Source organism: Lissotriton helveticus, chromosome 1_1 (genome assembly GCF_964261635.1).
Source record: "Lissotriton helveticus chromosome 1_1, aLisHel1.1, whole genome shotgun sequence".
Taxonomy (NCBI): domain Eukaryota; kingdom Metazoa; phylum Chordata; class Amphibia; order Caudata; family Salamandridae; genus Lissotriton; species Lissotriton helveticus.
Window position 1 is genome coordinate 2,034,166,524 of NC_136057.1, and position 72,089 is coordinate 2,034,238,612.

The following is a 72,089-nucleotide window of genomic DNA, read 5'->3' on the forward strand; positions in this document are numbered from 1 at the left end:
CTGAAGCCGACCTTGTTAAACCAGTTCCTGCCCTTTAGCTGATCAAGATTAAGGATCAGAGCACAGGACATCGTAAAGTTTTATTGCACACAAATATGCCTTATCCTACTCTGTTTCTGCTCCTTTCTTTATGGTCTATTTATAATTGGGTTGTGGCCTTTTTTATTATAGGTTCGTTCGACCTGTCTAAAGAAGAATGTTGGGTTTGACCGATGATTGATCATGGGCTGGGCAACTGAAAAGTGGGTTTTACTGTCATGCGATGCCTTTGGTGTGAATACATGTGATTGGACAGTTTGTAAATATTAGGTATTTGTCTGGAATGTGATTTTTGGCATAAAAAGGGACGACTTGCGGTGTAAAATTGAGCAGTCTCCTGAGAACTCATACCGTGATGATTTCTAGGACTTCTGTTACTGGCTGCAGCCAATAAATTTGATCTTTGACGCCGCCAAGAAGTTTCCGTGTCTCTGTATTCTAAGACAGGTGGAACCCGAAGACTTTGGGCGTGCCCTTGGCGCCGCTGGGTATTAAATAACCCGGTTCTTCAGGGTGAGAGATTGAGGGGGTGAGTGAGTGAGGGTGGGTGAGGGGGTGAGGGTGAGTGAGGGGGTGAGAGGGTTGTGAGGGGGGAGGGGGAGTGAGGGTGTGTGAGGGTGGGTGAGTGTGAGAGGGTGTGTGAGGGTATGTAAGCGTGAGAGGGTGTGTGAGGGGGAGGAGGTGTGAGGGTCCAAAGTAAATGGTGGCAGGGCAGACATCATAAGACAGAGAGAAGAGACTGAGGGGAGATGGAGGGGTGAGGGGGGAGTGAGGAGAGAGGGGAGTGAAGAGAGAAGGGAGTAAGGAGAGAGGGGGAAGAGAGGGAGGGTAGAGCAGGATTGGAGAGTGAGGAGAGGGGAGAGTGAGGAGAGGGGCGAGTGAGGAGAGGGGAGAGTGAGGAGAGGGGAGTGTAAGGAGAGGGGAGAGTAAGGAGAGGGGAGATGGAGGTGAGGGGAGATGGAGGTGAGGGGAGATGGAGGAGAGGGGAGATGGAGGAGAGGGGAGATGGAGGAGAGGGGAGATGGAGGGGAGAGAGGGAAGAGCGAGGAGAGAGGGAAGAGTAAGAATAGAGGGGTTGGAGAGAGGGAGGAGAGAGGGGGAGGGGAGAGTGAGGAGAGAGGGGGAGGGGAGAGTGAGGAGAGAGGGGAGAGTAAGGAGAGAGTGAAGAGGGGAGAGGAGAGAGGGAGTAAAGACAACAAGACAACCAGATGGGTGGGAGTAAAGACACCATGAAAAATGCGAGGGGTAGAGGGGTACAGGGGTAAAAACACAAACAACAGGAGGGTGCGGGAAGAAATTGAATGGGGACAACGGTAGGTGGGGGTAGGGAAAGGCAACACAAACTACCAAGGGGAGAGGGCCGGAGCAAAGTAAACACGGAAAACGGGAAGGAGCAAAGAAAACGGGGACAGATAGCGCAACTGGAAAGTTACAATGCAAGCTGAGGCATGAATCAATTTAGCTGTGACCTGGAAGCTTGTTAAAGGTCCAGCCAGGTGGCTCTTGTGTCACACTTGGCATGGGACCCTTGCCAGCTGTTGAGGGGTGCATTCCTGCTCAGGCCGAGACCTAAAAATCCCCTCGAGGGTGAGAACAGAAATGGAGACCCCGACCCGCTTAAAGCCCTAGGTGCAGGTAGTAAAAAGTGCAAGCAGCAGCTCTAAAATAAAAGAGCGGAAGTGAAAGCACAGCGAGGCCAAAAAAGGGAGGGGCAGGGCTGCTTAATGGATCAGGGAGGAGATGAGGGGGGGCTATTCTTTCACTGAGCACAACTGTGCCTTGGCTGAGGTTTAAATGATGCTACTCAGGAGTAAACACAAACAAGAAATGCCAGTAACAGATGGAAAAAATGCCAGTATCTTGAAAAACAGCTGTATTGTTCAGGTTCGAAACTCAGAGCCGATTAATCTATTAAAAGCAAGTGAAAAAGGATCAGGTGGGCTCAAGTGTTCAGGGCCACACTTTTAGCAGAGGCGGCAGATTTACTTAATATTTTAAGATGAACCCAGGTCACTAAATGAAGGCCCAGGAACAGAGAGCGGAGCGTTTCCTGCTGCTACGGCTGCCTGCGAGGAGGAGCCAGTGTGGGGGAAGTTAATTAAGGCAATTACAGCTGGAGGAGACAGCCTCGGGGAGGAAACTAAAGCACGGGAGCGTGGACAGAGCTGGAGGAGTTAACCCTTTCAGTTCTTGCTGTGGTGTATGTTAATGAAAAGAGAGAAAAGGGTTATTTCAACCCTGAGTTTGAACAAATATATATTCCTAATGTAAGCTGATAAAGAATTAAATTAAACATATTAATTAGTAAACAAAATAAAGGAGGAACGGAAGTTAGTTTATCCTTAGAGCGGAATACAGGGATTTACTCAGGGCCTCGCTGGGCACATTATCGCTCTGAAAAAACATAGACACTTACATTGAATAAAAAGGTGTCAGATGGTACATTTATCAGTTTTAAGGGTGCTACAGGATGGCATTCCTTCAGTCCATCATGTTAAGTCCAAGGCAAAAAATAAATGTGAAAAACGGAAGAAAAAAAGGATAGAAGGAAAGGACAGTGTCAGGGAAGCAACAGACGACTTTGGGGTGGGCGAGCAGGAATGTGAGTGGGAAGAAGGAACCAGGGGTGAGAGCAAGAAAGTACATATACTTTTACGAGTGATTGAAGCAGAAAAAAAAAGATTTTCCAGGTGTGGAGATGTTAAGGGATACAAGCCACCCAATCAAAATGCTGGTAAGGCCACGCTGCAGGGGAGGGACAAACAGCAGCCGGGAAAGGATCCCTTTGAAGTGGCCCTAAAAGTTAAAGCAATTAGGGGGGAGGAGAATTGAGGCCAGCGCGCACTGCGCACGCTGGGGAAGCCTGTGGGAGGGAGGCTGATGGCTTGGATGTGGGGAAATGTGCGTGCTTGTTTTCACATGAACTGCTTGAAATCCGCCCGATGGTTTGAGAACTTTTTTGCCTACTAAAATTCTCCCCTATCCATTCCTTGCGGAATGGAATAGGCGAGACCTAAAAACCTGTAACTTTGATGGAAGGTGTGAGAGATTACTAACTTACTTTCACTCATTCAGTTATAGTGACCACTAGCTGCCTAACCTAGGCCAAGAAACTTATGCAGTGAGCAGATATACAATTTTACTTACTCACATTGTGTTGTCATTATAATACATAGGGGTGACACATTCACTGACAAAGGAATAGTGAAATGCAATAAAAGTAGCAACCCTGGTGCTTGCCAAAGTGACAATTGCTGGAGTCGCAAGGAAGCAGTGTAGAGAGGAATGGTGCAAAACTCTCTGCATGGTGATATGTGAGTGAAGAAATTGGATTATTATTGGAAGGTGTGACTAATGCACCTCAAGGGATAGTCACAACCCTTGTCAGGGTGGACCCTAAAAGTCTCTAACTTGAGCTCAATACCCTGGTACCTATGACACAGCGCAAACAGGCTTTACTTAGATCAATGTGCAAAGCATTTATGCAGTACAAAACAGCAGTAAAGACAAAATGTCAAACAATAAAAATCACAAAGGGACCAATTTCGATGTCAGGTGGAAACCCATCCGGCAGCTTGTTGGAGGCTTTCCACCCGACATCGATGTTTTCCCTTCGACCACCGTATTACAATGTCAGCGGATGGAGGGAAACCCGTGGGAGATTCCACTGCACTTCCGATGGACTAAAGGAGCCCGTCAGAGTGACGAAAGGCATCATAATCCCATAATGATGGCAGAGCCAACCTCGCTCTACCATTGGGGTTATGATGGTAGTTTCACAGAGTCTTTTCAAGTCCGACTTTCTGACATGGAAAGGCTGTCAGAAAGTGACTTCAGGGGCCCCTAGCAGGGTCCCCTCCCCCCGGCCCTGAGCTATGGGGCCTCGGGCCCCTGTGGTACCCCCTTAACATCCCTGCACATTGTGACAGGCACCTCATGGGGGCCTGCCACACTGTGCATGGATGTTTACAGACATCCATATTTCAATGAAAGCTTGTGCTGCGTGCCTGTTCTGCCTGCTGCACATGCTGGCATTCAAAAATTGATGTTTCTGACTGCCCATAGGGCGGTCACATCCAAATTCTGCGGTTGAGACTGCTGACTCATGGTTGGGTGGTTCCAGTCTGCAATGCTCTGCCTGTAATAAGGGCCAAAGTGACTTAAAAAAGTGGAGTAAAATTAAACAAACAAAATGACACTGGAATGACAAAAATCCAAGAAGAGGAGCCAGATATGTGAGATTTTGAATTTTAGGTAGAAATAGCTCCCAAAAGCACAAAGTGTCAATATTAGTCAATGGTCGTGGTAGACCAGGACCTAGGTGTAATTTGGGGCTAGCCTCGATGGATCACGGGTAGGATACACCAACCAGGTTTTTCTCGGTTATAATGTTACATTCTGACTTAGGGCTTGATTTATATCCCTGCAATATGTATACTCCATCGCAACAATGAAGGAGTATATAAACCACAAAGATAAAGGTCGGTCTAACTGATTTAGATGCGGGTGGACCATAGGTTACATCATGGCAGAGCTTACTCTGCAGTGATTAAACCCCTCTGACAGCCCTGTGAGGTAAGGGTTATTGGAATCAGACCACTATTTCCACACACCTGATATAGCTGAGCAGAATGTAAGGTCAGTTGTCACTGCACGTTACCGCCAGGAAAATCCTGATGGTAAGGGGCACTGAAAGCTGCAAAGTACTCCCCTAACCATGGAAGATGATTCCCATAGTGAGGAGAGGATTTTGTTTTTTATTTTCAAAATGAAAATCCTGCTACGTGATTCTCTTTTTGAAAATAAAAAAGACAAGAACCGCCATCATGGAGGTTCCTGACAATGGTTTTACTGCTTTGGCAATAATTTCTCAATTTGGCGGGCTGCACCTTCTTCAGGGAGAACAGAGTAATTTACTCCGTCTCACAGATGGAAAAATGGGACACCTGCCAAAATCAGAAATCTTGCCCTTAGTCTTTTAAGCCACAATCCAACACAGGAGTGCATTTCTAAAGCCCCTGAGGACTTCGGGGGAGGCACTTAGAGCTTCACAGGGTATCAGGCTGACTCCAACAACAGGGTCCAGTATTTCTCCTGTTGCCACTGGTCATGTGGGTGTATCAAGGAAAAGGCCTCCTGCAACTTCTCATTTCCCTGTAGTCACAAGGAGGCCAACTGACCCTTAGAATCTACTCCTTTACAGTGGGTACTAGATGGAGCTGGTCTGGTCCTTCAGGACTCCTTTCAGGTCACAGACAGCAGATCCAGTCCTCTTCTGATGTTCTGCAGGTCTAGAAAGTAATCTGAAGTGGGTGCTTCGAGATGCCAAATTTAGGCCCAGCATCAGTAGCCGCTGGCTGGGTGTGAGGGTGGTGAGCAGGGGTGGAGGGGATGGCAGGGGGACAAAAAAATACCACTCACCTCTTCTGCCGGCCATGTCTCTTCTCCGGTTTTCCGAGGAGTCCTGGAACTAGGAAGTACCAAGGCTCCCAACAGTCAATCACAACGCTTTAATGTAGCATTGTGATTGCTCTGAGTGCTGTGGACACCAGAACCTAGGATCTGAACAACTTACTTCACAGAAAGGCCGAGAGGAGACCTGTTTCTCCGACAGCAGGACTTTTCCCACCAGCACAAAGTAAAAGAGGGATACTCTGTCCCGGAGGCAACAGACTTGGAACTGAGTCAACGACTCTCATCCTTGGCCAAAACTCGATACTCCAGAAGAAAGGGAAACTTGTGGAAACAAGAAGCACCCTAGGTCTCCCCTGTACTAATGGCACTAGTCCCCTTCAATCTGCAGGTTAAAATGCTCACCGGATCTAAAGAATAGCTAACCATAAGGTCCTCCGAGGCATCACACAAATTCAGGTGGTCCAGTGCATCATGGGAGTTGTAGTCTTGTCTGCCCTGAAGTCTCAGGCTCCTACGTTACTCTCTTGGACAGACCCAGTGAAGTTCCCAAAGCTGTTTGCTGAGCTTACCGCTGCCAAGGCTTGTTGGTCACCAGTTCTGTTACCGACCCCGCACTCGATGCTGCAGCAACAGAGAACATTGCACAACCATCATCAATGTCAACATCTATGTACTTGTTGTGTTTTTGCATTTAGTTTATTGCAGCACCTTGTAAGCGGTAAAAACAGCACCACCCGCGGCTCCCATTCAGCACCAAGGAGAGCCAGAACAACTCTGCATCCGGACTCCACAGGCTAGATAAAATGTACCTGACTGTTGTGGCCTGGTCCTGGGTCCCACATGACCTTACCTCTATAAGGGCTCCAAGTAACTCAACCTTCATATGACCAATTGTCAACAGTAGATTTTGTTATTGAACGCAATGTTATTTTGTCTCTGTATTTTACTGCACCGATTTAGTATTGCTTCATAAATATATAACTCCTGTTATATGTATGATGTTCTATTCATTTTGGTGTCAAAATTAAGATTAAAATACACTCTATTTTTATAAACTGCTGTCGGATATCTTTTGAGTTGTGTCAATTACTTATTGTCCCTGTTAGTACATGTTCCTCTAGTAAAGTCTGACTGCTCTTTAACACTCTCAAGCTGTGGACTGAGCTAGGTATTTATTAGTGTGAATCCAAGAACCATCTTTGGTGTATTGTGATCATATTACATGGGAAGGCACCCAGTCATACCACATAATATTCTACTCTCATATAATGTGTGTGAATCAAAAACTATGTTGTAACTGATAGTATCAAGCCCAACAGCGAGTAATAATAGAAGCCAAACGAAGGCCAAGTCATGCACTACTCCAGCCCAGCAACAAAAAAGCAGACCATAGCAAAAAAACTAGACCCCATCCAAAGAAGGAATGGGGACCAGACAGACAATTTCTGAATAGGGAAACACTTGGCAGGAAAGGGGAACCATCACCAGCGAATGTTGGGCTAAAAACCAATGATGGGGCAAAGCAAGCATACCAAAACCGGGCAGACATTGAGCACATTCAGTGCAGGCACAACCTAGCTCAAAAAACAAATAGCCACATGGGAAGTCTCACACCAACCCATTTTCCAAACAATGAGCAGGACGTTATGTAGGGTAGAATATTATGCAGTGCTTAATTTGTAAAAAACATAGGGGCATGTTAGCAAGAACCTCGTTAAAATTATCGCCGTTTCAGCGACAGGAAAGTGCAGCTAAAACGGCGATAATGGGCTTGCTAATATGCGTTATAGAATTCCAATAGAAGCCCAGGTTAGATGTGCAGGACATCTAGCCTGGGCTTCTATTGGAATTCCATCATGCATATTAGCAAGCCCATTATCGCAGTTTTAGCGGCAGTTGCCTGCCGCTAAAACGGTGATAATTTTAACGAGGTTCTTGCTAATATGCCCCCTCGTACTGGGGTTCTCGACAGGAGTACACTAGACCTTGCACCATCCTTTGCCCCGGGCAGCACTGCCAAAGACAGCACCAACACACTACTAATCATAACACTCTTAAAAGTGTGACCATTCATACTATAAAAGGCCCCAAAGCTATAAGAATGGCTTTGGAGGGAAATACTAATAATTGGAAATTGAAATGGAAATAATAAACAGAAGTTGTTCGGCTTGTACTCAAATTGGCAGACATCACTACCATGTGGCAGAGAGTCATAAGCCCCGGTACTGGAAATTAAGGGCTGGTGCTGAGCACCAGAAAGCACCGGCACAAATTAAGCACTGATATCAATCAATCTACTTTCTTTCAGTTCATAGATCCACAAAAAAACATTATGTAAAACATACATTGTCCATAAAAAACAGACTTAAAATGCAGTGCAATGTCAGACAGGTTTAATAAAATATCTGTTAAAACATGCAATAAATCAATACATTAGTACGAGATGAAAAGGAATAAAAGTTCAATAATCACACAATTACTAAAATATGTATCAGCACGTGAGTCCCTTAAGGACTCGTGTGGTTTTTTAGCCACATCTGCCATCATGTCCCAGATAGTCACAAAATGTTCACACAGCTAGGTCAAGCACAAGAGAAGGGCATGTGCATTTAAAAATGAGCTCCTGCTTGTTTCCTGGTTAGGTACACTGCATAAAGAAAATGGCTAATTCCAAAGACTACAACCTGAGTTGTATCAAATCTCATGATACAATAGGCCACCCAACCCAGTATTGTCTTACCCCCCATAGAATACATAATGGTTTGATTCATTTCCGTCTGGGCCTATCTTGCTTAGGACAGAAGAACAGGACATGTTTAACATCCTCACTAGCGTATTTACAGAATTCACAAGCCACTGAAGTGGCTAGGCGGGACTTCCATCAATTAATTAATTTTTTGACTAGGAGGGTACCAAACCTAAATGTTATATATAGTGTGAGTGCAAGGGTTGGTTGGATCTGATCAAGAAACTCTTCTTTGTAGGCTAGGAATTCTTTAATCATACCCTCCAATTTAGAATTGTGATGATGTTTGTTAACTTTTTAATCCCAAACCACAGCTTTTATCCTACCCACATAGGCCTAGATTGCTGAAGTGGCATTTTACAAACTTAAACCAAGGCAGTAGATGCACTTTTCTGTGGCTCAAGATTTTCTCCACCGAAAAGCCTATAATGGTGGAGCTCTGAGAGAGTCCACAACCTCACCCAGTGCAGGAGGGGTTTTAACATTACTCAATCTCCCACCCTTTTAACTGCCTTATCAAAATATAATGGCAGTGCTGGTGGGCTTTGGGGAAGGCTGAAAAGAGATTTCAGAAGTTATTTTCTTTAGCAGCCAGGCCCTTAGCAGTGGAGGTTCCCCAGACGTCTGCACCATAACGAGCTGCAGCTTGCGCTTTTGCCCTACAGACCTCTAAAGCTGGAGTAGCAGATTTGGGGTGGGTACCCTAAACCTCTTAATAATTGCTGCGGCAAAGTGCAACAGCATCATTTTGCTTTTCTCTGTTTGTTATTTCCATATCCTCCTCTTGTCAATTCTAATACCCAGGTAGACGAATTTACCCATCACGTGGAGGATTCCCCTTTCATTGAAGAATTTCCTCTGCATGATTTGTGCAGGTTAAATGTCATGATCTTAGTGTTGGTGGTATTCACCTCTAACCTACGAATATCACGGAACTCAGAGAATTTGTCAAGGAGATTTGTGAGCCCACATGGATTCTGTAGAGCAGGAGAGTATCATCTGCGAAAAGAAATGCTGGGATAGAATGACCAGCCAATTTAGGAGAATCATGAAAAAACTCACCTAGGAATGCAACCACGTCATTGATGCACAATGAGAAGAGGTTTGGTGTGAGTACACACCCTTGCCTCACTCCTTGAAGGGCCAATACATTGTCAGTTAAGTCGCCACCCAGCCCCCATCTTACTTCCACAGTAGTGTTGTGAAGTCTAATAAGTGTGTCTAGCAGAGTGTGATCTATACGCATAGTGCCCAAGGTGAACCAAAGGTGCGGCCCTGGAACCAATTCAAAAACTGCCTTGGGGTCCACAAAGGCCAGGTATAAATGATCCCTGGAGAACCGAGAAATGTTGCCACAATAAGGTTGAAGCGTAAGAGAGCTGTGCTAACCCCAAGAGCCAAACCCTGCCCGTAAAGGTGTCAAAATGGCGGCCTCATCAATCCAATCTTGCAATCTAGCCAAAATCTGATGGCAAAAAATCTTTTGCAAATTGTTAATGAGGCTGATGGGCCGATAATTATTTGGGGTGCCTCTATCTCTCTTTTTATAAATCGGGACGATCTCAGCGTTTTTCCACTATTCTGATACTTTTTCTCCGGCCAATATATAATTGAAGTGGAATATTAAATAAAGCCTCTTCTTCACAAATATCAAGTCACACCAGTATCCACCAGGTAAGACCAAAACTCACCATGAGCAAAATAAATCTTAAAGGATGGGTGGGCAAACCAGGAAGCAACAACACAAGCTCAATACAGCCCTATACCAACAAAGAGCACAGGCAGTAGCCGACTCTTCAGAAAATGGGGAAAGCAAACATTTTCGTAGGCCAGGGCAGAGAGCTAAACTTATCTACCCCGCATTCACTATGAGGCAAAGCACTGCATACATATCAGGCAAGGGAAAACCCAGCAGGGTATAACTGGCATTCCCAGGCCAAACCCTGATCTCATGAACAAATGGGAGAGTAGAAGGGCAGACATCCTACCTAAACAAGGAGTGAGCCAGGAACACAAATCTACTAGCCCCAACCCCAACAATGAGCAGAGGGTAGACCTATGTCTAGCTGGCTGTCATGACAAAAGTGGGGAACAAATTGGATGGATCGTTTGCAATGATGCCTGCCATTTCACACAGAGCAGTATTCCCCAGCCCTAAGCCTGGGATGGTACATATGAGGAAGGAGTCTAGGCCCAATACCCACCAGGGGGAACAGGCCCACCAGGTACCGGAACAACATCAAATAATCTATTAAGTTGATCAGTCCCAGCACCAGCCCAAAGCTCAGCAGGGAAACAGGAAAGGGCTGGTTGAGACTTTGAACAAGGACTATATAGTAGGTAATAAACCCAACAAAAATGCACAGGCACTAAATGATCCTGAGACACAGAACATATCCTACAAGCCCAAGGCTTGGTAGAAGGTACTGATGGGAGCCCAAGACCAGACTGCATCCCAGAAACAGGTGTGGTGTCACTCACCTGACCACAACCAAAGAGGGCTCAAGAACTACACACAGAGTACATACATCCCAGCCCAAGGCCCAGGGTGCACCCAAGCCGGCCTGCCCTTTCCAACTTGATTGGCAAATCCACATAAATCAACAGAGCTCCAAAGTATTATCAAGGAAAGAATCTTCAAACCCTAAAACATGTCCCAGAAGGAAGACATTGAATGGCAGACCAGTCATCATAACCATACCGTACAACTCTCAATAAACCTAGCAGCGAAGTTGGGACACAGACCTGTCTAAACAAAAGTTCCAGAGACAGGGAGATAAGATACCACCACATACTTCTAAGTCCAGCACAGTGCAAAATCTAATACCACTCTGCACAGCATGGGAAAAATATGAGTGGGGCATTCACTGTCCTACACCAAATAGGCCAGCATAGTTGCCCACTCGGCAAGTGTACCCCAACCCCAAGCTCAGCAGAGAGGACACAGGGAAATGGCCCACACCTAAATCTAAATATAAAAGACCCCCCCATCAAGCCACAGCCCATTGGGTTCAGAAGGAAATGATCCCCTGACCACAGAAAGACTGTGGGAAAGTCCATGCAGAGAGAAATTAATGAAAAAGGACTGCGTCGGGCCAAATGCTACAATATGGCTTATCGTAAAGAAGATTCTGCGAGCCTGCAATGCTTACAGCATAAATCCCTAGCATGTAGCAAAGCCCCTTCATTGAGCCTTTAGATCTCGCTTCCTGGCTCCATGACAGAGGACCCTGCTCGAACTCTCTGGGAGGCCTCCTCGCTCCACCACAGTGTATCCTTATCAGACCCTTGGGGAGGCTCCGGAGTTCCGGCTTCACCTGCTGCTCACCGCCCGGGACCACGGGGCGGAAGGGAGCATTTCCAACCAATGAAGGATAAGGGAGGCTGTGATACGCAGAGCCTCGGAAGATGCAGCAGTACCCCCCTAGAGTTCTCCCCTGCCTCTCATATCGACCGGTGGTCTCCTCGACACTCCAGACCCTGCTAGACAAGTGCTGCCAGGCAAGAGTCCATCTAGCAGCTCTAGAAGTTTTTCCCGTTGCTGGCACAGTGAGGAAAGGGGGCTGTAAACACCAAAATACTGGCCCTTTGCCACCTGGACCAGTGGTTGCCTGAGAGCCACCCTGCTCGCCCAAGCTGGGGGCAAAAACATTTATCCTATTGTGCTTAATGCAAAGAATATCTCCTGAATGCTCCTCTGGTGCTGTCAGCTGCTAAAGCATGGCACCAGACGAGGAGTTGAGGAGAGTACGGCGCTGGATGGAAAGAAGATGGCATTTGGAGAGTGCCAAAAAACAAAAAGAACAATGAAAACAGGAGGTGAGCCTGCAATTACTTCCTACTTTCAACCCCCGTGGCTCGATACCACTCATGTGCCACCCCTCTCCCCCAAGAGCACACCTCGCCAGATGCAGGTCTGTTGAGGAGTTGTCCATTCCTTCCTATCTGCAGACTGTGACTTCAGGAATGCCACCTCATGTTTCCCTCAATCATGTGACTCGCCAGATACAGGAACGGTGAGGAGGACCCCATCCCGGCAATGGCGAGAAGATCATGCTTTGTGAATTTGTATTTCATATTTGTCCAACCCTAACCGCTTCAACTTTTATTAAAATGTAACCTTAAGCAAATCTACAACTTGTACATATGTAAATCTAACCACCAGTATCTGTAGTAGACTTATGTACTTACCACTATTCTTATTTGAATTTAGAGTTTATCTGTTTGTATCTTTCCTCGGGTGAATCTGCAACTTGCATATATGTAACTCTAACCACTAGTATCTGTAGTATACTTTTGTACTTACTACCATTCTTATGTAAATTTAGAGTTTTTCTGTTTGTATCTTTTATGTAACTCGTGTACTTTGAATTCCTTATGTAATGTAACTGGTCCTTTTGTAAAGCACTCTGACACCTTTGGGTAAAGTTTGCCCTATATAAAACACTTTCTTTTTTTAAAAAACCTTCGTGGGAGACAGAAGTCCACACTCTCAGAAGGAGGACCACAGAGACAACAAGTAGACCAACGTGAGCGTTTGCCCAGCTCAAAAGGTAGCCAGAGAAGGGTAAGCCAGACAAGGGACACAAAAATGCACTCAGAGCCTCGAAATCCCAGAAGGAATGTTTGGTGCACACACTGTTGTCCAAACTCAGGCACAAGCTCAACTGGGGTCCAAAAAGCAAAGAAAAGGAAAAAGCAGGTACTGTCTCCCTCGTGAGATAGATAAATCAGGAGAATTTAGGGTAGAGGTTATTCTTTATCTGCAGATCTGGAGGGGAGGGAGTTTATTCTTTTTTTTTAAAGAAGGCCGCAGGGTGCCTGTCTTGAGCATCTAGACACACCTTGTTACATGAGAAAAAGCTGGTAAGCTGAAGTGTTACACACCTGTGATCATCTTTACGCAGCGACTTTGGAGGGCATTTTTCTTTGGACCAAGTGAGCAGTCTTTCTCAAAAGAGAGGACTTACCTGATGTAAGAGGTAAGTGCTGTGACAAGGAAGAGCTAGACTCTGAGTAACTAATCTTACTGGCAAGTAGTTGAACAAATGCACTCTGCTTTGTTGGCAAATGGGACATTTTGTGGATGATTGGTGTTCAGAAGGGTGGTAAGGCCCGAGGAGAATCAATTACATATGTGGCAAATTTTAATATGTGATGGACTCTTTTCTAAAAATCCACTGGTGTTATATATGCAAATCTCTCTCCCAAAATCTACATATTTTCCTATGGGTCACTCTGCCTTTGAGTGAATTTTAAAAAAAAGAAATGCACTTTTTTTGCAGTATTTTTTGTTGGAGTCCCTCATACAGAAGATAGATTTTATTATGAACATGGATTCTGCTAGATCTCCCTCGTGGCAAGTTACCACCCCAGACTGCAACGTATTATTCATCATGTCGCGGGAAGAGAGATATGACTAAGGTCGGTGTCATAGAAGGACACAAGCACACACTTCCAGTGAGGGGGTGGAAAGGAATCAGGAGGAGTCACGGAGTGGACGGAGGAAGAAGCCAGGAAGAGAGTCACAAGCGTAGGACACTACTTTTCCATGAGTAGGCCTATATGAGTCACCGAGGCCACTATTCTCAATAAATACTTGGTGCCAAAAAAAGTGCATGCTGCCATGCCACTGCGTGGTTCTCTAATGTCCAACACCTGCCTACCAACGCTCCACAGTACTGTCATTTTTAATGATTTTCCACAAAAAAAAAACATTATTTCAATTACTCAGAGCCATGCATTAGCATTTCCCCCGAACATGGCTGCAGCACTCACACTAGCAATCAATTCACTGATTCTGGCACCGTGTTTGTAGGGTTAGAGATCCTGTTCGCAGGTTTTCCTGCTCTGGGAAGGCATGCTGTTTCCTCATTGCTTGGGAATAAATGACGGGCAGCTTTGGAAGCTTTAATATCACGCTTCTTCCAGTAGTTACAGCTGTCTTTTACTTAAGAGGTGAGGGAAGGGGTAAAGGTCACCAAAGGAAAGCGCCTGGCTGTGTTTTAAATAATCAGAACACTTCTGAAGGGGGCCCGGGAAATCTACACCTTGCACATGTTTTATGGGAGTCTGGTGGTTGTTTTAAAATGGAGGCTGGGACCCAGATGTCCCCTCCGCCTCCCCGTAACCCGGCGCTGGAGTGGCACAGTAAAATGCATTGTTTCCTGAAACGCCGAGGCACCGAAAACACTGCGCGTTCCCATGCTCGGAGCCGGGGGAGGCGCAGCCGGGCCGGGCTGCTGCTGCAGTCAGGAGAGCCGGGGCAGCTGGCTTGTTAGAGGACACACAACTGGTCTTCTAACTAAGCAGCACAACTGCACCGAGGTATTTGAGAGTCGAAGAAATCAATTTCATAAGGGATTAAAAACACATCAGAGTAAACATTGCTCTTCGCTCGAGGCTAGGGGATTTGTCGACGCACATTTATCAAAAGTGAAGGCTGTACACAATGAGGACATTATTTTCCAAGCTCTATTTCCTTGCTGTACTCATGCAACTGACAGACATAATTTACAGTGGCACATGCACCGGTAATTTTATGTAATTGAAATGTGCAGAAAAACGTCAGTTCCAAATTATCATGCATATATATATATATATTTGCATCGAATTAATTTATTGAGAGGTAATTTGATTTACATAGTGGAATTTATACTCCTTATATTCTCAATTTTTATCTGAGACTTACAACTTTTATCTGAGCTTTGTTTCATTTTGCTATAATGTATATATTTGAATATTCATTTACAATTCTTTAATGACTTCTTTGTTTTGTTGCTGGTCGCCAGGCCACCTCTTGGCCAGTTCACAGGGCCCCTAAAGTTACCGAATGTACATTTCTTAGGTGATAGATTCCATCAGTGTCAGCTTAGAGTTAGTATTCTGCTCAAAGGAAATGGTGACTGATCCAACCTTTAAGAGGACGAGATACCTAAGCTGTCTGATCCACGAAGTTAATAAATATGTATTCCATATAAATCTTTGAAGGCTAAAATCAATATGGTTACCCAACATTCTCCTTTAGGAGAGGAAATTGTGTCGTAAGGACCGATTTTGAATTCATTTTAAGGTTAACCTTAAACATTATCTATTACAGATTACTGTTGGAGCAGTCTGTGTGATGTAAATATGAAAAGATTCACTGCAGAGCTATACCTGCCAGATAATATTGATCGGAATGAGGCATTTCTATTGCTCTTGCTCTGTTCTAGGATAGACAGGCACAGAAACAGTCAGGAACAGAGAGAGACACTTACTAGCACCTTAAATGGTGGGGTAGGAGGGGTGGAATTGAAATGTACATATGGATGTACATGGTGACAAGATATTGGCAGTTTGAGATATGAAAATTAACATTGTAAATGGACGATTGTTACAAGATAACCGGAGAGGGAGACAGCGATGTACGCAACAGGATACCTATGGATTGGCACGCACGCAGAAACTGAAGCACATGATGGAGTGATCACACTCACCATTCATGGCAGGTTGCCAGGCAAGACCGCCCTATATTCCTTCAAGGGGAAAGACACTACTGACGTAAACAATGTGAGTACTAAAGACTGAAGAGACATAAACCAGAAATACAATATCTTTTGCATAGAAAAAGGAGGGATACACCGTGCACCCTACACAATTACTATGCATGTACAAATTCAGATGGTTGCATGATCCCATCTCCCTATGATGTGCTCCAATTTTACAAACTCAACCAGCAAAGCAGATAAATGCACTTGTACTGTAACTAAAAGACAAGGTGTAATGCACCCATTCATACAAGTCTGTGAAATGACGAGCATCCTAACTCCACTGAATTCCACCACGCAAAAAGCCACAAGCATCAGACAACAGTCTACACTTTATGAAGGAAAGGAAAACATACACAAGCATTGACTGAAACTTAAGACACAATAAACATACTCACACTGGAGAATGGAATGCCACAAGATACAACTACCTGCGGAGTTTGCACCCACAACGAGAAGGTAAGAGCAGTGGCGGCTTCTAACTTTTCAAAGTAGTGGGGCATAAAATTTAGGGGCGAGTTTGACTTAGCAACTGAGTATTGGGAGAGAGCCTGACCAATATTAATATGAATCAGTGGGTTTCTCTCCCTGCTAAACATTTGAAAGAACGATCAGCAAATGGCCAACTTTAAAGCTAACTCTGTTACAGAATTGACAGAAAAACCAATAAGGTTTTAAAGCAATTGTGAGGGTTTTGTCCTAATATATTAAAAAAGTTGAAAGAGTGCACTATCAAATAGGTACAGCAATCCCGCATTCTTTCTCCCCGCAGGGAATGGTTGTTACAACGACCGCGTTGTGATTCCGCATACCATTACTGCGCAAGTCGGAACAGCGACTTGCGGAGGGGGGGCGCTGGATGTTGGAATAGTATAATTTACTATTCCAACTCCAGTCTGTGTGGACACTAGGGAAGGTGTTGGATTTTAAATCCCACACCTACCCCACCTCCGCAAGTCGTTGTTCCGACATGCGGAGTAATGGTATGCGGAATCACAACGTGGTCGTTGTAAAGACCGCGCTGTGACTCCCTGCGGGGAGAAAGTTTAAGGGTAAACGTTGTTTACCTGCACTATCATCTCGTAGCGTTAAATATTTTTAACAGTTACTGTCGTTTTCAAAATGCTCCAGTGTAAGTTCAGGACCAAACTCACTAAGCCTCCTCTTTCAAAAAAGAATAAACAGAAAACTGCACAAATCTTAAAAAGCACACAACAAAAGATAATTCACATAGCCTATCTGTTTTTTCTATCACATACACTGTACACATGATCTAAACATACTTAAAATACATGGGCAAGGTTCGGGAGAACGATTGTTTTTTAAAATTTCCTTTAGCACAAACTTGCATTCCTTTCAGAGCGCTTTACATGAGCACCAAATTTACATTACACAAGGTCAGGCACAGATTATTTTTTAACATTGGGAGATTAGTGATTTTATTTGCCCAGAATCACAGGATGTTGAGCGCTAATGCCAGGACTAGAAACAGTTGTTTTCCAGTTCCAAAGTCAGCAGCTGTGTGCTCTGGCCAGTAAGGCACAGATGTACTATGCAGCTCCCGTGTAAGTTGAAGACCAAACTCACAAAGACGTCCCCCTTATCAACAAAAGGACTTGTTTCCTTGATGATAAAGACTACACAGAAGCACCAATTTTTGCTCAACCCCTGGTGGTGGCGAGAACCTTCCAAAGTTCCAAAATCTGAGCACTCAAAGGAGGGAAATGCTGTCGCCAGCTCAATGAGTAGTGGTGTGCATTATTAGTGCCACACGGGGAATTGTGCTCCATGTGACAAACCAAACTACCTCCACCGCAGGATGGTGCCTCTTATTTGGGCGTCTGGACGCAACATCATTTTACTTAATACGGCTCCCTTGAGCCTTTGAGCTGACGAGCTCAGGTAACGCCCTACGCGCCCGGAGAGGTACCAGACCTGAGAACACTTTGGCAGCCTGCACAGTAACCCCTGAAAATCCTCCTACACTCTGCTGATGAAGGACAATAATCCTGAAACACCGGTGTCCAGAGTTGGCCTGCAATTTTGCATCACACATCAAATCTTTTGCAAAGTGAACCCGCTTTGAGAAAACTGCATTTACCATGATGCTCTTGGGGTACACCCGCTGGAATGGTGGAGTAGCGTGCGACCTATGGACCTTTTACTTAATACGGCTCCCTTGAGCCTTTGAGCTGACGAGCTCAGGTAACGCCCTACGCGCCCGGAGAGGTACCAGACCTGAGAACACTTTGGCAGCCTGCACAGTAACCCCTGAAAATCCTCCTACACTCTGCTGATGAAGGACAATAATCCTGAAACACCGGTGTCCAGAGTTGGCCTGCAATTTTGCATCACACATCGAATCTTTTGCAAAGTGAACCCGCTTTGAGAAAACTGCATTTACCATGATGCTCTTGGGGTACACCCGCTGGAATGGTGGAGTAGCGTGCGATCTATGGACCTTTTACTTAATACGGCTCCCTTGAGCCTTTGAGCTGACGAGCTCAGGTAACGCCCTACGCGCCCGGAGAGGTACCAGACCTGAGAACACTTTGGCAGCCTGCACAGTAACCCCTGAAAATCCTCCTACACTCTGCTGATGAAGGACAATAATCCTGAAACACCGGTGTCCAGAGTTGGCCTGCAATTTTGCATCACACATCTAATCTTTTGCAAAGTGAACCCGCTTTGAGAAAACTGCATTTACCATGATGCTCTTGGGGTACACCCGCTGGAATGGTGGAGTAGCGTGCGACCTATGAACCTTTTACTTAATACGGCTCCCTTGAGCCTTTGAGCTGACGAGCTCAGGTAACGCCCTACGCGCCCGGAGAGGTACCAGACCTGAGAACACTTTGGCAGCCTGCACAGTAACCCCTGAAAATCCTCCTACATTCTGCTGATGAAGGACAATAATCCTGAAACACCGGTGTCCAGAGTTGGCCTGCAATTTTGCATCACACATCGAATCTTTTGCAAAGTAAACCCGCTTTGAGAAAACTGCATTTACCATGATGCTCTTGGGGTACACCCGCTGGAATGGTGGAGTAGCGTGCGACCTATGGACCTTTTACTTAATACGGCTCCCTTGAGCCTTTGAGCTGACGAGCTCAGGTAACGCCCTACGCGCCCGGAGAGGTACCAGACCTGAGAACACTTTGGCAGCCTGCACAGTAACCCCTGAAAATCCTCCTACACTCTGCTGATGAAGGACAATAATCCTGAAACACCGGTGTCCAGAGTTAGCCTGCAATTTTGCATCACACATCGAATCTTTTGCAAAGTGAACCCGCTTTGAGAAAACTGCATTTACCATGATGCTCTTGGGGTACACCCGCTGGAATGGTGGAGTAGCGTGCGACCTATGGACCTTTTACTTAATACGGCTCCCTTAAGCCTTTGAGATGACGAGCTCAGGTAACGCTCTACGTGCCCGGAGAGGTACCAGACCTGAGAACACTTTGGCAGCCTGCACAGTAACCCCTTAAAATCCTCCTACACTCTGCTGATGAAGGACAATAATCCTGAAACACCGGTGTCCAGAGTTGGCCTGCAATTTTGCATCACACATCGAATCTTTTGCAAAGTGAACCCGCTTTGAGAAAACTGCATTTACCATGATGCTCTTGGGGTACACCCGCTGGAATGGTGGAGTAGCGTGCGACCTATGGACCTTTTACTTAATACGGCTCCCTTGAGCCTTTGAGCTGACGCGCTCAGGTAACGCCCTACGCGCCCGGAGAGGTACCAGACCTGAGAACACTTTGGCAGCCTGCACAGTAACCCCTGAAAATCCTCCTACACTCTGCTGATGAAGGACAATAATCCTGAAACACCGGTGTCCAGAGTTGGCCTGCAATTTTGCATCACACATCGAATCTTTTGCAAAGTGAACCCGCTTTGAGAAAACTGCATTTACCATGATGCTCTTGGGGTACACCCGCTGGAATGGTGGAGTAGCGTGCGACCTATGGACCTTTTACTTAATACGGCTCCCTTGAGCCTTTGAGCTGACGAGCTCAGGTAACGCCCTACGCGCCCGGAGAGGTACCAGACCTGAGAACACTTTGGCAGCCTGCACAGTAACCCCTGAAAATCCTCCTACACTCTGCTGATGAAGGACAATAATCCTGAAACACCGGTGTCCAGAGTTGGCCTGCAATTTTGCATCACACATCGAATCTTTTGCAAAGTGAACCCGCTTTGAGAAAACTGCATTTACCATGATGCTCTTGGGGTACACCCGCTGGAATGGTGGAGTAGCGTGCGACCTATGGACCTTTTACTTAATACGGCTCCCTTGAGCCTTTGAGCTGACGAGCTCAGGTAAAGCCCTACGCGCCCGGAGAGGTACCAGACCTGAGAACACTTTGGCAGCCTGCACGGTAACCCCTGAAAATCCTCCTACACTCTGCTGATGAAGGACAATAATCCTGAAACACCGGTGTCCAGAGTTGGCCTGCAATTTTGCATCACACATCGAATCTTTTGCAAAGTGAACCCGCTTTGAGAAAACTGCATTTACCATGATGCTCTTGGGGTACACCCGCTGGAATGGTGGAGTAGCGTGCGACCTATGGACCTTTTACTTAATACGGCTCCCTTGAGCCTTTGAGCTGACGAGCTCAGGTAACGCCCTACGCGCCCGGAGAGGTAGCAGACCTGAGAACACTTTGGCAGCCTGCACAGTAACCCCTGAAAATCCTCCTACACTCTGCTGATGAAGGACAATAATCCTGAAACACCGGTGTCCAGAGTTGGCCTGCAATTTTGCATCACACATCGAATCTTTTGCAAAGTGAACCCGCTTTGAGGAAACTGCATTTACCATGATGCTCTTGGGGTACACCCGCTGGAATGGTGGAGTAGCGTGCGACCTATGGACCTTTTACTTAATACGGCTCCCTTGAGCCTTTGAGCTGACGAGCTCAGGTAACGCCCCACGCGCCTGGAGAGGTACCAGACCTGAGAACACTTTGGGAGCCTGCACAGTAACCCCTGAAAATCCTCCTACACTCTGCTGATGAAGGACAATAATCCTGAAACACCGGTGTCCAGAGTTGGCCTGCAATTTTGCATCACACATCAAATCTTTTGCAAAGTGAACCCGCTTTGAGAAAACTGCATTTACCATGATGCTCTTGGGGTACACCCGCTGGAATGGTGGAGTAGCGTGCGACCTATGGACCTTTTACTTAATACGGCTCCCTTAAGCCTTTGAGCTGACGAGCTCAGGTAACGCCCTACGCGCCCGGAGAGGTACCAGACCTGAGAACACTTTGGCAGCCTGCACAGTAACCCCTGAAAATCCTCCTACACTCTGCTGATGAAGGACAATAATCCTGAAACACCGGTGTCCAGAGTTGGCCTGCAATTTTGCATCACACATCGAATCTTTTGCAAAGTGAACCCGCTTTGAGAAAACTGCATTTACCATGATGCTCTTGGGGTACACCCGCTGGAATGGTGGAGTAGCGTGCGACCTATGGACCTTTTACTTAATACGGCTCCCTTGAGCCTTTGAGCTGACGAGCTCAGGTAACGCCCTACGCGCCCGGAGAGGTACCAGACCTGAGAACACTTTGGCAGCCTGCACAGTAACCCCTGAAAATCCTCCTACACTCTGCTGATGAAGGACAATAATCCTGAAACACCGGTGTCCAGAGTTGGCCTGCAATTTTGCATCACACATCGAATCTTTTGCAAAGTGAACCCGCTTTGAGAAAACTGCATTGACCATGATGCTCTTGGGGTACACCCGCTGGAATGGTGGAGTAGCGTGCGACCTATGGACCTTTTACTTGATACGGCTCCCTTGAGCCTTTGAGCTGACGAGCTCAGGTAACGCCCTACGCGCCCGGAGAGGTACCAGACCTGAGAACACTTTGGCAGCCTGCACAGTAACCCCTGAAAATCCTCCTACACTCTGCTGATGAAGGACAATAATCCTGAAACACCGGTGTCCAGAGTTGGCCTGCAATTTTGCATCACACATCGAATCTTTTGCAAAGTGAACCCGCTTTGAGAAAACTGCATTTACCATGATGCTCTTGGGGTACACCCGCTGGAATGGTGGAGTAGCGTGCGACCTATGGACCTTTAACATCAGGTGCATACTATGGCGCTGTTAAACGCAGTGTGACACAATGTATGAATGGGGCAATCATCTTTAACAGATTTTAGCTAATACATCATCATGGCATCATCTTTTCATAGACCATCTGCCTCCATCTTAGACCTTACCCTGCACATTTCCATTCGCTAGCCCCTCGACCCCCATCACCTTGAGCCCCATTGGAGCCCTCTTTATACATATATTCCTATGTGATAAGTCATATATCAGTGCAGTGGTCACAGGAGGCCACTACTTTACCCAAGTCTGCATCAAGATATTCTTTTCAGATAGTTATTAATCACTGAGCAGCAGCAGTGTGAGTCCTGGCGTTGCAGCCCCAGCTGCACCAACACAGAAACGTCAATTCTGTTATCATTGATTTGAATTGATTGGAAATGTATTCACCAGGATCATGGGGAGTGCTGGTGGACGTAGAGTCCGAAGAACAGCCAGGCTGCGGTGGACGGCCACTCAGGCCTGTAGTAACTACTAGCACATGCGCTGTGGGCCCTGCTAGATGGTGTGAGAAAAAAAGTGCTGCCTTTCCCTCCCCTCATATACAATGCTTCCAGCGGTGCTGTGCAGGAGAGGAGAAGCATTGTAATCATGTCACCCTCAAAATAAACATGACCTATCACTGTATGGCTTCAAAATAAAAAACAAAGCCACATAGTTATTGCTCATGTCCTGTAGTACCCCCGTCCCATGGTGCCTTATAAGTGCAGACCCTAAGGGACAAGCTAACCTGACCACCAGATCCAGTCTAGACTTACTTTTTATATATTTATAGTTACATGACAGCAACACAAGGATTGGTTGGGGTAGGTAAAACTGGTGCTCTGCTGTCTTCACCCTGGCTCAAAGCAGAGCATGGGTTCTAGAGTCTTGAAGTACATGTCAGGTTGGACACAGTCAGAGACCTGTCCAACCTGACATGTGCATACTAGTCTTCAGAACTGATGTCATAGACTCAAGATGCTATTGCTAATCAACACTGGATTGGAATCACCCTGCCCATTTGCACTACACCACGTAGAGTACTAATAGAGCAGCCAGGGCATGGGGTAACCAATATAGTCATGAAGCATTGGACTGTAAATATAAACACTTGAGATGGTTCACAGTGGAGGGGTTAGTGCCTCAATACCCCAATAGAGGAGTCACTATAGCCCCTTACCCTAGATAGACAATCCGGAATGTGCCACAGAGACAGAATACAGCACAAGGTATACATGGCACTGCGACTATTTGGGAGCAGGTACAGAAGAAAGAAATGCAACGGTGAGGTCCTTTAATTACACAAGAAAAGTTCAAATAATAAGACTGGCAGCTATGAAATAATCGCCGTACTGCCAAAACATTTGCAGTCGAAGTAGCAGCCGTATGGAAGCAACCTATACCCTGTGAAGTCACTGTACCTGGAAGGTGGTTAGGTCTGCTTACAGGGATTTTCAGGACTCAAGTATGGAGTTGACACCACCATCAGTTCTTTGTGGTTTGTGGATAACAAAGACAAAAATTGCCTCAGGACGCAGAGTAGGTGGAAAGAGCTACCCAACAAAGACTCGACCTGAGCATTTGGGGAGTATCATACTCCAAGCAAGTACTACTGTGCCATGAGTTTCTTGCTCAGGCTGAGCTTTTCATGTCAATTTTCCTCATCCTACTGTATCACAGTGCATAATTTGGCTTTATTTGTGGAAGACATGGGGGGAAATAGCTTAACTTTGCATTCAATAGACTAGGAAGAGGGCTATTATGTAATTTTAGCCATTCTATAAAATATCCTTTGGAATAAGGTCCCTACCACTGTGCACTTTGAAGCCGAAATGTTTTCCTTGCCCATGTATAAATCCTAGCTGGAGCTACACCTATGAACATTTTTGGTAGTTTTACAGAGTGAGGGAAGCTTTTCAGTTTCGTCATTAGAATTCTGTGAGCAAACTTTTGTGTGAATAGGGAAACAGCCTTTATAATGCGGGCTGAGCCACGTGTGACATTTCCTCGCAAGAACCATGCTTCTGCCTTAACCACGCATATGTGTGGTTAAGGCAGATAAATGTAAAAAATGTAAATCCGTATTTGTAAAGCGCAAACTACTCACCCTTACGGGTCTCAAGGCGCTGGGGGCAGTTGTGGAAATTAAGTGAGCTATTGCCCAGAGTCACATGGTGCTGAGCTGAGCTGCCACCGGAGATCGAACCGGTGAACCCTGTGCCCTGAAGTTAGCTGCCCTGGCCGCTGCACCACACCTCTCTAGAAGTCTTGTATTCAGATTTGCGGGGAGAAGAAGAGGAAGTATCAGAACAGAAAGCTCTGGACAGGTAATTGGGGTTGGGGCCAGGTTTAGGAGGGGTCGTTTTTAGGGTGGGGTGGTTTTAGGAGTTATGGCAGGGGGGCAGGGTAGGTTGTGGAAGGGTGCAGGGTTTTAGGGCACAGGGGGAGAGGATCAAGGTGGTTTTAAGGACTGGGGTGAGGTTTGGGGGGAGTTTTTTAGGGATGAGGTCGGTTTTAGGACTCAGAGCAGAGGGGGTCAGGGTAGTTTATTTAATGGGGCAGGGTTTTAGGCCTCAGCACAGTGTAAGGAGTAGGAATAGGTTTAAGGACAGCGTGGGGAAATAATTTAAGGCTCGGGCATGGAAGCTGAGGTCAGGGTCGTTTTTGGTAGGGGGCAGGGTTTTACACCTCAGGGTAGGGGTGAAGGGGTAGTTTTAAGGTCAGTGTAGGTTTTAGGCCTCAGGGCGGGGCGAGGTAGGGGGATAGGATTTTAGGGCTAAGGGCAGGGAGGGGGGTTAATGTAGTGGTAATCTTTATCATGCATATCACTTTACCGATCATGGCTTTACTAAGAAATTGTGTGGTAAAGGCATGCATGGTTTAGACACATTCGTGGTTGGAACGGCGCTGTAGAGGCAGGCGTGATTCAGCCATGCATGCCTCTGTCATACAACCGTGTGAATAACTACAATTCCCTTTGCCAATAAATAGTGTATGAATATGAGGTTCTGTTTTGTGGCCATTAGATATTTTGAGCATGTACATTTGCTGCACTGAACATAGTAACTTCTTGTGGCACCGAGTAACATGGAAATAACATTTATCACTCTGCCCCTGCAGCTGGTGCATTTTTAATTATAAAAATGTACTGTTAGCTCTGCATCATTGCTTTTGAACAGGTTACTCTTGAGGGTGGTCTAAAGCTGCTTACTACCGAAGGGATGAATATGTGGAAGGGAGTAATTGTGTTTGCAGAGGACCTGAATAAAAGGGATTTTACTGCCATGTAAGGGGATCAGTGGTACAGTAGATCATCAAGCCTATTTGGAAAATCTGTAGCCTAGGTAGATCATTACATGCCTTATAGGAAATCACCCTGGCCCAAGGATGGCTGACAGAAGAGGGGCCCATTTGAGATCAATACATGCAGCCCTCCAAATACTTTTCGCCAACATTACAATGGCAGGCATGCACTATACTAATACCAATAGAAAGATGTTACATAATGTTAAAACAAATACTGCATAGGGCAAGTTAAACCATTAACTACCATACCATATTGATTATCTGGGGAGGGAAACAAGGAACAATCTGAATGTTCTGAGCCTGATGCTAGCAGAAGCTGAAGGTTCCAAGCACCCTCTATCACAGGGAAGGGCTCCCCAGCCAGCTGGGGCCCCTTTCGATTTAAAGGAATGAAGTGCCCTTACAGGACCAGTTCCTGGCCCCTAGTCAGAACAACCAAGCATGAACTAGGATGTGTGGAAACAGATATGAGGAGGAATATAGTGTGCCTGCTTTCGGCATTTGGCTCCTAGGCCCTAGGGCAACATGAATAGTCAGCGTTTCACCCCATAAGATTGTCTGAAACAGGCAACACCTGCCCACGCAATTTCATAGGCACAATGCACTGCATTTTGATTTAGTTTGGCAGAGCAGCGCACTCTAGATTATACATAGTTCATCTTTGGGTATATTGTTTTACTCACCCGTAAAAGACAAAGTGGCACATAGAAGTATCCCTGTGGGTACCTACCTTGCTGTGTGCCCGTGGCACTTCTGCCTGGGGCATACAATCATTGGTCTGCGCAAACCAGGAGGTTCATGACATAACAAGCATTGGAAATGCAATAGGTCTCGCAGCATTAGAGTTAGTGCTTTTAGAATTGTTTATGGGTTTTTTTGTAAATCTTTAGCATTTTTGTTTCCTGTAGCCAATGCTAAAGAATTAAAAAAAAAAAACCATAAACATTTCTAAAAGCTCTAACTCAAATGCTCCGAGACCTATTCCACTGTGTGAGGGTGAGGGGTTGAGGGTGAGTGAGGGTGAGTGAGGGTGGGTGAGGGTGAGTGAGGGTGAGGGGTTGAGGGTGAGTGAGAGTGAGGGTGAGGGTGAGTGAGGGTGAGTAAGGGTGAGGGTGAGGGTGAGTGAGGGTGAGTGTGAGTGAGGGTGAGTGAGGGTGAGGGTGAGTGAGGGTGAGGGGTTGATGTTGAGGGTGAGGGGTTGAGGGTGAGTGAGGGGTTGAGGGTGAGTGAGGGTGAGGGTGAGTGAGGGTGAGGGGTTGAGGGTGAGTGAGAGTGAGGGTGAGTGAGGGGTTGAGGGTGAGTGAGGGTGAGGGTGAGGGGTTGAGGGTGAGTGAGGGTGAGGGGTTGAGGGTGAGTGAGGGTGAGGGTGAGTGAGGGTGATGGGTTGAGGGTGAGTGAGGGTGAGTGAGGGTGAGTGAGGGTGAGGGTGAGTGAGGGTGAGTGAGGGTGAGGGGTTGAGGGTGAGTGAGGGTGAGGGTGAGTGAGGGTGAGGGTGAGTGAGGGGTTGAGGGTGAGTGAGGGGTTGAGGGTGAGTGAGGGGTTGAGGGTGAGTGAGGGTGAGGGTGAGTGAGGGTGAGGGGTTGAGGGTGAGTGAGGGACCGCAAAGCTATGGGGGGCAGAAATACCACAGGAGGGGGCTATAGCATAAATACCACTGGGAGTTGATAGAGCGGGAAAACGGCCAGAGATTTGCAGGGCAGAGAGAGCACCACAGCGAGACAGCAAGGTGCGAACTGTGTGAGATATTGTGACCGGCGCACGGTGGGGCATTCCCAGGGTAGAAACGCACTGGGACAGTGGCAGGACAGAGAACCCGCGCGAAGCTGGAATGGCAAGAAGATCTCTGGGGTTGGTATGGGTTGAGTACCACTAAGGCTGGTAGGAGGGGTGTACCACGTGAGACTGGGGAGTGTGAAATAGGAGCAGCTTTGTGAAAAACGCCGGAGGGTGGTCCGTGGAGAATTTGGAGATTATTGAAAGCATGGCGGCGCCCCCAGATGTTCTTGTTCTGCGTACAGTGTTGTGGACGCGCAAATAGCCGGAAATCCGTGAATTGCTCACGGCAGCAGCGGCGGTGTTGCAGGACTCCTGCATGGTGCTTGCCAGAACTTGGATAACTTCAGAGAATACGGATAAAGTACATTTCAATGCACGCAGGAGACTCCAGGAAAAGGTGCAAGGCGCACCGAAAATGGAACTGCCTGACAGGATGCAGATTTAGAAGGTCGCGTGCCAAATGCAAATAATTAAGACAGTGCTGCATTCCGTAATGTAGCCCGTGAAGCAGCATGCTGGAACAATGACAGAGGGATCTGCTTAGCAAAACAGTCATTCCAGGGAAAACAGCATGACCAGGCGAGAGCAGAATGCTGTGACGCACTTAAAGCAGGCATGGAAATTCTGCCAGGCTAACTCAATCTATCTTCGATGATTCAAGTCTCTTCTGCAGGTAAAGATTACGAAGCGGACGGCACATGAGCGTTTGTTATAATGCAAACCGCTCGAGCTAACTCGACAGACGTCTGAAGCAGGACCAGGGCGCCTAGAAGACCACCCGAGGTGATACACAGTGGTATGCAAGGGATGGCACCCACTCATTCGATCTCACGCAGGTTCACATAATAACAGCTCTCTAACACTCTAGGTCAAATTTTGAAGTGCATATTAGGGAGTCAGGGAGGAGATATGGTGGTGGTGGGGGGGAGGGGGGGTAGTGTTGCTAAAGGAGATTTTGAAAATCGTCAGGTCATTTAAGATATAAATGCGCGAGCGCTAAGGATTAACACAACCAAGAATGGGGAAATGAAGCAAAATACACGCAGAATGGGGCAAGTGGCAAGACAAACTTGAAACAAAAGGGGGAGGGTAAGGGTTCGTAGGCATGCTATAGATGCCGATCCTGCCACGCCTCTGTAGCAAACTAGAAACTATATGGTAGGCAGGGACATTCGGAAAGATGTCAGCTACTTTAGGCAGTGTTCTATCTACCGTAACAGCATAAAAAATGTTTTTAAAAACGGTTCGACTTAATGGTTTGACGGTAAGAGCTGTAATTTTAAGTACTGAAAAATAGAGCTTGTGCAAAATTCCATGAAAAATAAACTGGAAATCTTTAGATTTATACAGCAGCTGAGGAAATTGCCCACTTATTTTCATTTTTTTCCATTTCAAAATACTTATTTTTTTTCACGCTGCATACAGACATGTAACATAATTTTGTTAAAGATTTGATCCAAACTTCAAGTTACCGGCAATATTTTCCATTATACAGAAAACCATGGCAGTTCACAGCAGCTGTGCTTTAATGTACAACAAATCGGGAATCTTTTTTTATTCCACTGATACATTTGCCTTTTAGCGGAATTGGAAGTAACATTTTCTTAACAGCTAAGGTGTGTTTAAATTGTGCCTGTGGTGGTGGGCCCGCACACTCGATGGTGACCCAGAGCTAAACAGAGAAAGACAGAAAACGAAGAAAGACCGAGGAAGATATAGATAGAAAAACAGTCACAAAGGAAGACAACAAAGATGAAAACAAGACGGAGGGAAGAGAGGGGAGGGGGGAGGAGAAATGCGACACGGCGGGAAGGGGAGGGGGCGGAGCGGGTACAATAAACAAGACGGAGGGAAGAGAGGGGAGGGGGGAGGAGAAGTGCGACAGGGGAAATGCGAGACGGCGGGAAGGGGAGGGGGCGGAGCGGGTAAACAAAGACGGACGTGCATGCGCTTTTAAGCTCAATGCGCATGCGCATTGAGCTTAAAAGTCACGGGCACTGCAAAGAATCGCCACGATTCCTTGCAGTGTGGATAAAGAGCGGATAAGTCCCAATACTCTCGCCTTGCTCGATGCGCATGCGCATCGACAGGCGAGACCTAAAAACTCAGCATGCTTTCTCTCTCTCAGTGTTTCAAGAAACTATCTATGTAATGGTACCATGCCAATGCACGGTTAAGGGAAGGCGAATGGGACCCTTCAAGGGTAGGGGTTTATGATCCTCCATCGTAGGGAATAAAGGTCACAAGCTACGAAGTCAAAGATACCCCATGAAGGACTCGCTCCCTGCATCCAACAAAGGGGGCATGCACCTTTTTCCTACATCAGTCTATCTGTCAACTTTTAGCAATCCCCACACAGCAAGTCACTAAGAGCCGCCATCTTCTCCAAGACACGGCTTCTCCAGTCAACCTTATTTTTAACTCAGTAATTTGTAGAAATAATCTGTCTCTCTCCAGTGTGCACAGGAGGGCAAACTAGTAAACACAGCCACTTTCAATCAGTGGGTAGGAAGGGGGGTGCGGTGGGTGGGGCCCCCCAGGTGTCATCACTGAGGGGGGTGACAAATTGGCACAGGGGGTGGGGGGGATAAAAAAATGGCAAAAGTATGCGCAACTATTTCTTTTCTAATATTTTAATAATTTCAATGTGGGCAGAGGGGTGACAAGAAATTTTCCGCACCGGGTACCACCTGACCTTGCTACGCCACTGCTCTCAATACATAACAAATGGGTCCTTGAAAAAAGTGCGTTACTGCCGAGAACCTACTAATCACAATAAAGCATACCCGGTGTGCGTGAGAATGTTCGTTGTTTTAAGTAGGGTGTGTTGATTGACACTGTGTAGCGTCATACGTGTTTGTAACCGACAGTAGCTGTCGTGCATACGCATAAAAATGCCTTTTTATGAAATCCCGCCGTTTAACAGTCTCTAGCATCCTACACAAAATTGCACGCAGCGAAATAATTAGTGAATTATTAAAAACCACATCACATACACTTCCTAAAACTAACCGTGGCGCGCGAAGGTGGAGATTCCGGGAAGAAAATGTGTCACGAATTTTTTCAGTGTCTGGGCTTTCAAAACAAAACCTCGTTTTGCAGAACAATGACTCTCTTGTTGGTCTGGAAAGGTCACATTAAACAATAATAATACTCTGGTTGAATGAATCCACCCCATATGCGGAGCCAGGGACAGGTTTTCCCTCTCTGCCGTGCCAGGCCTGTGATTACAGAGTTTATTAGTTAATCACACAGCTCCTCACTTTCAGTAGGCGGGAAGGCTGCGCTCCAAACTCTAAACAGTTTCTCAAAGGGACACGCACAACATGAGGTATTTTTACTTTTTTAAAACTATACACGGAAACCGTCCATTGTTTTCAGTGCCCTACATATCAGAACACTTGAACGAAAATATACGTGTTTTTGTTATTCAACCGAGTTAGGTTTGGCCTTGTGCGGTTTTACATCCTAAACATGAATGTCCGTAGCACGTGTCCTTGTTAAGTAAACTATCTGGAAGAGCCGCAGTTCTCGTCACAGACAAAGCCTTCCTCGGCCACTCCTCTCTGGGGTGAGGAGAAGTGCAAACTAAGTGCAGGGCCCGTGGGATGGACACGGCCGGGTCTTCCGGGAGCCTGCAAACATCCCTTTTGGTAACAGATAGTAAGCTCTTCAGCTCACGCTGTGTTGTCGCATGTTTTATTCATCGGCCATCATCAGACCCGCCAAACAGATTATCATGTTTACATCAGGCCTCCTTAGAGAGATAAATGCTTTAATAGTTGAACTGGCAGGGTCAGCGGTGCAGAGATGACCCAGTGCGGCATATTATAGGGGAGACTCGAAATCAAAGGTCCCCGGATTTAATGGTGTCTTCTGCAGCCACCAATCGATAGGTTTCATCTCTGGCTGGAAAAGGTCGTATCATGCTTTCATCATATTAGTGTTGGTTTTTTTTTTGTTGCACTAAACAGGAGCACGGAGGGAAAGGGAGCTCCTGTGGTGTTTGTGACAAGCCCTCAACAAAGAGGAGAAGCGCATTTGCATGTGTTTAACTGGAACTCTTTGGTTATTCAGATGTGGCTTTGTGATACCGACTGGTCCTGCGGGAGGACTTGGAATTCATCTGGAACTGCAGCATCTGTGTGCTAATGAAATGTCCCTGCATATCACAGGGAAGCCCATCTGGGTAAGGGCACCTCCCATCCACCAGTAATACCCGGTATGTTATGGAACACTTCAGTCCACATCCTTGAGAGACTTGCCACCTGTTGCATCATGACTACTTGAGGTTTTGGTTAAATACGTTTAGTAAAACAAAAACACATGAACAATATGCCATGGAATAAACCATATGTACAGTGGCATAGATTGCAATATGGTATTTATTACAATTTCTGAGTGAAGTTAGTGGCATTATGACCCACTCAGGGCTTTGCTCCTCGTGAGAAAAGTCATGGCGTCTCCACTCAACAATGGTAATTATAGTGTGTATATACTTATATATATCCTGCTCTTCTGAAAAATATCATATATACATATTTTTTTGTTGTTGTTTGTTTTTGGGTTAAATAATTTGCTGTCATTTGACAATTCTTCATAAAACTTTCCCAAAAAAGTTACTCCACTTCAGCTCCTGCATAGAAAGTTTTGGGGTGATCCATCAAGCAATATTGTTTTCCCATGTTAATTTCCATAGGAAAATTTGGAAAGCGATACAGAAAAAATGGCTGAACAGAGTTACACCAAATTTTGCTGAATGTTCGGACTTGAATAATATAGCGCTTTTCATTATTTGGTGTAAATCTTTTGAGCTGTTTTTGAGAAATTTGCATTTAAAGATATACATGTGGTGTTCATGAAAAGATTAACAACATAGTTCTATCTGAACGGTTGTATCTGCTGGAGTTCTGCTTGACTGCTGCTGAACCATAAATTGAAAAAAGAGACTAATCTGATTGGCGGAGATACCTTTTTTTCCGTAGGTCCTTTTCATCCGATTGGCAGGCTGTAACCTGATCAAGCATTGTAATAGCCAATAGTTCTCGCTTTTGAGACCTTATTAGTATTTAGTTATGCAGCAAAATATCTTTGGAACAACAACATTAACTGTTGCATGGTTAAACACTTATAAGGCCCTAAAGGCAAGACCTATTGGCTATGCCAATGCTTTTTTTTTAAAGGACAAGCTGTGCTATCAGGCTCCGGCTGCCACTTAGAAGTAGAGAGAGTGAGGTGTGGAGAGAGAGAGAGAGAGAGAGGTGTAGAGAGAGAGAGAGGTGTGTGTAGAGAGAGAGATAGGTGTGTAGAGAGAGGTGTGTAGAGAGAGGTGTGTGGAGAGAGGTGTGTAGAGAGAGGTGGGTAGAGAGAGTGGTAGAGAGAGGGGTAGAAAGTGGTGTAGATAGAGAGGTGTAGAGAGAGAGAGGTGTAGAGAGAGGTGTATAGAGAAGTTGAGAGAGGTAGAGAGGTAGAGAGAGAGGTAGAGAAGTAGGTAGAGAAAGGTAGAGAGGTAGAGAGAGGTAGAGAGGTAGAGAGAGAGCGGTCGAGAGAGGTAGAGAGGTAGAGAGAGATGTAGAGAGAGGTAGAGAGAGAGGTAGAGAGAGAGGTAGAGAGAGAGAGAGAGAGGTAGAGAGGTAGAGAGAGAGAGGGAGAGAGGTAGAGGGAGGTAGAAAGAGAGAGGAGAGAAAGAGGTAGAGAGGTAGAGAGAGGTAGAGAGAGAGAGAGAGAGAGAGAGAGGACGAGATAGAGGTAGAGAAAGCAGTAGAGAGAGGTAGAGAGAGGGAGAGGTAGAGAGGTCGAGAGAGGTAGAGAGGTAGAGAGGTAGGGAGAGAGGTAGAGGTAGAGAGGTAGAGAGAGTGAGAGAGAGAGAGAGGTAGACAGAGAGGTAGAGAGAGAGCCAGAGTAGAGAGAGAGAGGTAGAGAGGTAGAGTGAGGTAAAGAGAGAGAGGTAGAGAGAGAGGGGTAGAGAGAGAGAAGGAGAGAGAGGTAGAGAGAGAGAGGTAGAGAGAAAGAGGTAGAGAGGTAAAGAGGTAGAGAGAGACAGGGTTGAGGAAGAGAGGTAGAGAGGAAGAAGCCAGGAGTGAAAGGAAGACAATGAAGAATGGGCATTGATTAAGTAGGAGAACTAAACATAGTTTGCAGTGGGTCTAAAGAGTGAAAAGCAATAATCTAAGCGGGCATACTGGTTGTGGGTCGATGCCCAAGAATCTAGAGCGGCTAACCTAGGTAGACTCACAGACGAGTTTCGTCTGCACAAGACATTACCCTTGCTTGAACCCTATATGGACTTCATTAGAAAACCCAAAGATAGGGCCTTATATATGCAGTTTAGAATGGGAACTCTATCAGTCTGTGAACGCACCTCTAAATGGAAACCCCCCCATCAGACACCCGCCACCTGCCCACACTGCAGCGCTGAAATGGAAACCATCGCACATGTCTTTTTTGTCTGCAATGCCTATAACAGGCCTAGATCCAAATGGCTAAAACCAGTCTGTCGCCTACTTGAGACTAGAGGCTATGCCCCAGCGTTAAGAATCTTACAATCCGATCCCAATACAGTACTGGCCTGTGGGGTAGCAAAATTCCTTAGCTGGGCGTGGGCGATTAGATTCAAAGCTATATGATGAATTTTTCTCTGACAATCCCCTGTTATATATATTTTTTTGCTAACTATTCCAAAGCTGTAAATTGTTTAATGCTGTTTTATCTTGCCTTTTAATTATTTATTAAGTGTTTTAATTAATAACATGAATTGTATTTTTATTGTTCTGTGCTTTTAAGATATTTCAATATCGAATAAAGCTTTGATGATGAGTTAGTAATCTAGTTGAGTCAAAAGTTCAGAAAACGGCCCATTTTCCAAATGTTTTCAAGCTGGAATCTGTTGTAGGAACAAGAGAGGAGATGTGACTGGAGAAAGAAAGACGAGGACCCTATTACGGCCAGAGGTAGAAAGAGTGAAATGGCTGCAAGAAATAATACAGACATATGGGAGGCACGCATGGGCAGGAAAAGGAAGGAAAGAAGACGCGCGGCCGTGAGACGTGCTCTGTGGTGGGGCAGGGGTGGAGCGAGGTGCTTAGGAGAGCGGCCAGGAGCATTGACTGACATTAGTAAAGGCAAGGAAGCTGGAGCAACACACGGGTACCTTCAAATGTAATACAAACACACTGAGGGAGAAGCCAAGAGTAAAAGGAAGACAATGAAGAGTGGGTATTGAAGAAGTAGGAGAACTAAAAATAGTTTACAGTGGGTCTAAAGAGTAAAGAGTGAAAAGCAATAATCGAGTCGAGTCAAAAGTTCTGAAAAAGGCCAATTTTCCAAATTTTTTCAAGCTGGAATTTGTTGTAGGAACAAGAGAGGAGATGTGACTGGAGAAAGATAGACGAGGACCCTATTACTGGCAGAGGTAGAAAGAGTGAAATGGCTGCAGGAAATAATACAGACAACTGGGAAGCACGCATGGGCAGGAAAGGGAAGGAAACAAGACGAGCGGCTGCGAGACGTGCTCTGTGGTGAGGGAGGGGCGGAACGAGGCGCTTGGGAGAGCAAGCGAGAGGAAAGCCATATGATGTCTGGTTGCGCGCTGTAAGGGTGATGTGAAGGAAAGCCAGATGGTGGCAGTGTGCGTGCCCACACGCGTCACCAAAAGCTTTATGCCACAAGCAAAAGCTTGTGGTGGGATTTCTAAAGCCCACTCACTAAATGTCTCTCCAGGCTAGCGCATGCGCTGGCTCAGGCGAGAACTAAAGACCTGTTGTGGCTGTCATTATGTTACTCAGGAACTTGGTCCCCATGTACTGAATTTAGTAAAAAAAAAGAAGATATGAGGGACAGGGAAGGGGTACCCTGAACGCCTGCTGTTTCTGGAAGCACCCTGCATGTCCTCCTCAGGAACCAATATTAAAAAAACATTTTCAAGTCAATGGTACCATAGTACTTCCGCAGGACCCAACGCAGCCCCCAGTGAAGGTGCCACGAGACATCCGTGGAAGCGCTGATCTCATGAGATGGTGCAAGCTTCACTAAGTGAAGCTTGTGCAGTCTTGTGGTACAGTGGAATTATGTTTGAGTGGCGGTATCATGAAAAAATGTGTCCAACACCAGCTGCGCATGGCTGAAAGTCATGCATGGCAGGGATTAGCTGCCGATGGGGGATTGGGAACAGGACTTGGTGCAGGCCTAAGGCTGTACTGTAGCAAGGCTTAGCTTCCCATGGAGCAACACACGGGTACCTTCAAATGTAATACAAACACACTGAGGGAGAAGCCAGGAGTAAAAGGAAGACAATGAAGAGTGGGCATTAACCCCTTCGACGCTGATGAAGAGCTGGGCTCGTCATGAGGTAGCCTCCTCGCACGCTCATGACGAGCCCAGCTCGTCACGTAACATGCGTTTTTAAAAAACTCAGCGTACGGGCGGAATTCCGCCCGCACGCATGCGGTTAAAGAAGTAGGAGAAGTAAAAATAGTTTGCAGTGGGTCTAAAGAGTAAAGAGTGAAAAGCAATAATCGAGTCGAGTCAAAAGTTCTGAAAAAGGCTAATTTTCCAAATGTTTTCAAGCTGGAATTTGTTGTAGGAACAAGAGAGGAGATGTGACTGGAGAAAGATAGACGAGGACCCTATTACTGGCAGGGGTAGAAAGAGTGAAATGGCTGCAGGAAATAATACAGACAACTGGGAAGCACGCATGGGCAGGAAAGGGAAGGAAACAAGACGAGCGGCTGCGAGACGTGCTCTGTGGTCGGGGAGGGGCGGACGAGGCTCTTGGGAGAGCAAGCGAGAGGAAAGCCAGATGGCATCTGGTTGCACGCTGTAAGGGTGACGTGAGGGAAAGCCAGATGGTGGCTGTGTGCGTGCCCACACGCGTAACCAAAAGCTTTAGGCCACAAGCAAAAGCTTGTGGTGGGATTTCTAAAGCCCACTCACTAAATGTCTCTCCAGACTAGCGCATGCGCTGGCTCAGGCGAGAACTAAAAACCTGTTGTGGCTGTCATTATGTTACTCAGGAACTTGGTCCCCATGTACTGAATTTAGTAAAAAAAAATAAGATATGAGGGACAGGGAAGGGGTACCCTGAACCCCTGCTGTTTCTGGAAGCACCCTGCATGTCCTCCTCAGGAACAAAAATTAAAGAAACATTTTCAAGCCACTGGTACCATAGTACTTCCGCAGGACCCAACGCAGCCCCCAGTGAAGGTGCCACGAGACATCCGTGGAAGCCCTGATCTCATGAGATGGTGCAAGCTTCACTAAGTGAAGCTTGTGCAGTCTTGTGGTACAGTGGACGTATGCTTGAGTGGCGGTATCATGAAAAAATGTGTCCAACACCAGCTGCGCATGGCTGAAAGTCATGCATGGCAGGGATTAGCTGCCGATGGGGGATTGGGAACAGGACTTGGTGCAGGCCAAAGGCTGTACTTTAGCAAGGCTTAGCTTCCCGTGGAGGGTTTGGTGCAGATGTAATCAGTGATGTCTTAATTTATGTACCTTGTCCCAACTCAAGATAGCAGAATTCCTATTTTAATCTGCACTCCAGGTTTTCTTATAGGGCAACCAGAACCTTTCATGTTGAAAATGGCTTTTGGGGCATTGTCACTGTAAGAACTTAAGGTCAGATGTACAAAGCATTTTTCTGATGGACAAAATGCAAAATGTGACTCAGTAACTTGCCACCGAATTACAATTTGCATTTGGAATTTGGAAGGGGTGTGTTTTGGGTGTCCCTTCAAAATACTGAATCGGTATGGTATGTATTAATGTTTTGAGGCCAAATTGGAGTCGCAGAACAGTAATACATTACCACCATTTAAAAAGCTGTAGTAACCCATTCACAAATGGGAAGGGGCCCTAAAAGGAACTCCTTCCCCTTTGAAGAAGTTGAAAAAGTATTGTTTAAGAGGGGGCAATGGTCCCACGGACCACTATCTACTCTTAAAAAATTTAACTTAAAAAGTTATTTTTTTTCATTTTAAATGCATCCCAATTTCTTTTGAGCAAATAGGTCTGCATTAAAAAACAGAAGATTGCTTTGTTTAAAAGCAGTCACAGATATGGTGGTCTGTTGACCCCATGCAGACTACCATCCCTGTGATGGCAGCGAATCCGAGTGGGTCGCAAATTGCAACCTGCCTCATTAATATGGATGAGCTGTTTGTGACCCATTAGGAATCGCTAAAGAGTTTCATGCATTAGGAATAGCAATTTCCTAATTGAGATTCACAGCAAATTGTAATTAGGAAACCACTGTTCTTAATCTTTGTACATCTGGCCCTTGGTAACAATACATTTCTACATGTCCCACTTTTAAATGCCACACACCCTGCCTTTCGGGCTACAAATCCTATATAAGGGTGACATTGATAATTAAAAGGAAGGTTATTTTCATCTCATAAAGGGTTATTTTGACAGGTCAGACTGCAGGTTCAAACTAAAGTAATCAGGTTACACTAGCAGGCTTGAAGCCATGTGTTAGACCTGGCACCTTGGCCTGGGTCTCCCTTCCATTTTTCGCTGTTGCCTCGTGTGTTTTTGCTGGTTATAGATGCTTTGGGCACTGTGTCACTGCTATCCAGTGCCACAGTGCAAGTGCTCCCTATGGTAAATTGTTGCATGGATTAGTGATTCCATGACTCACTGGTTTGCTTTACTTGTCAGACCATAGTACAGTGCACTCAGTGTGCCCAGGGCTTGCAAACTAAATGCTGCTCGTGGGCTTGAAATACTGGTTGTGCCACCCACAGAAGCAGTCTGTAAAAGTGTGTCTCAGGTCAGCCATTGCAGAGCCTGTGTGCAGTCTGGTACTGCCATGTTGACTGGGCAAGTGCACCCACCTGTCAGTCCCTAAACCTTCCCTTTTCTGCATATTAGTCACCCCTTTGGTAGGCCCAAGGGCAGGGTGCATTGTAGGTAAAAGGTAGGACATGCCCTGATTTGTGTGGCATGTCCTAAAAGTGAATTACCGCCATTTTTGTTTTTCACTATTGCAAGGCTACCTGTTCCCCATAGGCCAGAATGGGCAGTTTGATTATTACATTTTATAATGCTAAGCTGACTCAGGGAACCAGGTAGACATTCAAGTTTAGTATGCTTATACTCAGAATGATTAAATACATCTGTTAGCGAAGTTGGTTTAAACATTCTGTGTTTGAAAATACCACTTTTAGACTTTTAGAAAGTAGGTATTTTCTTGTCTAACCATTCAAGCCTGCCTCTGCTAGGTTGTGTATTCCTTGTCTGGAGTTTGAGTGACAGGGGATGGGGTATTCCAGGAGACAGGGTGAGTCAGCACAGGGCTGAATAGACAGATCTGCATGCAGATGTGAGGGAGGAGTTGCACCTAGGACCTGAATAGGGCTGTACCTTCCCTCCACAATGCTGGCTCCACCTCCTCTGGTGCGTCTGATGTCCCTGGCCTGCACTGTGAAAGGAAAGAAGGAGTCTTGTCAACAAAGTGCTCCAGGACTGACCAGAACTGGTTTGGACTAGGCAAATGTCTCTCTGCCTTCAGAGAACAAAGAGAACATGACTATAAAACAGGAAACCCATAACTTTAGATCACTTTTGGGAAACAAGAAGAAACTTTTGCTGAGGAGAGGAACGAGAGAGTTTGAGGAGAAACAATCCCTAAGCGTGAAGTATTGGCCCTCCGTGATTGCCTGACTGCCAAAGAGAGGAGAAAGGACTTTGTGCTACTTTCATTCAACTTGTGAAGTATCGCCAAGGGCTTGAGATAGAGTTTGCCTCCTGCTGAAGTCTCGGGGACAACAGACTTCACCCATCAGCTTCCAAAGAGTTCTTTGGAAGTGCCTGCAGTTGTGTTGGGCTTTCTGAGGGACTGCGTGTCGCAAGGAGCTGGAAGTGTGGCTTACGTAGAAGAAGCGTGTCGCCGCTGCTGCCGCTGTCGCTTCACAATGCAAAAGCAACTCACATCACCGGAGAAGAGGATTGACGTCGCACCAGATGCTGCCGCATCATCGGAGAAGCGTGTCACCGGCGTAGCCACCATTCTCGCATTGCAGCTGCAACATCGTTGCCGAAGCACCTCACATCTCTGGAGAAGAGGATCAATGTCGCATCAGACGCTGCCGCATCACCGGGAAGCATGTTGTAGGGCCTGTCACGGCTCAGAAGAATCATTGAGTCGCTGTATGGCCGTCGAGCGTGCCCGCATATTGTTGCATCAAGGAGAAGACACCATTTTTGTTTCATTGCATATCGGGCCGCATCGCCACGGAAGCGCAGTAAGAAACTGACACAACACCTCCCCACGCTGAGTAGAACTGACGCATCCCCTACGAATCAGAAGGGACCGAACGCATCACCGTTCTTCAGGATTTGAATTCCCTGTGAAAATCCCGACTCTCCCCTCAAAACTAACGAAATTGAAACGCAGGACTCACCTGAAAGACCCACACAAGGGTGAGCCGGTATTGAGCTGCTTCCAACAGGGAAACATAGATCCGCACTCCGGTACCTCCAGGACGGCAATTACCCTCTCGGAGAAGATCGCAGTGTTAAGATCAGCGAGACTCCCGGACAGCTTCATACATCAACCGCAACAGCGCCAAGGCTCACAACCGACCTCAACCCAGCGGGGCTATGCTAACAAATCCCGGAGCGGAAAGAAAAGCACCTCTAGTCCAACACAGAACTCTGCCAGCTAATGGGAGGCAGCCTGACTCCATAATGGCCGTGCTAGACACCCGTTTTGGTACTCCCACACACGAGCACATGATCCAGAGGTGAAACAAACCCACCACTGCCCGCAGCGAGGTTGTGCTACCTGCACACTAACTTTTGCTGACAACACATTTACTGTTGCCCACTACAAACTTTAAAGGATCATAGCTGGAGTCTGCCTGACCCCAAGAAGGACGCTCCCGCAGCCTCGAACAGAAGAATCCACAAGGCTGCCTGATCTGCGGACCCCGTGCAGGTCTTGGAGAAGGTGTAAGCGGGCATGGGCAGAGCGCTAGACTACACTCCACCCGTGAGACAGCTAGCCCTATGCGGACCTCCACTTATTCGCCCAGAAACGCAGAAAGCAACTCTAGTCCACTTCTGCCAAGCAAAAGATGGCCACCTGATGCACTCCCTGATCCGATCGAAGACTGGCACAGCATCTCATTCTCCTAACTGCCGCGGCTGCCACAACCTCAATGTGCAATGAGGCTAACTGGCAAAAACTGGCTACCTCTCTCTAGTCCCCAGGCGTCAGGCTCTATTCAGCACAATAGGAACTCTGCTCAGTGCAATGAAGAGGGCAACAGGTACAATCTAAACTCTATAAGCCCAACTGGGACCTGGGCCTAGCTATACAAAACAATCTGGCAAGGATTGTGTACCCACTCTGTCCCATTATTCACAGTTTAACTGCTAAGGCCTCAATGACAGCAAGGAAGAAGCCCTGATATCGAACGGCTGGGAGCAGGATCACAAACAGTGAAAAAAGCCAGGCTTTCCCTTCCATCACACACCAGAAGAAAGGCAGGACGCAGAGGACCGGTCCAAATGAATAGTGAGCTGGAACTAAGCGACCTCCGCCAAGGAAACGTCTGTCCACATGCTGAGCATCTTACCTCCAAGACCAGACCGAACACGATTTCTGCAACAAAAATGTACAGACTAGCACCTGTCTGACCAATCACTGCCTGGATCTGAAAGTCCGCAGCCTGATCGTAAGGTAAGGGAGTGATCAGTAGCTCAGGAAGCCCCCACCCTACACCTCTCTTACACACGAGAAAATGGCCGCCAACATCCCTTATGCCCAAAGTCTTCCCACACCGACCTACCTGAAACCACATGGCCCGAACTCATTCGCGATCAACTTTCCCCCCAACCTCTCACCCAAAGCGAAAAGAAACCTTAAACATAGACTAATTAGACAACACCCCAAAACTCTTTTCATGGACATTTACCACTGCTCCTCCAAAGGGCAAATAAAAATGGATCTAATCTTCTATACAAAAAGACCAGGCAACTGGAGCACAATGCTCAAATCACAGCTACCTATCACCAAAACTACGACCACCCAGCACAGCTGCAAACTGACAACCTCAATTACTAACCATTTGATGCGAAAAAGCAACACCTCTGTAACCATCTACACGAACGGCACAGTCCTGATCCAATCAAGCAATCTAGAGGCATTTGACTCTCTCTTTCCCTTACTGAAGATCGCCCCCGTTCACACGCCCCGTCCCTTCCGCCCTACTCCGTACCTCTAACCAGCCGGCCATATTTGGAGAAATGATCATCCTCCTCCTCGCCATGTACCAGAACAACCTTCCCTTGCTTCACGACCTACCACCCGCACTCACGCTCCCTCAATCCAAGAGCAACTACCTCCCGCTGAGTCATACCCTCCTCCTCCCAATCTCCCCAACCAACAAACCAAGAACGACTCCCAAATGCATACACAGTCCCCTTGTCACTCCACTCATGCTGGGAACAACAGGATGGCGAATGCTCAACCCGACCAACTGCTCCCCGTACTTATGATCCCTAATAGGGTCAGCTGCTCCATCAACAGGCCCCTCAACGCAGATGGGCCCATCCTCCTCCCAGACACACCTGACCAAGCCTCCCTCTCCCGAGACACCACTGCCCAAGTGGCTTCTACCCTTTCCTCAGTTAACTTGGAACAGTGGCTAGTCCTCCTAGAAAGCCAACTAGAACTGATAACCCTGGACCTGAGCGAAATTTTAACCAATCTTGAATCGGCCTGTAAGACTAGGCTGCCTCTGCTACAGTCTCAAACTTCGACTAGCTCCCCCCTCCAAGATCGAACAAATCACTACGCCTAAATGAGCTGCCACCCACCTTGGCGAGCTTGAAACATAGACAGAAAGAAACCAATAATGAGTATCGAACCCAGAGACCCAGTGAACTCCTAACCAACCATCCATCACTGTCACAAAGATGCAGAGAAACCAATACCGAATATCGAACTCAGAGATCCTGGGAACCCCCACCCATCCATGTGACCCTAACACAAAGACCCAGAAAAATTGACTCAGAACATCGAAATCAGAGTCCTAGAAGAACCAAAGCAGTCATGTCCTCTAAGGAGGTGAAGGAGCTAGCCCTAACCTACAACACTCCCCTCACAGCCACTCCTATAGCCAAGATTCAAGTGATCACCGGTTTCAGAAGAGACCACCGCTTCTCGAATTCTCCAAGACCACCTGAAGACCCGGGTTTTCTAAGAAGCCAGCGGTGCCAGGGACACACCCGAAGTCTTCGGATTCTCCTGTCTTGGTATACAGAGACACGGAATACTTCTAGGTGGCGTCAGAGATCAAATTTATTAGCTGCAGCTAGTAACAGTAATCCCAGCATTACAACACGGTGTACAACTCAGGAAACTGCTCAATTTCATAGAGCAAGACATCACTTTTTATACACCATATTCTCATTATAAATGTACACCCACTGCACAAAATTCTGACCAATAGGACACATTTTCTAACTGAGTATCACATTAACAAAAACCCAATTTACAGTAACCCAACCCAAAAGTTAATTATTAGGAATGTCCCAAATTCAATCTTTGCAAGCCGGACAATTTTATAATTGAAAAGCACAACCCATGTAATGTCAGAACATAAAGAAAACAGTAATATATGCTGAACAAGATAAAACATGTGCAAGGAAACTAAAGGTTAACGAGGTCCTGAACATTAAGTGGCAATTTTAGACAAGGATCAAACCAAGGGAAATTGGCTTTGCGAGGTCAGTTTCAGGTGAAGAGGTCAGTTTCTCTGCAGTTCTTTCAGAGTCGAAAGAAACCTAATGAATGTTTACATGAACTCAGAAGGCCAGGCCACTTGTTCGCCGGGCCTATTTCACAGGCCAACGTGAGGGCAACACAAAATGGAGTCAGGCTTGAGCATTACAGAACCTCAGCCCTCCTTTTGCCATTACGTAGGCAATAACCTAAACTCATGTCAATCTGAATCCAGGTCTATGTCTATTCTCATCAGGTCCTCAAGGTGTTGCTGTAGCATCATCTTATTATCCTTTGCTTCTCTCGGGATAGGTCTTCTCACACACATCGTAGCACAAAGACTACAAATGGCGGGACCACACTGGGTGCATAAACAACACAAGAAAAGGATAGCTAAAGCCATACCAAGGAACATCAGAATCTTCCATCCCCATCTGGACAACAGTCCCCAAAACCATTCCATCAATGACCAGTTCCCTTTGTCTACATGTATAGACTCAGCGAACTTATGTAACTTCAAGATGACTTGGTACAATGTCGGGGCATTATCTGGTATGAAAACACAGCAACTAGACCCGATCAATTTACATGCCCCACCTCTATCTGCAAGTATAATATCTAAAACAAAGCGGTTTTGTAATGTCATAAGGCGATCCGCTTTAAGCTCAGCTGTAATATTGCTAAGGGCACCAGCAGTTTCATTTATAGTTGCCTCAACCACTCTTGTAAGCTGACGAATATTCCTACTATTAGCCATAGGACCCCAAAAGGGCACGAAACCCTTAAAGAAGTCTCCAACTTCTTGTGCAACAGTGTCTCTCGCATCGATAACACCTCTTCCATATCTTGTCTTATGGTAATTGAAAACAGCAGTGTATGTAGGGGGAAGCAAAAATGCCACATAACATGTGCCTGAAAAATCAGGAGGCAACCATGTATAAGCTCTGTCGTAACAAACAAAATACGTGCCTTTAGCTGGCACGAACGGTGGAGATTTCTGGGACGTATAAACATAGGTGTGCACACACACACTCTTACCAAGCTAGGCTCTCGGATTCTGACCATTACCTTGCAGACAAAAATGACCTCGTGGGGTACAATCCAAATAGGGGGAGACCTTTTTCGTCTCTCCTTCTCTGTCAGACTAATGCTATATCCAGTCTTGTTCCAACCAATATATGCTCGTACCTCATCCTTAGGGATAGCATTATACGCATCAATATCTCTAATCATATCTACTATTCCCTGTATCAAGGCATTATTACTCGCATTATCTTTGACGGAACGTACAGGAGATGCTTCATTCGCATAGATAAACATTGCTTGGAGTGCCCATACTGACCCATTAGGCGAAAAAAGGCAAAACCAAGTATGGCATTCCCTTATCTGTCGTATGTGGCATAAGACCACATACCCAACAATTCGTGGTATTTACGACTAGCTGATGCTGATGCAACATCTGTATAAACGAATTGTTCACAAATTCTGATCTTCGTGTCTGTTCATGTTCAGGCAACGTATGAAACTCATGTGGGGAAACAGTAAAAAAAGAAAGAGTAGGTTGGGACGTAGGTACAGGCGTCTGTTGTGCAACATAGACAACCAACCCACGCAAGCCAATGTAATATAAGGCACAGCAGCTTGCAGAATGTCATCATCCTCGCGTTCTGACTGAGTCCATGTCAAATGTGCATCACTAAAATGTAAAAATCTAGAAATCCTTTCACATTCGGAATTGGCTATACCATCCCTCACCCACTTGTCATACGGTAAGGGCAACAGAACTTTTTTACAATGGGTAGCATGCACCCAGTTTTTTTTATCAGCTTCCCTAACTGCAGTTCTAGTAACCAATAACACTAAGTGCGGTCCAGTCCATCTCGGCTCCAAGTTCTTAGTTTGTTGAAAATTCTTGGTCAAGATGTACTCTCCAGGTTGGATCGTATGGCCTGGATCTGCAGTAGCTGTCGGCAAACTGTCATAGACCTGTTGGTGGAGAACACATAATTTAGCAGTCAACTCATGTAAGTAATCCACCAACATAGGGTACTCAATCTCACTGTATTTCTTAGGACGAGGCACACCCCAGACATTCGCTGGACGACCAAAAACTATTTCGTATGGGCTAAGTCCCACACGAGAATGCACTGTCGTCCTTGTTGACAAAAGAGCCAACGGCAAGGCATCTGGCCATGTAAGACCAGTGCTCGCTTGTATCTTAGCTAGCTTCAGCTTCAAGGTGCCATTATAGCACTCAACAAGTCCAGCAGACTGGGGGTGATTCGCAGCATGGAATTTCTGATTGATACCCAAACCCGCACACACTTTCTTCATGATTTGACCAACAAATTCACTCCCATTGTCGCTTCATACAATTCTCGGCAAACCATATCTAGTGAAATACTACTTGAGCAAAACCTTGGCTATAGACAAGGCAGTATTATCCTTTAGGGGGTAAGCCTCTATCCATCTGGAAAAGGCACAAACAACCACAAGGACATACTTCAAATTGTTGCATCTCTCGATGTGAATGTAATATAGCTGTATCACTTCAAACAGATAAGTTGGAGGAGCAAAATGACCAGCTGGAGTTGGAGTTCCCTTTCCAGGATTGTACTTCAAACAAATCATACAATGTTTCACCACATTCTCAGCACATTTCGGAATTCCAGCATTCTGCCATACTGGGGCCAACAACTTGCATATCCTTTCGAGCTAATGTGAGCCATTCCATGAGCCATAGTAACCACTGGTAACACATACGCATCTGGCAACAACCATCGCTGGTGTTCTGACAACTCAACCCAACAACCCGTCGGATCCAACATACCCGTAGTTTCTCTCCACACACTCACTTCTTTTTCCATAGCTTCAGCCTGAATCATCTTCACACTTTCTATTGTGTCTTCACACATTCTACCAGCCATAACCCAATTAGCAGGGCCTTCAACATACATACGGCTCATCATGTCTTTCGCCGTTTCCTTCGCAACTTCATCCGCAAACGCAATTCCTCGACCTACATCATCCACAACCTTCTTATGGGCACTACACTTCACAATTGCAATCTGATTTGGGAGAGTAAGTGATTCAAGGAGTTCATTCACTAATTGCCCATGCTGAATTTTTGTACCATGGGAAGTAAGAAATCCTCTCTCTCTCCACAAACGCCCAAAACTGCGGGCAACACCAAACGCATACTGGCTATCAGTATAAACATTCACTCGCTTTCCTTCTAACAACACACACGCTCTAGTCAATGCAATCAACTCTGCTGCTTGTGCTGAATTCTGTGCTATACGTGCGGTTTCAACTACTGTATGTAAAGTTGTGACAGCATATGCTTAAGTCGTCTCACCATTCGGAAGCTTGAAACACGAACCATCTATCCATAGGTTACCATCAACATTCGTAAGAGGAGTATCTTTCAAATCAACTCTAGCCTTCGTTTCTTCCTCTGTTCGAAGAAAGCAATCATGCTGTTCTTGAGCATCAGTCTCTACAGAAATCGGCAACAACGTAGCTGGATTCAACACATTAGATCTCTTGATATGCACATGGCTAGCCAAAAGCGTCAACTCATAACCTGACAGATGTGCACTAGTAAGGTGCTGAGTCTTATTCCTATTCAATAAGGTATCCACTGCATGTGGGACTATCACAATCAGCGTATTATCCAATACCAAACCAGCAGACTGTCGGATAGAAACAGCCGCTGCCGCTGTAGCTCTCAGACAACTCGGCAACGCTCTAGCTACCGGATCTAACGTAGCTGAAAAATATGCACATGGACGCTGCTTGTCTCCAAATTGTTGTGTCAACACTGACTATGCACAACTTTCTCTCTCGTGAACATACAATGTGAAAGGTTTACTGTAGTCCGGAGTACCCAATACCGGAGCCGAACACAATGCATCACGTAATTCAGAAAAACTTTTCTGACAATCATCAGACCAAGGGAGAGGATACGGAGTATCTTTAAGAGTCAGTGCTAACAGAGGTTAAGCTAGCAAGGAAAAGTTGGGGATCCACTGCCTACAATACGAGGTGATACCTAAGAAGGCACGCACTTCTCTCTGTGTGGATGGCACACTTATTTGCGCAATCGCTTGAATTCGTTCTGGGGTCAACCTTCTTCCCTCCTTCGACAAGAGATGACCTAAGTAGGTTACTTCTTGTCGGCAATACTGTAACTTTGAAGGTGACACTTTATGATGAAGGTCAGACAAATGTCGTAACAAAGAAAGAGTAGCTTCTTTACAAATCTCTTCGTCATCAGCAGCAACCAGTAGATCATCAACATACTGAATAAGAGTAGCACTAGTAGGCAACACAAAACCATCAAGCTGAGTTTTCAAAGCCTGACTATAAATGGAGGGACGTTCACAATAACCTTGAGGAGCTCTCTTAAACCGGAAGCTGCGGCCTCCTAAAGAGAAGCCGAAAATATCTCTACTTTCCTCGGCAATTGGAATACTGAAGAAAGCATTCTTCAAGTCGATAACAGAAAACCAGGCAGCCGAAGCAGGAATCAGAGTCAACAAAGCAGTGATATCAGGGACAGGAAACTGTGGCACCACAATCTTATTCACTTCTCGAAGATCGATCACAAACCGATGCACAGGTGGCTGAGAAGCATCAGTACGCTTAAGGACAGGCAGAACAGGACTGTTACACACGTTACCTCTCGTTTCTTCAATTGCACCCTTCTCAACCAAATCATAAATAATCGCCAAAAGAGCTCTCTCGCCATCACTAGATATTTTATATTGCGGAATACGAGGTAGCCTAGCATTTGAATTAAGGGTAACAACATATGGAGGAATCTGCAAAAGACCAACATCATTGGGACCTGTAGCCCAAAGTGTATCAGGAAGAGAACGCAATTCCAGTGGAAGGCAATCTTTAGACAAATACATCGGAGAAATCACTTTCTTACCCAAGGTAAGATGTACTCCCGAAGGAGAGCAATGTAATGTCGCATGCAGTCTTTTCAGCAAGTCCACACCCAACAGATTCTCACCAAAACCAGTCGTTAGAATAAGTGGAGCTTCCAATTCACAAGGACCAATAGAAAGGGACAAAGGACTAGAAACCGGGTTACAAACTGGGGCGCCAGAAAATCCTACTGAAACGTTGGTCAAGCCAGACAAAGGTGCGCCAGGAAGTTTAGAGTGCATAATAGAACTCTTCGTCGCACCAGTATCCAAAAGAAAAGGTTCTGCCACACCTAATGTAATGACTTCAACATAAAGTCCACTCTGGTCTACTGGAACTGACACTACTCCCTCTCTTTGCCCATGGCTGTCCTAACTATCATTATAACTCTCACTCTCGACATAATGATCATCAACATAGTACTGTGCAGAATGACCACTCGGAACATTCTGTCTGTCAAAATAATTTGCAGAATTCTGAAGGGAAGAGGAACGGTCATTCTGGGGTAACACACCACATCCCCTACCCCTAGGAGCTTGCTGGAAACCACCACGACCTCTCTGACCAGATACGCCATTCGCACGCTGTAACAAAGCCGGGCAACTAGTCTTGAAATGACCTTCCTCTCTGCAATAAGCACACTGATTAGGACCAGGAAAGAATCGCGGAGCATAAGGCTCAGGCTTCTGTAACAATCTCTGAAACTGTGGAGGTTGCTGAAACTGAGGCTTATTCTGACGATATTTACAGCAAGGGGTGGTGATGGACAGAGTCTCTGAATTAAGCAGAATACTCTCAACCAGTCAAGAGATCAGGGCTGGATCCAACACCGTTTTTTAGCTCATTGCACCATCCCAGTTTCAGAACCTGGCTGTATGCAAATTAGTCTGTCCCTGGCCCAGTGCATCATGGGAACAGGGCAGACCAGACTACAAAAGCCAATTCTTACACTGGGAAGGAAACAAGCTTCCGGGGACCGGTTTCTGGCATTTCAGCCGTCTTCGGCCCGGCTTGCTTGAATCCTGTTGGTGCAATGAGCAAGGGACTCACATCTGAGTATACCCTTCCATGCTTAGGGTGGACAAAAATATTTACAGCAAGGGGTGGTGATGGACAGAGTCTCTGAATTAAGCAGAATACTCTCACCCAGTGAAGAGATCAGGGCTGGATCCAACACCGTTTTTTAGCTCATTGCACCATCCCAGTTTCAGAACCTGGCTGTATGCAAATTAGTCTGTCCCTGGCCCAGTGCATCATGGGAACAGGGTAGACCAGACTACAAAAGCCAATTCTTACACTGGGAAGGAAACAAGCTTCCGACGAGGCGGATAAGCTTGCTGCAAAAGAACTTTCGTCTTTAGATCTTCCGTTTTCTTCTCTGCTTTATCCTTCTCATCTTTATCCCTATTCTCATAATATTGTGCAGTAGCCAATATCTGGGCCGACGAAGAAACAGCCCATGAACTCTTAGAGTCTTTTAATTTATTAGAAAGTTCTGGAAGCAAATTAAAGACAAATTTGTCCACGAACAACCTTAGACCACTTCCGTACTCATGTCCTGACCACTATGATCGATAAACGTTTCCTCAAACCTAGTGAAGAAATCAGACACACTCATGTCTTTCTTTTGTTTGCATGCTGCTAACTTATCCCAATTCACTCGTAAAGGAGGCATCATAGTTTTCCTTAAATTAATAATCCTTCCAGGTAATTCTGCAACTAAGGGCTCAGGTTTGGCACCTCCTACTTGCCGACCATCTGCAGCAACAATATTAGCCCACGTATCTCCTAATTCTTGCGCATGATTCTCATGACGAATCTTCGCCCACAAAGGTTGAGGAACTACATTACCCATCAACATATCTATGTCAGCTAAATTCATAATACACGCATCAACTGTCTGAGACAACTCCTTGTAATAACCGGCAGGATTCTTACATGGGTCAGGTAAGGTCTGCTTAAGAGCCAAGACCTCTGCTCTTTTCCAAGGGACATGTACCCATACTCGCTGAAAATGAGCCGGTACACCCTGAATACCCTGATTAACGTTAGCAACAACTTCCTCTCTCCATACAGGGGGAACCTCTTTCATAGGATACTGCTTCACTTTCCTCCTAACAGAGGAATCAGGTTCATACAATGTCTGAGGCGGTAATCTAGACCTAAAAACAAGTATCGTCTCCACGGCATCTGTAACATCAGATTCCACTATCGTCCCTTTGGCAAATTCTGACTGAACATCAAGCACTTCTTGCGGAATCGGACCCAACTCATTATCTTCCCATTCCTGACGAAGAAAAGTACACATTACATCAAAAACGTACCTTTGCTTAGGCGGCTCCCACTGAAATAAAACATCCATAACCGCTTGCAAATCATACCTAGAAGCATTTAAAATCCATCTCCGAGCCAACAAATCCAACACTGTCCGTTCCTCGGAACTAGGAAGCTGACTACGACTCTGCTTTCGTTCCGAAACAGGGGTCATATTCAGTTACCCAAACAATGGAGACAACAGATTAACAACAGTCTCGGTCATTCGTTTTCGAGCAGAAGGAGAAGAAGCAGACATAAGAACAGGAGAATAAGTATTTTGAGGCAAAGGAGGTGTAGGGACAAGAACAGTAGGAGCCGAAGATACAGAAGTAGAAGGCAAAGGAGTTTGAGGCAAAGATGGTAGCAAATCTGGCGACCCTAGAGTGGGTTGCGCAGTAGGAGGCAAAACCATCTGTGGAGCACCGGGTGGCTGAACAACAGCAGGAGGTTGAACAACAAAGGGTGGAACAACCAGGGGTAATGGAGGTGCAGTAGCACCCTGCACATAAGGGGGTGGCAATCTCAGTAAATGAGAGATCAAAGGATCTTTTTCAAGATCTTCAATTACTTTCGGAGGAGAAGGCGGCAAGGCCGGATAACATTTATCAATGGCCATACAACGTTGTCTATCTGAGACTTCACTCGCACGCTCTTCTCCATCTTCCTTAAACTGCCTAGCAGCTTGTAGTACTGACATATTCTTATCTTTCCTATCTCTCTTTGCTCGCTTAATTTCTCGCTGTTTGGCTTCCTTACGCCAAAGGCAGAAAGAGTCAAACATTGCCGGCTGGGCTTTCTTCCTAAATAGCGCAACTTCCAGATTATATAAAATATTTTAATCGAAACTACCATGTTGGGGCCATCGTAAAACACCATCTTTCTTCGTATAGCGAACCCATACTTCATTATAAGTAATAGGACCCACTCCGTGTTTTGAATAGAGCTCATAAGTCGGAGTTCCAACCGGAGGTATCGGACATGAATCCTCCAATCGGGAATCCCTGTTGCAACCACAACTAAACCATTTCCTAATTTTGCTAAGACCAGGCATCTTATAGCTCACTAATCTAGCTTCAAACTTCAAGGGGTTATCAACTATCGATACACTCATAAATATAAGAGCCCCTTGGCTTAGACTTTTGCAACAACCGAATCAAAACCAAGAACCAAAACAAAGTCGTGGGAGCGACCCACTTATACTTAACCAAAATATCTGTCACGCCACCAGAAGACCGTCTATCGTCTCGCTTTACAAAGGATCAATCAAGGGTCCAAGACAGGGCGACAGTCAGGGCAGCAGTCCTTCTTAGCCTTTGTAAAGCGGGAAGCCTCGCAGTGAAAACATTCAGTCCACGTCGACATACAGGGGTCGATGAAGTGGCGGCCTTCCTCCAGAATTTTCTCATGTGGCTCCTCACGATCCTCGGGCTTGGACCGGTACCGCTGAAGTCACCCCACTGTTGGGCGCCAACTGAAGAACCGGGTTTTCTTAGAACCCAGCGGTGCCAGGGACACACCCGAAGTCTTCAGATTCTCCTGTCTTGGTATACAGAGACACGGAATACTTCTAGGTGGCATCAGAGATCAAATTTATTAGCTGCAGCTAGTAACAGTAATCCCAGCAATAAAACACGGTGTACAACTCAGGAAACTGCTCAATTTCATAGAGCAATACATCACTTTTTATACACCATATTCTCATTATAATTGTACACCCACTGCACAAAATTCTGACCAATAGGACACATTTTCTATCTGAGTATCACATTAACAAAAACCCAATTTACAGTAACCCAACCCAAAAGTTAATTATTACGAATGTCCCAAATTCCATCTTTGCAAGCCGGACAAATTTATAATTGAAAAGCACAACCCATGTAATGTCAGAACATAAAGGAAACAGTAATAGATGCTGAACAAGATAAAACATGTGCAAGGAAACTAAAGGTTAACGAGGTCCTGAACATTAAGTGGCAATTTTAGACAAGGATCAAACCAAGGGAAATTGGCTTTGCGAGGTCAGTTTCAGGTGAAGAGGTCCGTTTCTCTGCAGTTCTTTCAGAGTCGAAAGAAACCTAATTAATGTTTACATGAATTCAGAAGGCCAGGCCACTTGTTCGCCGGGCCTCTTTCACAGGCCTACGTGAGGGCGACACAAAATGGAGTCAGGCTCGAGAATTACAGAACCTCACACCGGCCCTCCTCACTCCCATTCCCAGAGCCTCCCCCGTAAAGAGGCACACCAAAGGGGAATCCACTACCAAATGCATGCTCATAAATTGTAGATCAGCAGCCAAACATGCAACAGAACTTGCGGAAACCATCCTCTCGCATGACATCAACAATGCGTTTATAACTGAGACTTGGCTAAACAAGTTCTCCACACCAAACCTAGACATGTTGGTGCCCCCAGGCTTTACTATCATCAACAAGGACAGAAATGGCCAAAGAGGCGGAGGCATAGCAATCATACATAAGAATACCATTGCCATCTCAGAAAAGGACTCCTTCAAGTACAGCTCCATCAAATGTCTCACCGCCAACATCAAGACTAATGACAATACAACAATTCTCTGCCATCTCCTACGCCCACATTAGGGGAACACCTGTCGGACATGATTGCCCACTGCTCACTCGGCGACGCAAATAACCTAATTCTCGGTGACTTCAACGTACATTGGAATGAGGCAAACAATCCACTAATTCTGACCCTCAACAATATTCTTCTGGACAACAACCTGACTCAATTCTGCTCCGAAGAAACGCACAAGAATGGGGCCACCTTGGAAGTCATTATTGCTCAAAATGACAAAGTGATGATCGACCATGTCCTCCCCATAGACTGGTCCGACCACCACAACATCCTATTTCACATCAACCAAAAAACTCTTAATCAGCCCCCCGCAACACCCCCCAAATGGTCCAGAAATCTAACTCAGATTCCTTTAACAGACCTAGACAAAAAGATACGTGCGCTCCTCCCTAGCTTCTCTGATCACCTTTCCGCAACAGAACTTACCTCGCATTACACCTCAAAGATGACATCCATCCTCGATCAAATAGCTCCTCTAAAATAAAAAAAAAGCAGGAGTACTCCATCAAGATCTTGGTTTAACTCTGACATTAACTCAGAAAGGAGACAACTAAGAGCTACAGAGGGACTATGGAGACACAACCCCTCAGTCACACACCGCAAACAACTCAAAAAAGCTTGTGGGAAGTACAAAAAACATATTGAGAACGAAAAATCCTCATTTTTTGCACTGCACTAGATAATGCAAAAAACATGCCTAGAGAGCTCTTTAACATCATTAGACAACAAACCTCCAAGCCTGCTACCTCCGCAATGCAAGCATCCAAAGAATTATGTGATAATTTTGCAAACTTCTTTGAGGAAAAGATCAACAAGATCAAACTCTCACTAGACATCAACATCAATATCCTCAGCAAGATCCCCCCGCTCGAGATCAAGGACTTCCCATACAACCCTCCTTTAAAATCATGGAAATCTTTCAGCTCTGTACTTGAAGGCGAGATAGTCAACCTGATCTCCACATCTAAGCCTACCTTACACGCTCTAGATCCTCTGCCGCCTCAACTGACCAAAAAGCTTAAACCCTTCCTTGCCCCGCTGTGGTGCAAGATCATTAACAGTTCACTGCGATCCGGCATCATCCCGGAATGCCTCAAACAGGGGCAAGTCACGCCACTGCTAAAAAAAACAGACCTAGACATAAAAGATTTGAATAACTAGAGACCAGTCTCAAATCTACCTCCTCCAGCCAAAACCCTAGAAAGATGCGTGATCTTGCAACTTACCCAACACCCGGATAGCATCAATCTACTCGACGCCAACCAATTGGGCTTTAGAAAGGGATGTAGCACAGAAACCGCGATCCTCAACGTCATCGATGACATGCACAAATCATTGGATGCGGACAAATGCTGCCTTCTCATCCTCCTAGATCTATCGGCAGCTTTTGACACGGTTGATCACATCCTCCTCATTAAGGCTCTTCAAGAAAGGGCAGGTCTAGATGTGATGGTCTTACAATGGTTATCCTCCATCCTCCACAACCGCACTCAAAGAATAAAAATCAAAAACTGCACGTCTGACCTACATCAAGTTAGCAAGGGAGTCCCCCAAGGATCAGTGCTCTGCCCACAGCTTTTTAACATTTACATGGAACCACTCACCTTACTCAGAAAAGCTAAAATCCACTTCCACCTTAATGCAGATGACACACAGATCTATATGGAAACCACTTCCATTGACGGCATTCAGAAACTCAATGACACGTTCAGAGAAGTCCAACACTGGCTGTCAAGGAACCAACTAAAACTCAATCAGGACAAGACTGAAATACTCTTCATCTCAAACAAAGAAGAGAATCCTCAAATTGCAGAATGGCTATCTGTGATCGATACATTCGACGGAAACATCAACCTGGCGGATTCTGTAAAATCATTAGGCATCACTTTAGACCTGAAACTTAATATGACCAAACACATTAAGATCTCTGCTAAGAGCGCCTTCCTGAACTTAAAGCGATTGAACAAAATAAAGCCTTTCATCCCAGCCAAGGACCTTAAACAAGTTACCCAATGACTGGTGTTATCCAGATTAGACAATGGGATGGCAGCACTTTCAGGCTCAGCAAAGGCGCACCTGGCTTCCCTTAATTCCCGAGCGCTTAGAGGCCTGTAGGTGATTGAGCGCGCTATAAATCAAAAATAACAATAACAATAATACAACACTAAATGCAGCAGCTAGAATGGTCACAGGAGTGAAGAAATTTGACCATCTCTCACCTGCACGCAGAGAACTAAAATGGCTCCCAGTTGAAATGTGTGCCAGTTTCAGAACAGCCTGCCTCAACCACAAAACCCTTCGCACAGGCAATCCCGAATACTTGGCCTCTAAACTAAAAAAAGACGGACAAGCCAGGTCCCTCCGGAGCTCAAACATGCTACTACTCATCCCAATGAAAGCACGCAAACAAAAAAACGCAGCCCGATCCTTCACAGAAAACGCACCCAAAATCTGGAACGCTATCCTCCCCCATATCAGAACTATCCGCTTCTTCGCAAAATTCAAAGAGCAACTCAAAAATATTTTCCTAGATCGGTCCCTAGCAAAGGGGCATGAGACATAGAAGAATTGTTGACAACACCCACTGATGGGGGTGGGATACCCAGATTAGGGTCATCCTGATAAGGCACTACGATTACGTATTGACACTGGTGACTTAACGCTCTAATACGCAAAGTGTATACCCGATTGTCACAAGACTCTTGACACTTGTGCTGATATCTGCACTGTACTTACTGTGAATGTTTGTTTGGTCTATGCATTTCGATGCTTGTAAAGCACTCCGATACCCCTGGGTCTGGCTTGCACTATATAAAACTTCATAATAATAACAATAAAGAATAACTAAGCTATATCTACCATTTTTAAAGTACAGTATTGTGGATTTTTGTCGTTTGTGGTCTTGTGTTGTTTACATAAAAATACTTATTTTTATACTACAACTTGTGTGGTGTCCATCTGTAGTGTTGTCAGTGGGTTACTGTATGTGTTCACAAATGCTTTACACACTGCCTCTGAGATAAGCCTGTCTGCTCATGCCAAGCTACCAAGGGGGTGAGCAGGGGTTATTTTAGGAGTGTACCTCCTTACCCTGACTAGACGCAAGGGTCTCTATTTGGACAAAGGTACCTACCTCTGCCAACTAGAGACCCCCAAATCAAACACCATATTTTCCCAGTCACAGTAGCAGATGGCACAATAAGTGCTGCAGTCCACAAGGGGCATTAATTATTCATGCCATGGATGAATTTCTGCACTATATTATGTGGTCTTATAGGAAAGTTAAATAAGCCTATTAGGAGAAGCAGTGCCCCATTACATAGAGTAAAAAAATTGGGAGCATCTGTCCAGAAAAATGGGGTGACCACACAAAAAGAGACACTTTCTTCCAAAAAGTTACAATGAAGGTAGTAGGTCCCACTTATTTATTGTGAAAATCATTTGTTACAGCCAGTAGGCTTTTACAGGTGGGTTGTGATTACCTTGTGTTAAAGGCTGTAGACAAGTATTTTGTTTCATGGATTCTCACAGATTATCCTAGTTGGAAAAGAATTTTGGTTACCACCTCTGACAAACCAGGGTAGACAATTCAGATTTGTATTATCCTTGCTAAGCTCTCATAGTTGGGGTTGAATATTATGTTGCTAACTATAATTTAAACATAAATGTACATATTACCTACTGGCAGTTGCCAGTAGGTGTTTATAGTTAGGAACTCGCTTTTGTAGGTAAAACATTTTTTGACTTGCTATAACTTTGGCATCATTTGACCAACCTTCATGAAATTTCCCCCCAAAATTGTAAAAGTAGGTTCTGTGTCATGGGAAGTTTGGGGATGATCCCTGCAGTGAGGACAGAGGAATAGGGGTGCAAAATGAGGGTGCGTTTGTAATGATAATTCCCATAGGAATGCCTTGTTGAACCTACAGCCCAAACTGCCAGACAGAATTACACCAAATTTGTCAGAAATGCAGATGTTTTTACGCAGATTGTGTTATTTGGTGCAAATCCATTCAGTAGTTTTTCAGAAATTTAAGTTGAAAATGATAGTTATATCTCTGTTTTTGAAGCCATCGTGAAAAAAAGATGAGCTCATGCAGGGAAATGCACCACTCTGATTGGCTGCCAACACTTCAATGCCTTACTCACACATGAAGTCACTCACATATTCCAACGCTCACCTATACTGCCTTTCACATATCCAGTTACTCACTTATATACCACTGACACATCCATTCACTCACCGACACAGCCATATACACACTCAGTCCCCTATACAGCCCCTCTCTTACGTACTCAGTAACCCATACAGCCACTTACTCACCCATGCATTCATCCATGCCGGTAGTCACACACCCTCTCACTCACCCACACAGACACTCATGTACCCATATAGGTCCTCAGACAACCAATCAATCACCCATACAGCTACTCACATACACACTCACCAACCTATACAGCCACTAACACACCATCTGACAGACTGATACAAACATTTTTCAAAACCCAGTCACTTATCCATACATTCAGTGATTCACCTAATCACTCACTTATGCAGTCACACACCCACTGAATCATCCATACAATCACTCATACACCCACTAATTCATCAATTCACCTTGGCATATATATATTTAACACTCATAAACATTATAAAAACACTCACAGTCACTGGAGGATATCATCAGTGATGTAACTGACCATGTTATGAGTGATGTAATATGTGAGGTCATAAGCAGTGCATTGCGGGGATGCGAGTTATAGTTAGTTCAGCTAACTATAGCTGCTAAATTTCACTGGTTTTGTAGGAGTGAAATGTCAGACTAACTATAACGTCTCTGTAACCTTTTTTCTTTTCATCCCATACAGTAATGGGATGGTAGAGAGGGAGAGAGACAGATTGCTAATGCATTTGTCTCTCCAGATATGGACTCCAAAATGTCAAAATAGCAAAATGTATTAGTTTGATCGTTGTAGTTATGTTTTGACACAGAACTGCAAAAAGTAATTTCTGGCCTAGTGGGATCAGGCTTAAACTCTCACTCTGAAGGTTAATGGTGGGAGGTCTGTTTTCTAAGTGATTGTGTATCTTTTGTTTTACTAGGATTTCATTTCTTACGCCTTCATAGTGAAAGATCTTTTTATTCTTTATGGCATAAAAATGTTGGGTCAAATGTCATAGTTAGGTTTTGACTATTTTGAGAATAAGGAGTCATTTGTGTCCAAGTGGTTAATGTCTTAGACTCTCTCTATAACGATTCAAGTCTAAGTGTCTTAGTGGTCAATTCTCTGCACTAATTTCTTGTCAACTTCAAATATTTAAGTTGCATGCTGAAAGGTTATCTCAATCTTTTTAATTGGCAAATACATCTTTCTTTTCATTTTGTTCTAAAGTATATCATTCATCCAAGTCTAAACCCCTCTCTCTCTCTCTCTCTCTTACTCTCTCTCATTTCCGTCCCATAATGGGATAGAAGAGAGAGAGAGAGATTGCTAATGCAATGGTCTCGCCATATATGGACTTCAAAATGTCAAAATAGCAAATTCTTATGGTTCAAATGTTGGAGTTATAGTTTGCACAGATTTGTGAACTGTAGGCTAAGGTGGAAAAATTCACTCTGCTCACGGAGTTGGAGGAATCCCGGAAGGGCGCACTATGCTTGTTAAAGCAGGTTTCCCGTTAAATCACGCTATCCAGCGCATGGCAGAATTCTTTTTCTCTTGGCACTCATGGGACTTGTTTTACTATGCTGGTGAGCATGACAAAAATTGAAAGCCACTAATGAGTGTGTGCGAGATTTCCTGGCCTTTAGTGTGGCTTCTGCCCATGAGGGCACCTCCCGGCAACTTTTTCAGGCCTCTGGCAAGCTTGAGGGACCACAGCTGTACCTCGAGTAGATTCTCCACTTGACAAGCAGCTAAAACTACTCAAAAAGAAGTTTTCAAGTTAATATTCTACACCAATGGACTGTTCTAGTTGTTTTTTAGTGCGAGAAGCCTTTTTAAAATGTACCTTTTTTTCCAGCAAGAAGGGTGTACGTACCCCAGAGACTTCAACTTCCTGTGCCTGTCCATCAGGCTCCTCCCAGTGCTTTGTCCATCTCGTGGTCACTTTTCATTTGGATTTGGAGCCAGAAGGATTACTTACTTTGTCTGCTGCATATATACCGTTGGATATAAGGACTTTGTTTTTGTGATTTTACAAGTAAGTTAAATAACTAGTACATAATGGTGGTATTTCATTGATAGAGGGCATGCACCAGAATGTATTTGTACTTTTATTCGATCGTTAACATTTATTGTCGTTGGTGGCCTGCAGTTTCAGTAGGGCCTAGTTATTTTTTTCCATGTCATTTTTCATCATTTGTAAAGGAAAAATGTTGCACATTTCAGTGCACTTTCTCTGTGATTGTTAATAAATTTGCAATATTCATTTATTTGACCATGTGGCCTTGTCTGCCAACAGGCTATCCAGCCAGTAGGCCCAGTACTAGTCATGGGTGCCTGAAACAACAGTTTATGTGGTATATATTGTTTTAAAACATCCTTTAGGGAATTGGATTGAATTAAAATTAAATGTGTTTCTTTTTTTGCCATTCCGCTTTTTTTCTGCAAAAAGTGTATAGGTGGGGTAATATTTGATGCCTTGGAAGGATGTGTGTTGTTGCAAAAATGTCATAGCTCAGTTCATTTTTCCTGTTTGGCCTTGCTGAATTAATACTAGTCTTTTCTTCAGTGTTACCTTGCCTCCTTTGTCTGGCCAATGTGTGTGTGAGTGTATTTGTTACAGGCCACCATTTGTCTTTGTTCTCCATACCATATGGCCACAGGGCCATTTTGTGCAGTTAGTGTCCATAGGCCTGCGTGTGTTCCTTGTATTCCATGCCCCCTTGCTTGTTGATGGACCATGTGGCCGGCGATCATTTTGTGTAGTCAGCCAGTGTGCTTTTGCCATAGGCCTGCATTTGTTATTTATTGTTGCCATTCCTCCTTGCTTGTTGCTGTTGTCTGACCATGTGGCCAGTGGCCATTTTGTGTAGCCAGCCAGTGTGATTTTGCCATAGGCCTGCATGTGTTTTTTTTTGTGGCCATGCCTCCTTGCTTGCTGTTGTTCTTTTACAATGTGTCTGTTTTGTGTAGCCTAGCCAGCCAGAGTATTTTTGACATAGGCCTGCATGTGTTCTTTTTTGTGGCCACACCTCCTTGCTTGCTATTTTTGGTTGACCAATTGGCCAGTAGCCATTATGTGTAGCCAGCCTTTTATTCCAGTTTTCAAAGCCATTTTCTAGGGAGATTGATAGGAGCGGGCTATGCCTTTTTGTTTTTTTAATTTTGTTACTTTCCCAGATATCCATTTAATAACATGCTTGAGGATCATTGAATTATATGTATGTTATGATTCTGAACAGTGCTATTTATTATATGCATTGCTTTGCATTTTTCGCCTGCACCTCCTTGCCTCCTAATGAGTTTCTCATAGTGTCCTAGTACACCAGCAATTACATTATTTTGTATTTATACATTTTTTTGTATTTAAATGTAAAGAATCTTTTGTACATTTTCTTTTACATTTTCCCACCACCCATTCATCCACCTCCTGCCTGTCATAGGTGCACAGCCAAAAACTGCATTTATTTTTTTAAATTGTTATTCCTTTTACCCTTGGACCTCACGTCTGCCATAGGTGCACACACACCAGCATTCATTTTTATAAGTATTATTCCATTTCTCGTTGGACTCCCTTGCCTGCAATAGATGCACACCACATTAATTTTTTAAGAATTATTCCATTTTCCCCTTCATCTCCCTGACTACCACAGGTTTCTCCCTTAGATGCACATACAGAAAACAGTGACATCGGTATGTTGTTATCCTGATTGGAAATTAAATATGTTATGATGGCGGGGTTTGACTTTGGAATGGATACACTATTGTTGTAAATTATTTAGGATAATAACTTAGGTAAGCGCACTAAATTATATTGCCTTTGTCTGTACTAATTCAAACTGTAACAATGACACATTTTACTAAATGTTTTTCTTGTTTGATTGCTGTCAAAATGTCAAAAGACATCACCCACAGTACTGTCAGACAGAAAGCCTGTACAAAGTGACGTTACCACACAGCACATGATGTGAATCCTCCAATCTCTTCCTCTTATGCAGCTATGTGCCACTGCCAACTAACTGCTTCAAGATTGCCCCAAAGAAATGTGTTGCCAAGAGAGTGGCCAGAGAGAAGAAACAACGTTCCACCACTGGTGTGCCGACTGCAACCGTTTTCTTGCAACTTGTGCCTGCCATACCTGCCTCCGGAGAACAAGCTAGAAGCAGCAATTCCACATTAACAGCAGAACCTCAACCTAAGAGCAACCCCATGCATGTCAGTGAGGCAACCACTGCAATCATGGTGACACCGACGAGCATTGAATTGGATTCATCTCTATTGCAAAGTAGTACCCAATTGTTGAAGGAAACTCAGCAAATTGGACAACAGCCACAGCCACCAACACTAGAGCTTCTTGAAGTAGGAGCAGAACAGGAGGTTGAGCTTCCTGCCGAGCAAGATCCCCTTCTTTTTGAACAATTGGCTTCCAGATCTCCAGGAAGAAAAAAGAAGAATACTCCACCATCTTCTCCAAGCCCCCCTTCTGATGATCTGGACATGGACTGGACCCTGGCTGATTCTTAGAGACGCCAGGAGAGACAATGGAAAAGGAAACTTCTTGAAAGCCTTACTATTATGGAAGGGGATGAGGATGACGAGCCATTCATTGTCACGGAAGTTGGCCCAGAGGAGGCCAACATTACCCCTCCTATTCAACCTGCTCTGAGGGATATGGCAGCTCTAATATTTGTAATCCTCGCTGAGACCTGCATCCACCACTACCTCAGTAGAAGTACACCCTGCAGAGAAGCAATCGCCAGCACACCCACCTACCTCCAGTTCTTTCGGGTATTGGCACAGGCACCAGTGGCCCATGGAAAAAGTTCACCTCCCCATCTTGGGATTAGCAAGCAGGAGGATAACAATCCAGCGTGCTCTATTTACCACACGGGTGTTCATTGAGGTAATCCTGGTACACACTATAGTACTGGAGGCTAAACTACCCGTATGAAAAAACATCACACAATCTGCTGGGAGGTACACCTTAAAAAAATAGCTGCAGGTGGTGGTTGTGAAGGTGAGAGCAGTGAATCTGGTTGGATCATGATGGGATGGTGGGAGGTGAAGGTGATGAGGCAGAAGATGGTGACATCTTTACCCTGTCTGTAAAAGTACACTAGTATCACCACATCAGCAACCTCGAAATGGCACAAGAGTCAGATGGAGACACCACAGCAACAACGTACAGTGACTGTCCCAAGAAGCTCATTGAGTCTACCTGCTGGTTCTTCTCTCTGTCAGTTGCACTAGAAAAGAAAAAATACCCAGGCTACCATTACGGGTATGTTTAGGCAGGAGGGGCCATATGAACGCAACCACACAATGTCACGTTTGTGCAACAGAAAGCTGGGTAAAATGTTAGTGCTCGACCGCCTCCATTTTTGGGTTTCGCCTGCCGAAAGGCTGCGCTCTGCGCAGCTTTTTAGCGCAGGTGAAATCCTATGTCGACACTAAGCACTTCGGGAACGTCCCCCGGCTCTCATTGGCTAGCTCCATAAATGGAGGCTAGCCATTGAGTGCCGGATCTGTCCGTCAAGGCCGGACCAGATTCGGGGGCGTTCCCGACATTTTTTCCCTGGGCGGAGTGGGCGGAGTTACGTTTTTTCCCGTTCCCTCCCCTTTCCCGCCGTCCGTGTCCTCTCCCGCCCCCCTCCCGCCGTCCGTGTCCTCTCCCGCCCCCCTCCCGCCGTCCGTGTTCTCTCCCGCCCCCCTCCCGCCGTCCGTGTTCTCTCCCGCACCCGAATCTGGTCCGGCATTGAGCCGGCACCCGCCTTCCTGCTCCGGCCGTCTTCTGCGTCTCTCCTCCCCCTTTCCCGCCCCCTCCCGCTTGTTTCCTGATGGCGGCACCGGCCGAAGATGGAGGCGTCCTTTCCCTTGCCGCAGAGCTCAGGGGCGCAGCCTGAGATCGCTCTGCTCTGGCAGGGACAGTGAGTGGCGGCCGCCTCCTGTTTACACCATGAAGCGGCCACGGCCGAAAGAGACGGCGGAGCCAACGACCGCGAAAGAGACGGCGGAGCCAACGACCGCACACAGCCTTGCTGCCAGACGGAGCAGAACAGGCCGAGAGATACGACATGGCACAGAACATGAAGAAGGTAACGTCCCCAGCACTTGTTTACTCGATGACGGGCAGGTGTGGTCGTGCATCTATTACCCTGTTTGTCTGAACCCATAGTCACCCCGCATCGGTGCCACCCTAGTGGCTGCACCGGGGATCGCCACCCATCGCCACCACCCCCGCCCTCGTGTGATGGGGATCGGATTAATCAGGCAGCGCGATCGATGGCTCTGTTCCGCCCTCCGTGCGCCTCGTGTCTGCAGCCTGTGGGCGCTACGTGCGTCCGGCTGACACTAAGCGGCCCTGACATCTCCTCCCCGGCCCCGGCTAATGAGAGGTAATGGATCGGCCTGCTAATAAAATGGCCTCTCCTGACAGCCGGGAGGAGGCCTCGAGCAGGCCGCGCCAGAACAGCAGAGCAGGGATTTAATTAGAGGAAGGAAGGGGACGGAGGGCCTACGACTGCAGGGTGGGGCCGAGTCTTCCGGGAAGCAGGGCCTGGGGGGCTTTCAAGGGTAGGGGGTCGCTGCCATTACTGGCGTGGGTGATGACCGAGTTACTTGGATAGATGAGTTCAGTCAGTGTTATTGTTGCATGTCGTGTGTAGCGCCCTTTTACAGGTCGGAGGGATACTAGCCTTGGTCGATTGATTATCGATCGGGCCATGAATTCTTGTTTTCAAGTGCGGGTGTTTGATGCTGGAAGGAGTCGATGATGTTTGGGAGTCCACCATTTTGCCTATGGTGTGCGCAAGTGCTTTAAATGGGAAAGAAGAAGTGCAGGTACCCTATACCAGAGGGCCTATTTACTTCTGATAAGTGCCGGCACTCTCCACTTACAAGCATTGCACATCTGCTGAGAAGTGAAAGGTACTCCCTCTAAGTATCATTACTTGCCTTATTGAAGTGCTGGCCCTGATTAATAGGCATTGTAGTTTGTAATTTGTCCAGCTCATGAGTGAAGTTGCAAGGAATGCCGAGAGCTGTTTTACACAGCGGCGACCATGCGCTTGCTTATATGCAGTGGCAATAGGATAGCATGTTGTACTCCAGTGTTTTAATATCTGTTGACCAAATGCCTCCTGCATTAACCTAAGCAGTCGCCGGTTTGTCTTGTAGGTGTAGTCCTTAATGGGTAGTAGAGTAACTGTCATTTCTCGGTTACCACTCTTCCACAATGTAAGCGAGATTCATTCCAGGTGGAGGTGATCAGGTTGGTAGTGAAGGCGAAGCCGAGAAGCTGTCGTCTCTTACGCCAACACTCAGTTGAGGTCATGTACGGAGTCCATCTGGAAAATTTGTGTGTTGAGAGCCTGAGATATTGGATTCCAGCTGACGTGTCCCTTGGGCGGTTATCTTTTGTGTGCCCTCCCCATTCAGTAGGCCTGGGATTTACCAGACTAGTGAGTAGCAGACTGTGGAGACCGTGTCGGTAAGGTCAGATGTTCTGCTCCTAACCCAGCGTTAGAATCACCTAGTTCTGTAGTCCATGCTTGGTAATGACGACTGTTCATGACGTACGGTGGTTTGTAAGTTCCTTTGAAATAGTTTATTTTTGTGCTGGTGAATTAGAGGAGGTATAGGAGATTGGGCACATCATTGCTATAGGTAGCAACGGGAAAAAGAGGTTTTTAATGTGTCGGGTGATCAGCGTTCCACATGCCATACAGAATTGAATGTTATATCAGTAGTTCTTAACCCTTTGACTTCTGTGGACCTCCCCTTAATCGTTACTGTAATCCAGGGACTCTCACTGAATCATTATTGGAATCCGCTGACCCCACTGAGCCACTATTGGAATCCGGGCACCCCCACTAAACCATTATTGGAATTCATGGACCCCCAATGATTCATTGTTGGAATCCGGGGACCCCCACTGATTCATTGATTGAATCTGTGCCTACAGTCAAAGCACTTTCGATGATTTTATTTGAATTGCAAAGCAAATACACACAAAAACAGGAACAAGCATTCATCAAATAAATCTAAAAATGATGAAATATTTTATTCAGTTAACAAATTAGTATTAATGTAATTTTATTGGGAAGTTTGGAGCTTTCTGAATCCAGTTGAGACTCTTGTTATCCATACTATAGTGTTTGATGCACTTGTACTGCTCCCACCAATCAATCTGAGGATACCTAGTTCATTTTCAGTCTACAATTTCAAGTTTCTTCAATTTTACGGAACGTTGCAAAATGTTCAATTTTACTTTTTGCTTTTCTATTTACATGCATGTTATTAATCGGTTAATATTACTTCATTTTCTAAGCAGTCGTGGCACCTGTGAGTAGGCATTGCAGACCCTCAGGGGTCCCCAGACCATAGATTACCTCAGACCATAGGTTAGAAACAACTACTATAGTTGATTGTAACATAAATGATCTTTTCCCAAGCATAGTTTTTGCATTTAGATCAGATTTTTCTTCCGAAGGAGATCTGACAGCAGGAAGCCAATGTGGTGTCTTGGGACCAGAAAAAGATGCCCACCACTGTTAGGGGATTTCTTCTCCTGCTGTCAATTTGGACCCAATACCCATACCACTGTAAGGGTAATTCTACTCTTTGAATCAATACCTTCCAAGTTCCAACCATTTATTTAGGTAATTCTTCCCTTGGTACCAGCTGTGACCCAGTGCGTACAACTGTGGAGGTAATTATCCACCCCCGCCCCCAACTAGCTTTGATCCAGTGCTCGTTACTTCGCAATCTATTTGTTTTATTTCACACCCTCACAACTGAAGTCGCCTGTTGCATGGGGGTTTTGGAATTGAGATGTCAAGTGGCTACTCTACATCCTTGCTTATTAAACCCACATCTTTCAATTTTCCAATTTCGTTCTAGTGCAAACTTTCTGTTCTGAAACCTTTCCAGTGGTTGTTTTTTAATACAGATCCTTTTCCTCTCTACTACCAAAACTTAACTGTACTTATTCTGCCCCCCCCCTTTTTGTATATGATTATCAAAAGTATGCAGCTTATTTTTGGACAGCTCGAATTTCCTATGTCGCTGCCTTTCTACCAACCATTCATACCCTCTTCCTCTCCCCCTTGTGTCCTTTTACCCTTAATATCAAAATATTGAATGTGCTCACCTTTGCTCCATTTGAAACTAGGTACAACAGCAAAAGTGTTGTTCATCAATAGACCCACCTTTATCGGCATTGCTTTTGAAATCTGACTATTCACTGTACCCCTTTACTCTGGTTCTGAATCTCAAGGGTCTAGGTGGATGGCCTTTGTGTTTTGCCCTTCCAGCAGTTCCTGTCACAGGGTCATTTGGTCAACTCCATGTTATTTCCACTCTTTCAGTGAGCTCAGCCTCATATGAGTACAGTCATGCCATTTGAAGATCTTTGGCACTACACCCATGCTTTGGAGTGCTGTATTATAACGTGTGTATGTATCTTCTGTATAGAGTATAGTGCAAACCTAGCCGAAGAGCTGTGTGGGCTGTGAGAGCTGTGTGGGCTGTGAGAGCTGTGTGGGCTGTGAGAGCTGTGTGGGCTGTGAGAGCTGTGTGGGCTGTGTAGACTGTGTGGGCTGTGTAGACTGTGTGGGCTGTGTAGACTGTGTGGGCTGTGTAGACTGTGTGGGCTGTGAAAGCTGTGTGGGCTGTGAAAGCTGTGAGAGCTGTGTGGGCTGTGTGGGCTGTGAGGGCTGTGAGGGCTGTGAGGGCTGTGAGGGCTGTGAGAGCTGTGTAGACTGTGAGAGCTGTGTAGACTGAGAGCTGTGAGAGCTGTGTGGGCTGTGTGGGCTGTGAGGGCTGTGAGAGCTGTGTAGACTGTGAGAGCTGTGTAGACTGAGAGCTGTGAGAGCTGTGAGAGCTGTGTGGGCTGTGAGAGCTGTGTGGGCTGTGAGAGCTGTGTGGGCTGTGAGAGCTGTGTGGGCTGTGAGAGCTGTGTGGGCTGTGAGAGCTGTGTGGGCTGTGAGAGCTGTGTGGGCTGTGAGAGCTGTGTGGGCTGTGAGAGCTGTGTGGGTTGTGAGAGCTGTGTGGGCTGTGTGGGCTGTGAGAGCTGTGTGGGCTGTGAGAGCTGTGTGGGCTGTATGGGCTGTGAGAGCTGTGTGGGCTGTGAGAGCTGTGTGGGCTGTGAGAGCTGTGTGGGCTGTGAGCTGTGGGCTGTGAGGGCTGTGAGGGCTGTGAGAGCTGTGTGGGCTGTGAGAGCTGTGTGGGCTGTGAGAGCTGTGTGGGCTGTGTGGGCTGTGAGAGCTGTGTGGGCTGTGAGGGCTGTGTGGGCTGTGTGGGCTGTGTGGGCTGTGAGGGCTGTGAGGGCTGTGAGGGCTGTGTGGGCTGTGAGGGCTGTGTGGGCTGTGTGGGCTGTGAGGGCTGTGTGAGCACTGTGGGCTGTGAGAGCTGTGAGGGCTGTGAGGGCTGTGTGGGCTGTGAGGGATGTGTGGGCTGTGAGGGCTGTGTGAGCACTGTGTGGGCTGTGAGAGCTGAGCGAGCTGTGTGGGCTGAGAGAGCTGTTGGCAATGTAAATAACAATGCCATTTATTTATAAGTAAAAAAAAAAAAAAAAGATGTCATGAGCAATGCCTATAGCTCTAACTTTTCCAAAGGCGAAACCATTGCATTGTAAATGCTTGTTATTTTGTGGAAGGATTTTTTGAGAAATGTTGGTAGTCATCTGCACAAAATTGAAGGTTTCTAGCCGGACCAATTTTGTCAGAGTTGCTGTTCCAGGGTTCCCTCACAATACGCTGCAATTGCAATTGGGAAAAACATGACCATTGGTATTGACAAAAGGGTCTAGTCAAATGTCCTTAGAGGACAGTACAAGGACCAAGCTACCCTCATCTGCTACAGGACCAGTTTAAAAAGGTGTCTGAAAGGTTCATAGGTGTGAAAGAAATCAAAGATGTGCATAACATGGTTAAGATCTTAATACTTCACTTGGCTGATAACACAAGGCTGCAAAGAGACATAATGTTACCCAAAGAGTACATCTGTGCCACAATACTTGATCCACGCCACAAAAAAATACTGGCCACTTTTATTCTTTTTTCAGAAGGGAATGTTTCACAATACAAGATGTGGATTGCTGAATGAGCCAGAGACCTGGAAGAAGAACAGCTGGACATTAGAGTTTCACTCCCAGGCAGACGTTATGGGGTGCTGCCTTCAACTTCCAGAGAGGGCAGTCCTGTTGTCTCATAGCACCCAACATCTGAAACAACAAAAACAACAGGAACAGAAGGATCAGCCCCAACATCTGCATTGGCTCTGTTTCAAGTGACAGGGCTTAAATCCAATGCAGAGGCAAAGGCAAAAGAGGTTGAGCAAGTGGCAGCACCAGTGACCATTCAGATAATGTTCCAAGACTATCTGGATGACCCAGAAGAGGACTATGTGGATCAAAACCCATTGGTGTATTGGTGTGGGAAGCTACACCAATGGCCTGAGCACAGCAGGCGGGCAATCAAGTATCTGGTTTGCCCGGTAGCCAGTGTGTCTGCTGAGTGTGCGTTCAGTGGATCTGGCGCAGTTGTCACAGTTGTGGTTCTGAAAATCTGGACCCTATTGTTATCCCAATATCGAGGTCCAATACCCGTGTCACAAAATATCAACGTACCATGACGAATTTAGTGTCCATGAACCGATAATGATTAGGACATCATTCCTATGTATTTGCGTCACAATCGAGGGTTGCCAACACCCCTAAATCGTAGTTTCCGTCCCAATCCCTTAGACTCCATTTTGTGAACGGCATCCATCTTACGTCTTGCCCTCATGTTAAGTCAATTAAAGGTCGAGCTTGATCCAAAGGGACACGTCCACCTTCCCTGACTTCCCCCTGACCTGTCCCAACTGACTCCATTGCCTTAAGCCAAACCTGTTTGGGCAGCTCCTCGCCCAGTGGCCGAATACGATAACATCGACACATAACATTCCACAAACCATTCACCCCATACAGAACATGCTTTCTACAAACATGCACCTGTCCATATTCCTTGTTTATGGCCAGTTTTATGACTGGGTGGTACCTGCCTTTATTGGTGTTTCATCGATATCTGATGGGAGTCCCGGATCTTGCTGGGTAATCTGTCACGAACTGGACATCTAAAATGTGGGCTTGCTTACATGACTCCGCACTTTGTATTATTGCAGAAATATGTTTACAGCCATATCATAAACTCAAGAATTCTTGCTTGGAGCCATTATTTCTGTATAAAAGGAGAAGGCTGGTTCTGTAAAAACGAACACGTACAGTCTCCTGAGAATACATGACCCGTGTTTGTCTTGCTTCTAGGACACGTGTTACTTGGTAGCTACCAATAAAACTTGATCTCTGACTGCGACTAGAAGACTCATTGTTTCTGTGGTCCGGAACAAGGGAGAACTCAAAGGTCTTCGGGTGTTATCCCCTGGCACCACCGGGTTCCTAAAAACCCGGCACCTCAGTTGGCGCCCAACTCGGGGCGATATCAGGCGGCGACGGTCCAAGCCAGATGTTCGTGAGGAGCTTCGTGTGAAAATTCCGGAGGACGGCCAGCCACTTCAGCGACCCCTGTATGTCGACGTGGTTCCGAAGGTCTTTGCTGCGAGGTTCCCCGCGTCCCGACGGCTACGAAGGACTGCTGCCCTGACTATCGCCTTGTTTTGGACCCAGTGATCCTTGGTAGAGCGAAACGATAGACGAGTCTTCTAGCGACGTCACCGATCTTCAAATACTTCAGTTAAGTATAAGTGGAGCGTCTCCCAGTCCTTAGTTTGTCCTTAGTTTTTGGTATCCTTGAGATACGACTTGATTTGGCACTTGCAAGCCCCAAAGCCGAAGGACTCGTGTTTTCACGAGAAATATCGTAATAGATAAACCTTTGAAGTTTGAAGCTAGACTAGTGAGCGAAGATGCCTGGTTTTAGCAGACTTGGAAACTTGTTTTGTCTTGGTTATAATAAGGACTCCCGATTAGAGGATTCTTGTCCGGTTCCTCCAATTGGAACTCCAACGTATGAGCTCTATGTAAAACATGGCGTAGGTCCTATCACATATAATGAAGTGTGGATAAAATACACCCGTAAGGATGGTGTTTTAAAATGGCCCCAATATGGTAGTTTCGACTCAGAAATTCTAGATAAACTAGAGGTCAAACTGTTCAAGAAGAAAGCCCGACCGGCGATGTTTGACTCTTTCCTCTTATGGCGTAAAGAGGCCAAACAAAAGGAAATTAAATTAGAAAAGAAGAATAAGAGGGAAAGAGGTATTTCAGTAATGCAAGCCGCGATAAAATTTAAAGACAACGAAGAGGATCGAATAAGTGAGCAGTTGCACAGGCAACGTAAAATGGCAATAGATAAATGCTATCCTGTTTTACCATCTCTTCAGCAAGAGACAGTAAAAGAGCGTGAGAAAGATCCATTAATGGCGCATTTGCTAAGTTCGCCATCACCCTATGCGCAAAATGCCACAGCACCTCCGCAACCTTTAGTTGCACCTCTGGTAGCTGTTATACCAGCTCCTCTACAGCACTCACCAGCTACTCTTCAGCTGGCTTCTATTTCTCTAGTGCAGCCTCCTCAAGGCTCACCAGTCACATCTACCGCCCAAACTGCCAGACAGAATTACACCAAATTTGTCAGAAATGCAGATGTTTTTACGCAGATTGTGTTATTTGGTGCAAATCCATTCAGTAGTTTTTCAGAAATTTAAGTTGAAAATGATAGTTATATCTCTGTTTTTGAAGCCATCGTGAAAAAAAGATGAGCTCATGCAGGGAAATGCACCACTCTGATTGGCTGCCAACACTTCAATGCCTTACTCACACATGAAGTCACTCACATATTCCAACGCTCACCTATACTGCCTTTCACATATCCAGTTACTCACTTATATACCACTGACACATCCATTCACTCACCGACACAGCCATATACACACTCAGTCCCCTATACAGCCCCTCTCTTACGTACTCAGTAACCCATACAGCCACTTACTCACCCATGCATTCATCCATGCCGGTAGTCACACACCCTCTCACTCACCCACACAGACACTCATGTACCCATATAGGTCCTCAGACAACCAATCAATCACCCATACAGCTACTCACATACACACTCACCAACCTATACAGCCACTAACACACCATCTGACAGACTGATACAAACATTTTTCAAAACCCAGTCACTTATCCATACATTCAGTGATTCACCTAATCACTCACTTATGCAGTCACACACCCACTGAATCATCCATACAATCACTCATACACCCACTAATTCATCAATTCACCTTGGCATATATATATTTAACACTCATAAACATTATAAAAACACTCACAGTCACTGGAGGATATCATCAGTGATGTAACTGACCATGTTATGAGTGATGTAATATGTGAGGTCATAAGCAGTGCATTGCGGGGATGCGAGTTATAGTTAGTTCAGCTAACTATAGCTGCTAAATTTCACTGGTTTTGTAGGAGTGAAATGTCAGACTAACTATAACGTCTCTGTAACCTTTTTTCTTTTCATCCCATACAGTAATGGGATGGTAGAGAGGGAGAGAGACAGATTGCTAATGCATTTGTCTCTCCAGATATGGACTCCAAAATGTCAAAATAGCAAAATGTATTAGTTTGATCGTTGTAGTTATGTTTTGACACAGAACTGCAAAAAGTAATTTCTGGCCTAGTGGGATCAGGCTTAAACTCTCACTCTGAAGGTTAATGGTGGGAGGTCTGTTTTCTAAGTGATTGTGTATCTTTTGTTTTACTAGGATTTCATTTCTTACGCCTTCATAGTGAAAGATCTTTTTATTCTTTATGGCATAAAAATGTTGGGTCAAATGTCATAGTTAGGTTTTGACTATTTTGAGAATAAGGAGTCATTTGTGTCCAAGTGGTTAATGTCTTAGACTCTCTCTATAACGATTCAAGTCTAAGTGTCTTAGTGGTCAATTCTCTGCACTAATTTCTTGTCAACTTCAAATATTTAAGTTGCATGCTGAAAGGTTATCTCAATCTTTTTAATTGGCAAATACATCTTTCTTTTCATTTTGTTCTAAAGTATATCATTCATCCAAGTCTAAACCCCTCTCTCTCTCTCTCTCTCTTACTCTCTCTCATTTCCGTCCCATAATGGGATAGAAGAGAGAGAGAGAGATTGCTAATGCAATGGTCTCGCCATATATGGACTTCAAAATGTCAAAATAGCAAATTCTTATGGTTCAAATGTTGGAGTTATAGTTTGCACAGATTTGTGAACTGTAGGCTAAGGTGGAAAAATTCACTCTGCTCACGGAGTTGGAGGAATCCCGGAAGGGCGCACTATGCTTGTTAAAGCAGGTTTCCCGTTAAATCACGCTATCCAGCGCATGGCAGAATTCTTTTTCTCTTGGCACTCATGGGACTTGTTTTACTA